Source organism: Gobius niger, assembly GCF_951799975.1.
Source record: "Gobius niger genome assembly, chromosome: 12".
Taxonomy (NCBI): domain Eukaryota; kingdom Metazoa; phylum Chordata; class Actinopteri; order Gobiiformes; family Gobiidae; genus Gobius; species Gobius niger.
In genome coordinates this window covers 13,545,519-13,606,466 of record NC_136863.1, presented here as the reverse complement: position 1 = coordinate 13,606,466, position 60,948 = coordinate 13,545,519, and the positions used below count along the sequence as shown (strand labels likewise).

General features: G+C 43.0%; 2 protein-coding genes across 6 annotated transcripts; both read right to left on the bottom strand.

Moving 5' to 3' along the window:
* Positions 1-397: 397 nt before the first annotated feature.
* On the bottom strand, positions 398-43,347 carry dusp8a (dual specificity phosphatase 8a). Of its 5 annotated transcripts, none has more exons than XM_079568138.1 (7): positions 43,077-43,347; positions 36,447-36,788; positions 29,097-29,235; positions 4,754-4,920; positions 4,486-4,645; positions 4,011-4,134; positions 398-3,775 (listed from the first exon to the last, which is right to left on the bottom strand). In XM_079568138.1, the coding sequence occupies exons 2-7, from the start codon at positions 36,681-36,683 to the stop codon at positions 2,584-2,586; spliced, it is 2,019 nt and encodes a 672-aa protein (XP_079424264.1). In that variant the 5' UTR covers positions 36,684-36,788; positions 43,077-43,347; the 3' UTR covers positions 398-2,583. The 5 variants fall into 5 exon arrangements, with proteins under 5 accessions (XP_079424264.1, XP_079424263.1, XP_079424266.1 ...); XM_079568137.1 differs by lacking the exon at positions 43,077-43,347 and adding an exon at positions 42,785-42,932; XM_079568140.1 differs by lacking the exon at positions 43,077-43,347 and adding an exon at positions 41,801-41,825.
* An 818-nt stretch (positions 43,348-44,165) lies between these two features.
* LOC306971188 (tyrosine-protein phosphatase non-receptor type 5-like) lies at positions 44,166-55,356 on the bottom strand. Its single transcript, XM_079567364.1, has 14 exons — positions 55,020-55,356; positions 52,367-52,465; positions 51,196-51,460; positions 50,899-51,021; positions 50,020-50,115; positions 49,225-49,472; positions 48,490-48,682; positions 48,000-48,084; positions 47,821-47,900; positions 47,613-47,750; positions 47,417-47,527; positions 47,022-47,182; positions 46,708-46,821; positions 44,166-46,276 (listed from the first exon to the last, which is right to left on the bottom strand). The coding sequence occupies exons 3-14, from the start codon at positions 51,451-51,453 to the stop codon at positions 46,183-46,185; spliced, it is 1,701 nt and encodes a 566-aa protein (XP_079423490.1). The 5' UTR covers positions 51,454-51,460; positions 52,367-52,465; positions 55,020-55,356; the 3' UTR covers positions 44,166-46,182.
* Between the last annotated feature and the right edge of the window lie 5,592 nt (positions 55,357-60,948).

Below are 60,948 nucleotides of genomic sequence, written 5' to 3'. Positions count from 1 at the left end.
AATCATAAACTCAACAACTGATTTTCAATGTTTTTTGTGTAAGAGTTACAAAACTAACTCACTAACAATGCTGCCTAAGTATTCCTAAGATGGCTTGACTGTTTTTATGACCTTGATGTGTTAAATTATTCACAGTATCATCCGTGAATGGAAACACTGCATTCACTGTTGGGCAGAAAAAGAAAAATCAATAAGGCCCTGTTGTGTGGCCGGAAGGGAATTTGTTTCACACTAAATCAATAATACAACTCTGGGACTCGCGATGTCGTCATGTTGTACGCATGTTCTGTGGAAATCCCCGAATCCCCATTTAGACCCCCATAGACACACACACAAACACAAGGCCACACACACACACACACACACACACAAGGAAAACGAAGAGGCAGAGAGGTGGTTGTATTTTTGTCATGTCTGTATTTTGTCTCTTCACAAAACATGTACAGGGGAAGGGAACGCTTTTCAAGAGAACCTGAGGTATTTTGCGTCAAGCAGCCAAAGGTATCTTTAAAAACTTGTCTAAACTCATCAGTGTTCTTAGATGCAGATGCGTTGCTATTTACACACAACAATAATAATAATAATAATAATAGTAATAATAATAATAATAATAATTTTAGCAAGTGGGACAGTCTCCCTCATTGTTTTATGTTTCTAAATAATTTTAACAAGTTGGACAGGTTTCTTGAGCCTCATGCCGTTTATTGGGACAGAAAAATTCAACACTGGAATCAGTTTTTCATCATAGCTGCAATAGCAGGAGGTCAAAGGTCAGAGAGAAAAGCTAAAAGCAAGAACATACACATGACATTATAAATAAATAAACCTCGCACCAGGAGAGTCTTTCATTTCGGCTTCATTTCACTTGTATCCTATCAAAGCTTTGGGAAATACAAAATAATACAAATCGAAATCGAAGGAGAGTGAAGGAGCTTTGCGGGACATGCATTGTGCTGATGTACCGGCAGCAGCAGCAGTACTGCTGTACCCTGCGCTGGGCTTGGCTCACTGAAAGATCCCCTGAGAATGAAAAAGAGCATGTGTGTGGGGGGCCTACATGTAGAAGTGCATACAGTTGTAAGGGCTTGTTGTGTGTCCGTCTGTAGCTTTGGTGGGAAGCTTTTTAACAATGGCAAAGTGGTGCTGGCTCTGAGGGGACAGTCTGAACCGCTGTTTGCATATACCGGTTGTTATGCAAGTTCTCTTAAATGGCAACGTGTGAGTTAAAAACTGAATTTGTGTAGATGATCAGAGAGCGTATACCGAGTGTATACGGCTACTCTGTCTTTCTTTGCATACAAACAGAACAGTCTTTTCATTTGAGCCCTCTGCTGGGACACTTAGTCACCAGCTCATACAGAATCCCTGTTCTTGAAGATGGTACTGTGGGAACCATTCTACCACCAAAACACTGACAATTCAAACTTCCACACTTGGCTTTTGTCAATAGCATTAGGACTTTGTTATAGAAAGCAGAAAAGTGCATTTGAAAGCCATAATTCACTCTCCCCAAATAAGGAACAGCACATATTGCTCACTGGATGTATATTTGTATCACTGTGTGTTCATAAATACCATACAGCAAATAATTATAATAATAATTCAACAAAAGAAAATGAAAATCCACAAAACATTATATTATTTCTCATTACCAGAATGAACCAATACAATAAATTAAACTATAACTGAACAAAAAGCCTATTAGGAGTCCATTAAAATTGCCATATATATTCATATTGTATATATATAGTGTTTGTCGGTTTGTAGTCAGCCTCTCTGGTGCATGCTCAATGGTGACCGTAGGTGGAATGAGGGGGGCGGGGAGGTATGGGAGGGTCCATCCCAAATCTGTCCCATCACGTGGTTAACACTGAAACGGGGAATTAAAGTCTGTGCTTTAAGGAGAGCATTTTCTGCTGCAAACAGTCTCAGGACGGTCTGTGGGTTGGATCCTTCATAGTTTTTGGTGCTGTACCATTATTAGGAGATGTCCATGCTGGATAGACTTGTGCTGTGGTGGTACATAGACACAGTGCTGGGAGTGAGTCTGTTTTTGGCGATGTTACACAGTTCGCAGCAGGGGAGAGACAGGTTGGATGTAGCCGTGCGATAATGTATTCGGGGTGAAGCTTTTGAAAGGAGAAACAAGGCTTGGTTCAAATCACAAGCTTAAACACCCACATTATAGTAGACCACAGGCAAGCAGGTACATTATAACAGGGAGTCTCCATATAGTTTAGCGATGAATCACAAGACTTGTCCGAGATCAATTCTTTTTCCCCCCAAATAATTGATAAGTACCAACTGTTACCCCCATTTCCCATGTCCCCCAGGTCTGCATTGCACCATTGATCAGGCTCTGTCTGTCATTGTGCTACTCAGCACTAGTCCAGGTGCAAATGCAAGTTCACTTTTCATATTAGCTTTTTGCTGCTATCTATTTGCCACATGAGTCTTTAACACTGCCAAAGAAAGGGGCACAAGAAACATTGTCCATTTCCCTTCTTTATTGTCTTTGTGCTGTCCTTCTCACTAGGTCCACTATTGTCCCAATGGGACAGTCGAGTTCATGTCCATTATCTGTCAGGACACCTCAATGATTTCCATGCTGCCCGAAAAACTCGACTGTTTCCCAATTTTGCCCAGTTCTTCTCGGGAACGCGTTTCAGAAATGCCATCCTCGAACTCCATTTGGCAGCTTCGTCGATTGAACTGTTTGTCAGAGCCGCTGTTTGCTGCACCATTAGACATTGAGTCTCGGTGGTCTCTCTGCGACTGTCCCGTCGGAGGCTTGTCCCGCTGTGATTTGTCGCGTAACCGAGCTCCTTCACTGCATCCGAATGCCACATAGGCCGAACTGCTTCCTAACCTCAGCGTTGACTCCTCTGCCGTACCGTTAACTCCGAGATCCATGTCTCCTCCCTCAACTGCCCCGAAGTGCCAGGGGGCGTCTGTGGTGGGGGTGACTGGAGTGACTGGGGTGGTTGCTTGAACAGTGTCTCTATGTTTGGTCCACATTGCCCCGGATCCTAAATTGGGAAGAGAGGGGAGGGACAATAGTAGGGACCCCTTCAGGTTGTCTTCTGCACATGGGGTCCGGGAGTCCAGTGACAAGCTGAGTGTCTGGGGGGGCGGCGGTGGCTGTGAGTGGACAGGGGAACTGTGCTTGGCTTTCCTTCGAGGTCTGGCTGACCGATGAACTCCTTCACTTCCCCCTTGACCGAGCCCTCCGATGCTCCCACCGCTGCCTGGAGAGGGGAATGGCGAGTCAGAGGAACTGGGACTGTCCTGGACGGGAGACTGGGAGCAGATGCCGTTTGATGTGCCTGATCCAGGACTATCCAGCTTGCACAGCTTAGGGACATCTTCACAATGAGAGGGTGCCAATGTGGGACAGTGAGAACTGTTAGGGGAGTACACAGATTTAATGTCTAGAGAAAAGGAGCGTTTGAGACGATTAGTGTCCATGATCCTCTCTGCAGAGAGGTGCAGGCCATTGAAGCCCTGCTGAAGCGTGGTGGGCGATGGCAGTTTAGGTTCTGAGGGAATCTGCGGCTCTGCCACAGATGAGTCATAGCTGCTGTGGTGTCCGTTCATTTCCAAACATGTGCTGACCCCATTAACCTCAGAGTCCAGTTTACTGCTGCTCTCAGTGCTCTTCTCTTCTGAGTTTGAAGTCAGCGCCTGAAGAAGGCGAAGTTCCTTTTCAAATTCGAGCAGCTGACCCAGGAAGTTGAAGTTTGGAGAAATGGACGGCCTTCTGTCCTTCACAAACCTGAGATGAAAAAACAAAAATAAATCAGAAACAGTGCTTTGGAAGTCAAATCTGTGTAATCTAGACACAGCTTTGTTATTAGGGCTGTTACCTAGCAGCTTACAAACTGTTTAGTTTCTTATGAATGAGGGGAGGATCGGAAAATCGTCTAGCATTTCCTTTTAAGAGTGGTTTACATTTCTACAAGCCCTGACACCTTAGCTCAGCTGGTGGTGGGTGGGAGAAGCATGTTTACCTGTAGGCATCATCTGATGACAAGCCCATTGTCTTCATGATGTATGCAATGGCGATGGTCGCTGAACGTGAGATTCCTGCCAGGCAGTGCACAATGACTCTGCAGTTTGACACCTTGGCTTTGTCTGTGGGAGAAAATGGGCAGGTAAGTACAGATTACCGCAGACACATCCTGACTGGACTCAAGTTTAAGGAAGAGTCTCTGGAGATTATCACAGTTTACTCGAAGCAGATGACATTTCCGGAGACAGCGGAGGTGTTGTATCTATTGCTTTTGTTTGAGCTGCACGTGGACATTTGTGTGCGATATCAAATATCTTTGCATTCTCAAAAAAACATGAGAACGTTTGAAAAGACAATTCCTCTCTGTGTCTAGTGTGCTGTTTTGTTAAGCACTTTATACACATTGTACACCCGAGGAGGCTTGTGAATCCTTTTCCCTCAGAATGGCAATGTTATTCTGATTCTGAACTTACCAATAAATTCATTGGTTTTGTCCAGCCATGGAAGCAGTTTCTCACAGTAGTTGTCATTCACCGGGATGCGCATAAAATGACTCTCACTGATGAAGTCTGGCTTGGGGCAGGTGTTGCTGGCGTTCAGCACATACGTGATACCGTTTTGAGCCATGAGGTCCTGTAGAGAGGAGGTTAAAAAGAAGTGCTGTCATGTTTTGTTTCTAGGAGACGGAATGAAGCAGTAGCTAGACATTGATGTATGAGAGAAAGTGTAATTGACAATCACCTTGTTGAGGACATCCTTCTGAGATCCTAGGTAGAGGTGTGGCAGGATACGAGTGGGCCCGACATTGGCCACAGGCAAACAGGGCTGGGACAGGCTCATAGGCAGAGCAGTGGCAGGCTTCCCTTCACACAGGCCAGGGAAACAAGAGGAGAATGCAGCAAATCCTCCTACAAGACACAAGACAAGGAGAGAGTCAGTTTCCACACATAATCATCCATCATAGTGAAGTTATTCATATGAAGTCAACCCAGGGCTTTAAAAACGACATGAGCAGAGCAAACAGGCGCTGCATTGACTCGCAAAGGTGAATCTGGGCTACAACGTCTGGGCCCCACTAGTGCAAGGGGAGCAGAAGAGAGGCTCTGTGTGTTTTCTGTGTGCGAGTCGGGTGAACTGCCGGGCGATCAGGAATGTGCGTGTCTGGCCCTTTAAGAGGCAGGCGGCTCCACTTTCAGCGTATATGTGTGTGAGCGCGCGCATGGCTCTGTTTCCTGCATGAGCTCATGTCCTGTAGAAGTGCATTGCGTCAGGCCCAGGGAATGAGAGAGGCCACAGGTGCTAGGCCAGGACAGAGGCCCAGTAACGTCCCATTCACAATACACAATACAACGCAGAGGCACTGCAATGTTTACCCGCTTTTTAAATCATCACTTTCACGCTTTTGAACCTTCCCACTCGTGATTACAGTGAATTACGGTTATATAACAACAGGATGGGTGCTAAGGCGGGAGGAGGGGGGGGGGGCGAGGTGCACGCTGGACCCTCTGAAGTCTGAACAACAGCGAATGGGACGCCTTGAGGAAACTCTCGAGGCGATTAGGGCCTAATCTGGGACGCACCAACGTAAAGAGAGTGAGAGTGAGTGAGACATGACATCACTGCTCTAAAGTAGCACACGGACAGAACTTTGCCTTCCGCTGTAACACACACCCAGGCCGCACCGGTCATGTAGCAACAGTTGGCAAACGTACAAAAAGTGTCAGCGGCCCATATGAACCAAAAGAGTTGTGCATGAGCTCAACATGCTCTAGTGGAGTGCATCCCTTTTCAGTTTTTGGATATGTTTCCCCTTTAAGAAATGTGGCTTTAGTGTTGTTAGCTATTAAAGGCAACTGGCATGCAATGACATCAGCGCTCCTTGTGGGGGTGACATGGGTAGATGGTGGAAAGCTTAGATGGTTAGATAAAGCTATCAGATAGTAAGAAACAGGAGAGAGTGTTGTCCTTGCAAACACCTGACCTTTTGGCTTCTATTGTACTGTGTCTAAAAATACATTTGTTGGCCACATGTCCTCCTTGTGCCACCCGAGCCTCGTTTGCCGACACTCGGGGCAGTTCTGACGCAGTAATTGATAAAACAGAGAAAACGGGAGAGTGCTTTGAAGACTTCCTGGCTTCTCAGTTCCGCGGCTCTCTGGAACACATGCAAAGATAATAAATAGTGCCACTTTTAGCTGCTGCCACCACTGGCCAATAGTATGTGAGGAAGCCGTGCGTTCCTGGGAATTGTTAAATCAACAGGAAAAGGTTTGCGTCAGACAACAACCATTTCCCTTTGGATGTGAGAACATTGTTAGAGAGTTGTTAGAAAGACAAAGAAAGCAGGACATTCCACAGTGGAGACAGTGGGAGAAAGTGTCTCTGTGTGCCCCCGGAATGAAAGCGCCGTTTACAATATGGCTGTCCTTTGATATATTGTCTTGCAAAAATGTAAAAAAAAAAACATTACCACAGACATCGCCACACAGGATTATGTCCTCACACTAATAACAACAAATACATGAATGATGTCTTTGTAACGTGACACAAAAGCCTACAGAACTTCCAGACTACGACACTGTTTGAATACAGGGTTCACAAATGGGTCACGTGACTGTAATTGGGAAAATCTAGAGCTGAAAAACATGTCATCCAAGTAAATGATTACACGACAGTCCCATTACCTCAGCACAATTACAAACTTCCTTGTGCTTAAAGCTGCACTAATGGATGTTAGTCACACAGGAGATAGCATGTCATTGTCACATCGTCACCTGACCGCACTGTACTCGGGGGTTGCCATGGCAACAGGGAAGGGACAGCGACGGTGATGACGGCTGGCGCGCACAAACCCACGGCAACAGTGTGCACTAGGGCTGCGGGATAAGAGATTTTTTTTTTTTTTTTGCAATATTCGATAGCTGTCTTGAAAATAAAACATTCAGTCTCATATTGTGCAGCCCCTGTGCGCTCGCATAATTCAAACAGACATGTCCTCACATCCTCCCTCCAAAAAGGATGACACATGCTCCCATTCCAATCTGACAGCATCAAGTGTGCTGCTATACACAGTACAGTCACCCTGAGGTCACCAAAAATACCCTGTGACACACAGCGGCACAGCTGTCCATGACCTCACAAAGTCAACTGGGAGATGAGTTCACCTGATAGAAACAAAAGGTCTTTTCAAACTAATCGCACTGATGAGGTTTGCTGGATTTAAAGCTCTCTTTCCAACATTTTATTTAAAGAATAGAGTTCGGGATCATTTGAACATTACCATAGAAATCCGCCATTTTAGAGGGTACATAGACTAACATAGAGCAAATTTCCTTAAACTCTCTCACTGCCTACCTTTACTTCTGCTCAGAACTATTTCAAAGTGAATTGAATCAAAATCAATTAAGAAATCATATGGTAAATGGTCTCAACTTATATAGCGCTTTTCCACCTACATTAGGCACTCAAAGCGCTTTATACACTTTTCATACACCAGTGTACGCAGACACTGGAGGCAAGGTGGGTGAAGTGTCTTGCCCAAGGACACAGTGACAGTGTGCACCTACAGGAAGCGGGATTTCAATCACGAGACGTCCCCGCTCTACCAACTGTACCGCTGTCGCCGCGTGCAAAAGCAAAAGCATCGCCAAACCATCCATATTTTTCAACCATGCCGTCATGTTTCTCGTACTTTTGGAAAGTACACTCGAGCAGGATGTGACTAAGCCGATTCTAAACACACTGTGAAATGAGGAAAAGGGGGGGGGGGAAGCAGGAATAGCCAAACACGGATCCGGGAAAGAGGGCACTGTGTCGCCACTGGCACTGCTGCGCTCGCCAGCAATGACTTGATTTTTCCTTCGCCTACTTCATTACTTATGCAACTGTTGATGCGAGTTTTCATCAGAACCACACGCTCTGCTCTTACTAAAAGTCAGTTTCTACACTTGACTATTGATATTACCTCTATTGTCTTAGCAGTAACACTCATTAGCTCTTTAGGCTCTCAGTCGGCCAGGAATTTTCCAATATCGTTGATTGGAGTTTGTCCTCACTGTTTTTACTGCAGTCTGGCTTGAGTCAAAGAGCAGAGAAATGAATGCAAGTTATACAGGGGATATTGACTGTCTGAACCCAACACCTGCTGCTGCTGCGGTTAATGGGAGCAGAGCTGTTACATCACTGCTGTTGAGACCATTGACTGGCTCATCAATACACTCCCCCCTCCCTCCCCCCTTGTGTTGCTTTTCAGTTGGCCTCTTTAACTCGTCTCTTAATGGAGAGGGGCACACACCGCCGGGGGGCATTGATCTAGCCTGAATGACTTTCCCCGCACCCTCCGCCGCTCCTCTCTGTGGTCCGTATCGTGGGAGACATGACGCCATCCTCCGTGCCCCTCCAGCTGTCCCAAACCACTATGAGGGGACATTAGCATCTCAATGTGACCCCCCCCCCATGTCCCCCGTACTCCTAACATGACATCATTGCACACATGTCCCACTCAGCTCCACAAAGAGAGTGCTGCTGCAGCCAGGGCAAAGGCATGGGGGGGCTCGTCTGTCAGAAATGCTCCTATTCAGGGGCTATAGATGAGTGAAGAGGATGAGGTCATCGTTTTTGAAACAAGGCGCCAGGTCAACGGTGAATGCTAATACTGTACCGCCACCCAATTGTCTCTGGCTGATGATTAAACTGTTTATTGTCTTTATCCCAGTGGACAGATAGCGGCCCCATGTCACTTTGATGAGGGCTGTTTGTTATTGCATTACTGTACTGAGCTATGAGGCACTGTATTCACAGGTCTATTTCCATACAGTGATGGTTAAGTGAGTGTGAGTCGGCCTCAAAATAATCCATGACAGGAACATTTCTATTTTGAATACTGATGATAATTGTGTGTTTCCTTCTATAGCAGCTGACATATAGTTACAAGAGCCAACCTGCACATGTGCTTTAATACACAGCAGCAGTGTGAAGCCAGGCAGGTGTGCTAACACCTGATACTGTATCTAATCTAACACACATATTGCAGTCTGCAAGGCTAAGAGGTTAACTTTGTAAATAAGCAATTCAATTCAAATATTGTGTTATTTTGTTCAGTCTACGTTAATTGCCATAAATTGTCTTTTGCATTTTTACATATTAGTCTTTCCAAATGCAATGCAATAGATGAACAGACTGAGGGCTGTTAACAGTTGTGTGAATACGGTGGACATGGTTTTAAATGTGTATTTGCCGTATGTTCGTGTGAAAGCACCTGCAGCGCACTCTGCACACATATCAAAATCACATCTCCACAAGAGTCTTTGAACAGATGACCGGCACAGCACGAGAGACAGAGAACAAGCAGAGCAGAAGAAAGAGGAAGAGAAGGAGTCTTTGTGACATTTTACATGTCAGTGACCACAGGCTGAGCTAGGAGCACCATGTCACACCGCGGGTCAGGGCTCGCATCAACATTTCCTCCTCAGTACATCTCGCCTTCATGATGTCATCCTCCTAATCCACACTTCCAATTCTGTTCTCATAAACAAGTTAACAGCAGCACAAATGTGGGCAAACAATTAACATGGACTGGACGTCAGTGATCTATTATTACAAACTGCTATAGCAGTAAATCCTCCTATTAATGCAGAGCACGACCGAAAGGCTCACTTCTCATCTCGCTTTCATTTGCAGCAGCCTGGACTAGAATACCTCAACACCTCCTGCCTGCTGTGCCTTTGTGCTCATCTGCAAGGTACAAAGCACTAGCACAAGCTTCTGCCTATCTTTTTAATGTTGCACTCTCATTCACATACACAGGCAAAAAACATCATTATTATGTGCATCTTATTCAGCTGTCAGCCAACATGCATTCAGTTTAAGCACCCACACATGCCTCGTCTCTTGCGTCCAGGTGAATACACACCTCGTAGCTCCCTCCCCTGCTTCATTCGGCGGACCCTGATCTTTAGCCTCATGTCGGTGTCCTGCAGGTCGGGCCAAAAGCAGTCCTCTGCTGGTGCAATCACTACATCCAGAGGCATCCCCCAGAACACTCTTCCTCACTCACAAACGCACGAGCCGGGGTAATGTTCTGAAGCTCCTCTCCACGGGACGGAGTGATCAATACCCTTCTGTTGGAAAATGTCAACAAACAGAAGGATCTGACGAAGGCGAGAGTAAAAATCCCATGCGGACAAAAAGAGTTCCAATCATCCACTGAGGAAAGTCCAAAATGTTTTGTAGACGTGTTCCTCAGACTCAGAAAGTCAAACTATGGCGAAAATCCCCTGTGCTTTCACTGACCACAAAAATTCGTCGTTGGAATATTTAGTGGAAAGTGGTCGTGGCAAAGAGCACTAGAAGAAAAATTCACAAAACACAAGAGCATCCAGCTGTTGTCGCGTGGCCGTGTGCTGTCGGTGCGTCTCTGCGCTCACTGTGCCTCCGTGTGTCTGAGTCCACAGTTAGAAGAGCACTATTGTTGCTGCTCTGCTCTGGCCGGCTCTCATTCGCCCGATGGCTCACACTCCTCCCCCTGCCCCCCCTCCCCTCGGCCTTTCTCTGTGGCTGTGTGCAAAGACGATGACGGAGCGCTCCTCTCTCTCCAGCTCCGGGGGTGAATGAGCTCACTGCCTCCGCCTCCCCCCTCCCTTCCTTCCTCCTCCCTCCCTCCCTCTTTCTGGAGCCCGCACTCCGTCATAGCTAATGTCTAAGGCATGTAACCACATTCCTTACTCAGCTAGCAAATATGCACCAGGGGCTTCGCAGGAGTAGACCTCTATCAGGGCGCTGTTTAGCAGAGACACATGCTCTTCCTAGCACTGAAAGGCCACTTTGTCAGAGAGGAGTCAATATCATGCCCTAAATGTAACAGTTATCTTTGCCTGTGCCTACAGAATGTTAGAGTAGACAGAAGCGTTGTTTACCAAATGAAAAAAGTATAAAAACAGGTCCAACAACAGCAACTAAAATATTGTTATACAGTACGTCAAAGTCCTTGGACTAAAATGCACATCTGCTTCTATTGTGCTTCTATAGAACCTATTTAGTTTTACTCAATTTGTTTTGCTAAAGTGATAGTGCAAGCCAAGTATAGAAAATGGTGTACATTAAAGGTTGAGTTTGTCCTTGTAGGGATTGTTTTCTTCTTCACATTTGAGCTCGTCCCGCAATGCCATTGGGGTAAACAGTCTGGACAAGTGGTGACCCATCTCTCGAACAGGGTTGGGTCATGGATACTGTGGGTAAAAGTTCAAGGTATACAGTATCTATTTGTTAAATTTCATGTCCTGGTTTGAGTGAGGCACTGTATGCAAATGTTATGGTGCCTTTGTTCTTTGTTTAGTGGTAAAAGGAAAAGATTTAGTATTGTGTTTGTGTCAAAATGGAAAAAACACAAGTTGCCACCTCATCCTATCAGGGGACTTCATTCTGTGGATTTATTCTCCTTGAGAGGCGCCTATAAAAACAGCTAAAACCTTTGTAACAATAGCAGCTACAGATTATGTCTGTATCTGGGAAATAGTAATGGTGAATGGTCTCAACTTATATAGCACTTTCCCCAAGTGCTTTACCTCAAGGAACCTCTCTCATTCATATTCACACCCTCATTAATAGACCAATGTATGCAGACACTGAAGGCAAGATGGGGCAAGTATCTTGCCCAATCACACAAGCAGGAGCAGGGATTTGAACCCTCGACCTTCCACTCATGGCGCCTCTGGCGCAGCTTGGCTGCCGGTCTGCTGCCGGTCTGCTGCTTTGTTTTAAATTTGTACTGTCTTTTTAGTATTTTAGTAATGTATATATTGTGCTGTGTGAACGTGAGCAGCCGACAGCATTGCAATTTCCTTCGGGGGGACGACCCGCTCTACCACCTATGCCACTGCCTGTATTTGTACAATTAAACTACCCAAAAGGGAGATCTGCGTGAAGTTACTGTACATGTCAGGTTCTTAGTGGCGTAACTTAAAACATTCAAAAAATGTCCGAACAGATATGATACAGAAAAGAGGTTTGAAGGCCTCACTATTGGCAGCCATCATGCATTTGACAAGGCACAAAGCAGACTGCTGGTACCTTACTATGGAATGACAATCATGTGGGCCACAAGACCAGCTCTGGAAACAAAGCTCCACAGGACTTAACACAACCTCCGGACAAGAGCTTGTGCCTCAACTGGATTACCGCAAAGACATTGGTAGACAATAATCGAGACCTGTGCTTATCTAATAACAGTGCATACGACAGCGCTCCTCAAAGTGGGTCAGATGGGTGCAAGTTTCGTCATCGCCCACACCAGGCTCGCCCCAAAAAATACGCTTATACAAGTTGTCTGGTTGTATTGGGCCATCTGCATGCTGACTGACCTCATCTCATCACTATAAAGGCCTGTATGAGCGCACATGGGTGAGAGCAGCCTTACGTCACCCTCCACTGTTCATCTGCGGGTCACAGAAAAGAGAAGTGGGATGAAATAGGTCACTACATGATGTGCTTTGCAAGAAACGCTGATTGTAGTTCAAAAAGGGTGTCATGCCGTGAGCTAACAAGCATACATCACCATCATGAGCTTATTTGGAGTTGTTGCAGGTGGTTTGAGCAGGCGCGACCGGGGTCACTGCACTTCAAAGAGGCGCAGGGCTTTGAATCCACATCTTCGTTTGGTTGTTCTGGCAGTTTGGTTTGAAACAGTAAACCTAAAGCATACGCAACTCTCCGACACCTGCAGAACCAAAGGCGGCCTGAAAGTCAATAACGCGGACAACCAAGGGAGGTCCTAAAGTAAACAACCCCAGTTGTGGCCATGTCCCGCTGCTCTGGTCCACAGCGGGGCAACTGCGTCCAGAATAGTACATGCGTTTAATTAGTGGATTACAGCCTGCATGCTATAAATGACAGCTACTTGGTTTTATTGACTGCACAAGTGTTGTCCTGCAGAGACAGAAATAGGTGGGACGGTCATTCTGGGCACCCCCTTCTGCACCTTCTGACATCTCTTTGATTTACAGCAGCTTTTATGGTATGTTACCACGGTGACGTGAGCTTACACACAAACAGGATCCACATTTGGAGATGAGCAGGGCTGTGATTGAGAGGCCAAATGACCAGACACATAATACAGTTATGGACAGCCAATCATGATTTACAGTTAAGCAGAGTAATGCGCTTCTTCCAAGTATTTTGTTTGGCTTTTGGTTTTTGTTGCAGTAAAACATGCTTTTGCTAGCATTGGCCTACTGTGCATGTAAATTGGAGGAAACCCACTCATGCAATCTCAAGAAAGACCCCACATGATCCAAGAATCAAAAACTGGAACCTCCTTGTTTTGAGGCAAGATTGCTCAGCAGCCACTTTGCCACCTAATAATGAACTGGAGCAGGTTGTGTATAATAGTAGTAATCACCCTGTATTGCCAAAAGAGTTTCCTTATCTTTCATTTTGGATATTTCCAGGTGTTTGATGTTTATATGGTCAAAGCCTCATAAAATGAGATCACCTTAAACCTACTGTATCTTAATTAAACATCCATTCCCCTTCGCATGTCTTAATGTAGAGTGACTTTATTTATAGTCATGTGTTTAATACCTCTCAACAGTGCACTTCTTGGCTGCTCATTGAGACAGGCAGTGACAGGAGCGTCACTCTACACCCCGGATCATCTGTCAGGATATCACAGGAATGGGAGACGTCATCCTCCACATGGGGTAGGCTGGGGTGATGAAGACTTGAACTTCATTCGTGCTTGAATTCATTTTAGAGGTGGAAGCGTCAAGAAGTGTGTGTGTACACGCGCATGTGTGCGCAATGACAATGAGCAGAGCAAGGTGCACTGAAGACACCGGCCCAGTGATGATACACAGCAACTGGCTTTAATATGCGTTAATATAAGCATATGTGGACCTGTGTTGATAATGCTGGTTGTCAGGGGATCAGTAACATGGCTGCTCTGGGAGTGATGTAATGCCTACAGGAGAGCACAGCTGACATGCCTGGGGGGTGAGGTAGTCGCCAGGGGAGAGAGGGGAGGCTGAAGTTGGGGATGGGGGGGGGGGTAGATTAGATCAGTGGGGAGGGGGGCTCAAATCAGCAGGGAGAAGGGGGCTCAGATGGTGTTGTCATCTCCCAAAGGGGCATTAGCAAAGCAGGATGTATGTTTTATACATGCACATGGAAGTGGCCATGGCGGCGGCGCTGTTTATTTGACTGCATAAATGTAATCAATGAAAATCCTCAAGGAGTCAAAATATTCCCTGACTATTTTCAAATGAAGGAAAATGGTCAGAGATAAGCCAGAGACAGATAGAGGCAGTTGCAGATGTGTATATGTGATAAAAGTAGGGGGTGAGCTCGAGCAGCAGTTTCATCTCTGTATCTGTACAGCCTGGAGGGGGGTGCAGTAGCAGCAGGCCCCCTGCTCTCCAAACAACTCAACCCCCCGGGTCTTAAGCACCAGTCGGAAAATGTGTGGAAGATGCGCACTTAATCGAGCACATTTAAAGCAACACAAAGGAATAGGGAGGGTAAACTATCATCAAACTGCACTAAGGGGGGTTTTCAAGACCAGACGGGCTCTTCTTAAAAATCCCCGCTGAGATGTTCAGTAGAGTGCATGTTCTTACAGTTCAATTTCCTGTTAAGAGTATGCATCATCCAAAAATCTTTTTTCAGCCTGGAGTAGTATTTTGCTTCATTCATGCATTCATTCGATACAGTATTGTTTATTTTGGTTGTTTCTTCTCCTACTTCAAAAGCACTCTTATGTTTACAGGATTTTGTAGCTTAATAGATCCTTCGCATTAGTCTTATGATTTCCCTGAGGTGAATTTGTCCACACAGGTTCACTCATGCTGAACGGATGCTTTTTTCTTTCTAAATGCTAATGGCTAGAGCCCGGATGCCATTGGCCCCTTGCAGCACTTAACACAAACAACTGCATGTAAGACTAGCCATCGACATGTACGGTACAAGTGAAGGGGGGCGAGAGCTGCCACTGAGGAGAGTTGACAGCGATTGGTTGACCTTAGTGCAGACTGACAGGCAAGTTTCAGATCAGTTCAGTGTAGAGCAGTCCACAATCACCAAATGATTGTTAGCGCAATATTAGGTAACAATCTTAAAGCAACACTAAGTAACTCATAACCCTAGAGGCCATAAGCGCCACTGCAGGTGTCGTAGCTTGTTGCGTTTTTTTTTACTCATTAATTGTCTGTGAAAGTACGCTGACAGAAAAGACAAAGGGAGAGAGGGATATTGCACATCCAATTACACAAAGGAGATCATTTTTTTCAATCAAACTTGGCTGTAAATACTGTTTAAGTGGCGCTAGCCTGCAGTTAGCTTTGCCCGTTAGCCTGTTAGCTTCTTCTTCGCGATTCCATTATGTGTGTATTGGTGACTCCTACACGGAGGCAGCAAAGTTGCAATTGTGGTTTTCTGGCCTGAGACACCAGGGGGAGATCAAAGACCCCCCCAATTATCCCATTAACATTTGTATTACCCCCAGAGGGACTACAAAAAGGATTTATAAAGTTAAAACAAGTTACTAAGTGCTGATTTAATACAGTAAATCCCATATCGCAAGAAGCCACAATATATCCCGCAATCTCGGAGGTCTTCCATCTGACTGGGATTTGACACACTTTCTGCAAAAGAAAAATAAATAAATAAAGAGCAAAAGTTATGTTTGAGCTAAGATCTTTCTAATTTAGTTACATATTCGTTTTGTTTTAGGCCTGATTCCTGATGAAATGTTTTGTGTTGAAATGAAAACAGTGACGTTACCGCATTATTTTTGTTCCTAGTTCAGTGTGAATTACCCAGACCAGAGCGTGGTCCTACAGGCACTAAAAGACGCCCAATCTGGTTCTGCGTTGGTTACACATTCAGGACACTCCTCGCTGTCTCCCTGTCTCTGTCTCCCTGTCTCTGTCTCCCTGTCCCTGTCTCCCTGTCCCTGTCTCCCTGTCCCTGTCTCCCTGTCCCTGTCTCCCTGTCCCTGTCTCCCTGTCCCTGTCTCCCTGTCTCTGTCTCCCTGTCTCTGTCTCCCTGTCTCTGTCTCCCTGTCTCTGTCTCCCTGTCTCTGTCTCCCTGTCTCTGTCTCCCTGTTTCTGTCTCCCTGTCTCTGTCTCCCTGTCTCTGTCTCCCTGTCTCTGTCTCCCTGTCTCTGTCTCCCTGTCTCTGTCTCCCTGTCTCTGTCTCCGTCTCCCTGTCTACCATACGAGTGCAGACAGCCTCTCTATGTTACTGTCATCAATTTCATATTTACACAACAACTCTATTATCTCACCAGCACAAGCAACATGACTCACAATGAGCGCAAAAAAGGACTGGCAAGAGCCATCTTCCACTGATAACAATGGGTAGATTTGATTTTCAGTCATGTTTTCCAGGATTACGTACAATCCATTTTCAGTGTTAGACTTAAACATATAACATAATTACTTCCTGAACCCACTTTACAATTAATCAAATGGACTACAGTGGTAACAAGCCACCGCACTGCCCTGGAGACTACATTAGCATACATAAATTGCTAACAGCGTATAACTCAACAGGCCCGGGCGAGGGGTCGGCGTTTCTGCCCTCTGCGCCCCTCGAGGCTCTGTGCTCAGAGTCAATGTGTCATTCACAGCGGGGCAGTGACATCATCCGCACAGACACTGAAGAACAATAGAGAAAGAATGACGCAATGCTGCCAGAGGAACTGGGCAAGCTGTTACTGAGCGCGTCTCGCCAAAACCTGCTGGTGGATAAATTAGCACCACCCAACCAGGCTTCGTTTCAGGCTCTATTGTTGTATTTTCACGATCATTTTAGGAATACTGCCTCATTATTTACAACGTTTGGAAAGAAAAAGTGACTAGATTATCTTCCTGTTGTCTTAAAATATCGTGAGTGAATATTTTCTTGTTCATAATGCATTAAAAAATAAGTAAACCATCACACGATTGGAGGGACTGACTAAAATGATGACACTATATGACATAAAAGAAATGTTTTTGTTAACGATGTCGTAGCTTAAATAGCCCTATGGATACATGTTTTAGTCATTTCAGGTTTATGTTGCTAAAATCTGAAACAGTCTCCCTGATGATGCAAGACTTGCCAGACAACGGTAAGTTCAGGCAGAAAACGGTTCTTTTTACAGCTCTATATAGTAAATGAAAGTGTTTATTTGCATTCTTCTCTTTAAATGTATAATTAATTTCATTTTAATACAATTTTAAGTAGCAGCCTACATTATTACATCCACTGGCAGACAGTCACTACACAACCCAGTGCTTGATCAACCCGGTTGGGCGAGCTTTTCGACCGTTGAGGCCAGTGCCAAACTGATCTGACTAGGTATAAGATTTGGCACCGACCTCTGGCAGTCGCCAACGCGCTGAACCGAAACGAACGTCAACAGACGCTGGTCTAGGACAGCCCTCACTACTAACATGCAGGTCATACGGATTTAATATTTCACAACATCATGCCGCTGTTCAAAAAGGGGATTTTGCCGATATTAGCATTTGGCCGCTATTAGCGCAACTTTAGCTGGTGTTAGCATAACATTTGCATGTTGCTTACCTTCATAGTTGTCATTTAGCTGCTTCTTTCCTCTAGTATTTGCCTTGGCACCACTGAATAATTCCATAACCCCCACGAGAAGGCAGTATTTGTCCACACTTGTTCTCATTGCGGCTTACAAAACCATTAATGACGATCTGTACAGCGTGGACATCTGTGAGGGCACCGCCCACAAAAACTGTGTCATGTAGTGAAAACACAAGCGTGCAATGGGTAGAGCCAATACGTAACAATGCGAGCACATAGAACAAGGCTCATGTTCAGTGGAAAGACACCGTTAATGGTTTATGAAAGGTACTGCATGCACAAATCAAGCTGTGTGGGCACAAGTTTTTCTTTTGTTTGTTTTCTACAATACGTCAAGCTCAGCAGGATCAGAATTCAGTCTCTGAGCTTTAACTGCACTGACTAATTGGTGCTAGTGCAGGATTTGTTTTTCCGGTGAGACGGAGAGAGTCCTTTTAAGCTTTTCCAGAAAACTGGTTTTAACCGCAGCATCTGGCAACACAAAGTGTGGGATACTTTCAGCTTTCTGATTAGAATATTGTTTTCCTGCAGTTGACACATTTAAAGCCACAGTCGTATGAAGGAAGGAATTGTATTGTGCCACTGTTTTTTCTTTTTAATTGACAGCTATTTTGTGCAAATTCCACTGTACTACATTTATAAACATAGATGTTCAGATCCCACAGAGTAAACCTCTTTGGCCTTGGGGAGGAAACAGGAAACGGTTACACAACAAAAATGGAAGTGACCTTATCTTTTTGTGAGTTTGCGTGGGCCACGGCGGATTTGTTTGGAATATGAAGCGGACGAGCGCGATCACAAAGTACCACATTCCTCCATATGGGGCCTAGGGGCTCCAAAATTAGCCTGTTGCCGTGGCGATGGCCAAATCTCCCTCGTTTGTCGGGAAGCGGTTGCAGCCCATGATGAGGTTGGGTTCAAAGTTAGTGTGTGGTCATGTATTTGCGAGAATAGGAACTCAGTTACAAGTCTGTGCGCATACCAGGAGAGGCGCTAAACCAGAGAGGATTTGCAGTGCGCCCAAGCCTGAGGAAAATTACAAATAAAATAATTAAATAAGATCTCTTCAATTCATAAACCAGTGAAGAGTTTAAAATGTACAATACTCAAGCTATCATTTATAATTTAATCCCACCTTAAACAAGATTGCATTGTCGCCAGTTCAGTTTTAGTCCAGATTCTCCTAATTTAGTTCTATGTCTCCCGATGGTGTCTTTGTTACTTGATTTTATGAAAGGTAAATATCGCAAAGTAACTAGTAGTGACCCGGATAGCTAAGAGAATTGTTACGCAACTCATGCCTCCAAGTTTGTATGTATTTTTAGCGAATGTCTAATGTCTGTGTGTGCAAAATCTCCCTAAAATGACCAAATCTATGGTAACATTGAATTTGTACTATCCCATCCCAAACTCTCTAGAGCTGGAGCACTATGGTATGTGGAGATAAGTGCATTAAAGCGTGTGCGGTGAAAACAGGAATCCGCTATTGTTCCCGGGAATGACGGTGCTATGACAGGAGCGGCCGTGGGCAGGCCGAGCACGAATGGAATCTCGTGGATGCAGGCCAGCCGTGGTTAGGATAAACTTGCCTAATTGTGAGCCGTGTCTTTTCCCTTTTTCTTCGACATCTTTGGAAATTTCCATGCTCGATGTGTGCCAGAGTCATTGGGCGGGAAATGGTGCAGAAACTAAACTAAGGCATTACCAAACTACACAAAGCTTGGCCCGCTTTCTACCTCCCCCTGCTCTCTCTGTGAAGTTATGAGGTCCGGACGGGGGTGGGCTTGTTCTCCTTTGGCTTCTGTTGACCTGATGTGTTGACACTGCCTAGGTAACGGTTTAAACAGACTATTTTTATTCTCTAGCTCTATGACAGGGATGGGATTGGGATGTGCAGAAGCGCTCTAGATAGATTTCAAATGGACCAGGGGCCATGAGGTATGCACCATGAATGGACTATATGCACAAAGCAGCTTAAAAGGCTTGACGTCAAGTATTTAGGGCAACCATATATAGTTTTATAGCCACCGCATTGTAGTCGTATATTTGTCAAAAGTTCAAATCCATATGAAGCTTTATTCACACCGTTTTCAATACATTGGGGCACATTTCTCATTTCAGTTCACACAAAACTCCTGGACTCATGCTCAGATTGAAAGGGGAGAATGAAGACTAAAAATTACAAATGCTATAAGCAAGGGTTGCATTGTCGTGGAGGCAAATTGAGCACCGACATGATGGGAACGAGTGGAGGGAGGACAACACCATGGTCAAAAGCAGAGAATGAGCTAATATATCTGTGAATGTAGAGTAGACTTTGTCATGAGTAAAATTCCTGGTCCAAGCCTGGTTCGAATAATGACATGCTGGATAAATATGCTAAATTAAAATTACAGACCACATTCCAATGGCGACACGTAACTACGCAAACTACACTGCATCTGCTATGACAGTGATGCACAGTCCTACATTAAGATCATATGATGTATCTAATTTGCCCCAACATCTTGTGACTATAAGATCATTAAAGAGCGCACTGTTAGATGTTGCATTTGGAGATAAACCTATGTGACATCACTATACATTAAAGCATATTTGAAAGCATGTCTTCTTCCACTACAATCCGCATCTGTGGCATTCTATCCGTCTCTCGTGTTTGCATGCTTTGCACATGTATAGGTTTGCGTGCATCCCTGCGCAAAGACGACATGAGAAGCTCTAGGTGATGGAGGAGAACGGGAAGAAGCGCGAGAGGAGATCACGTCATGGTGGAAACATTTGGCTGAGGCTTGTATAAACACTCGCAACGCACTCACACTGGCCTGTTTTTGTTCTCCGTTTTTGAGGCAAGAAGGGGAAAATGACATCAAGCTCATCATGTGAGGCCAATGAGACCGACTTGGGAAGAGGAGGGTGAGCAGAACTGTGTTACATAAAGCTAAACTGGGGACAGGCCTCCTTTTTTTTGAGTTATTGTACGCCATATGTGTGTGAGAGCCTGTATTGTCAGCTTGCATAATGAGTAGATTTTAGCCTGAATCACTCTCCAAATGTTGCTGCATCTTTAGGGGTCTCTGGTCAAGTCCTCGGCCAAGCAGAAAGGCAGTCACTAAAACAGCAAATCCTTTTCTGTTTACGTCATCCCTATGAGGATTCTAAAATGCTTGTTCTATCATTTTCTATTCCCGAAAACTATAAAAAGCTATTTACGTAGAAGAAAGTGATGCTTGAAGGCTGACAAATATCTTTTCTGTCACTTTGGTTCAGTGTTTGAGCACCAAATAAGTCCAAGTCTTGGTGCACAAAACACATGAAGGTGCAAGTCTAAGAGGCTGTTTGTGACATACCTGCAGCGTGACGGTCTGCACAAAATGGGGCATTATGTCACGACACGGCCCCAAGAACTTCTCAAGTCTCAAGCGCTTTCTGGAGCAAAGAGGTGAGGTCATAGATATTTTCTTTGACCTTTGTGCCCCTTCCCCCCCCCCTCCTCCCTGCTGCCTGGGGTGGGGCCGGTGTTTGTGTATCTACGGGCAGGGGTGAGCGCACCGAGGCCTCTGGCGCCAGATGTGACGACCGCAGGAGTCTGGCCCTAAAAATAGAGCTCTGTTCTCAGCAGCGTGAAACACAAGAGAGCAGCGGGACAAGGGGGAGGAGGACGGGGAAGACACTTAAGCGGCGAAGGTAAGCGGCGCTGAGTGACGGAGGAAGGCCAGGTCATTGAGAATAATGTGGCAGAGCTCCCAGGGGAGGGTGAGCTCACCTTCCTAATGGCACCGCTGGCTCCTTCTGAATGAAATCATTGATCTGCCGGAGCTGCTCGTGCAGGAAATGGAGACGAGGTCAGATGGAGAGGGGCGAAGGGCCACTGTGAGGTGCACCGGCTCAGAAGGTGAACAGTGGGACCGTTCAAGGGGAGTCGAGTAGAAACGGACAGGAACGCGCCCTTCCTGACCTCAGCGTGGTAAAACACAACAGAGACAGACACCTGATGCCAAATGATACCTGATCGTCACCACACACTTCAATATGTGACTCTAACTTAAGAAGGCACTGTTGCCACCTCAAGCGTCTTAACACATTGTAGCAGTTTTTTAATTGCACATTTATGCTTCTTCGTTTGAATAAGTATGAAAGCATGACTAAACCCTTTCATTAACTGTGCAATTTGAGTTTTTAAGAGTGCAACAGGTGGAATCGATGAGAATTTGGGAAATGCACACATTTTATTTAACTATTTGACTATGGGTGATTTGATGCGTATTTGGGGCCATATTCACTGTGTAGTTGTTTAGCAAGATGACACGATATATCGCAAAATCTTCCACCTAAGATTTACAATTTCTTTGCTAACACAGCCTGAAACAAACATGTATAGTGACTTAAAAATACTATGTAATATGTTTAGGTTAGATTTTTTTCTAATTTTGTTAAATTCTTTCGTATTGTTCTGGTCTTGATATTTTGTTTATGACTCAAATAAAAAAATTAAAAAAATGTACCATTACTATTTTTGGTTTTGAACCTCTTAACCCCCACCTGAATCGATCACATTTTCTCCAGTTTGGCTTTACCCAAATCTAAAAACTAGACAAAAAAGTGACAAAAACGCAAAAAAAAGTGACAAAAACGTGACAAAAAAGTGATAAATGTGATGAAAATGCAACAAAACAACTGACAAAAGAGTGACGATAAAAAAGACAGACAGACTCAGTTTGTAGTAGCACCGTTCTGACAAGGATTGCTTTAACTGAACTGACAGATAGGTGGTGAACTCGGAGCGTCAGCATTAGAGTCTGATGCACTGGATTCTTTGTTGTTTAATTCCAAGGTGGACACTGCATGAAGTGTGAACTCGTATTCCATTCATTTGGAATAATACATTATTATAGTTCATATAAAATAGTATCTAATGCACACATAAATAATCTGTATACAATTGCAAATGTAGGCAAAATGAAAAAGAAAATGCTTCTATCCCTCCCTAATACTTATTATTTCCAACAAATTTTACATAAAATGCGGGTCATCTTTAGGTGCATCTGATCTAGAAATTTGGAATTCTAGATCTTAAAGATTTCTCCTTGCAAACTGTGCAGGGACCCTGTATAGGCTGTAAGCTCCAGTCCAATTCAAAAGAGCATACAATATTGAAATGGTTTGGTAAAATTAGCAATTAAAAGTTGCAATCTTTGGATCCTCTGTGTTTCTTTGGCAGCATTTTCAAAATAGCCGTGCCTCTCTCTACTGCGCAGTCTTTTGGTGTGGTGGTCTTTAGGTGTGCAAGTAGCTCAGCCACTCTGCCAGCGTGTGAGCCTTCCCTCCTGGAGGAGAAACTTTAAAGACGGCCTCAGAGTCCGTAACAGGCCGGGGCAGTGAATGAGCTCGTCGACCACACACGCGCAGAATGACACAGGCGCACTTGAATGCACATTAATGAACGCCGCGCAACAAAAAGAATTACATCACCTCCTCAAAGCTCTCCTTGTGTTTTAACATCTTTTTTTTGGTGTGTGCACATTTTGATGCAGATGTGGAGACAAACGGACCTCCTTATGCGGCCGTTTGGAATGTCCCCGAGTGAACGGACGCTTTGTGAGCGCGGGCCTCCCCTTCCACCATTACCTCACCTCTTCATGCAAAATAACCTGACCACGCCTGCTTGTATAAGGAGAAGAATGACACATAACTGACTTGACCTTTGGACCGCTGCCTGTCGAGTCACGCCCAAAACTGATGTCATAGGAGCCGCGGTTTACACTGTACGCGGCGCTGCTGTAAGTGGGTCTTTAAGTAGCATGTGTGAGAAAACGGGAGCAGCAGCAGGAGTAAAAAGTAAATGATAGGGAGGCTCCTTTCATCTGCTAATGCCGCTCATCCGTCTGTCATCGCCGTGTCTCGTCTTGTGTGCTTTGGACCCGAGCTGGCGGGGCTGACAGCGTGGGAGGAAACTCTTAAAGACCAAACTGTCCTCAAACAACATGGCAATTTATAGGGATCATATATTGTCTGTGTTATGAAAGGAATAACAAAGCCATGTAGGGTCAGGAGACAAGGAATTTGAGATGAAAAGAAGTGTTATCCTCTCAAAAAGACTGACTGATTCGACCTGACTTTGTGCACCAGTAGAATTTATTAGGTGACTAAGACTGTCAGAATGTGGCAGGTCTGACCGAGCCCGTCTAGTTAGAAGATAAGGTGTCGGGCAAATCCAACCCGCATGCATTACATATCGCAATAAGGAATTATTAGTATGTCTGGAGTTCAAAACCAAACGCACGTTTCGCTAATTACTTCTGTCAGATGGAACAAGAGCATGTTCCGCAATGCCTTGTGAATGTTCAAGGCCATTTATACTATTCAAGTTGTGAAATAAGATTAGTTTAGTCCCTGAGTATTTTGTAAAAGCACATATTTGTGAAAAAATGAGATATGGATCAACTTATAAAGTGTTTTTTTTATCGATTGTGAACTAACAGTTGTTGCTGTTTACATTAACGTGAAAGTTGTAAAATGTCATAAAGTCATTCTTGAGAAGAAATGTTATTTTAGTAATGTTTAGGAGTTTGGATCCCAGGTAATAAATAAGTATAGGGCTGGGCAATTAATCTAATCTAATCTAATTGCAATTTTAATAAAGGTCGATCTTGATAATCGTAGTGCATTTTAATCGACAGGCCAGTTCTATCGCATTCTGGAAAAAAAAAAAAAATCCAAGCACCGTGATGCTGCAGCGCCTGTCAGGTCAATCCCAGGGAATACTCGGGCCAAACAAACAGGAAGCCACACGCTAGGCATGGATCTATTATTAGGACGCAAGAGAGGATCGGATCTGGTGAATTTAAGTGTAAAATCAGCTACAAACTCGCACTAACTAATGGGACTCGCACGCTGATGAAAAGTTTACCTTTGAAGGGGAAAACTTCAATCTATCGCTGCTGTTCTGACATTCTTCAAACATTCCACTTTTTTGCGGCTCCTTTCCAGATGTTTGTGTGCTGCGTGGTGCGGGGCAGGTGAAATGACATAGGGATGTTGTACTGTGAGGAAGTGTGGAGTTTGTTTTTGCTGCTGAGTTAGCCGCAGTTTTCAGTCCGGCCGCAGCATCAGTTTACTTGCTAGTCCAGGAAAGGCCACATTTATTGTTTTTACCGATAAAAACAAAAAATATCATTGCAGTGTAGCAGCAGAATGTTGACCTTCACTTAGAAATAGGCTGCTTTCACGGGACAGAGGCTTTTACTGTCCAGATGCAGATGTTTCAACTCAGTTAATCATGAAAATCTCTCTAAGGGCTATCCACATTATTCAGATGAAAATGTGCAATAGTTGGCAGATAAAATGACTGTTAAACCTCTTAAATTCTGCACTCGCCCACTCCTCCTGACAACTTGGCCCTTCCTACTACTGTTTTCATTTTTGTTCACATCGAGGTCAAACGTATTCCAGGCCGTGGCACGTGGCGGTTTCCTCACTTTGCCCTCATTTCCTGACGCAGCCTTATTGCCTCCGTCACTATGACCCAGTGGTGCGCTGCTTTAATAATCCTGTCAAAAACACTGGCAGATGGAGCAGGGGGAAGATTACCAGCAGTCTCACACATCCATCGCCTCCGATCACACGTTCAGAAAAAGATATTCAAATCCTCCTCGTACCCGTCTCTCAAACTGCTGTAGTCGGTGTGTGCCAGGAAGATTTTATTTTTATTCTGAACTCTCTCCTCTTGCTTCCACTCATGTCATATTGTTTCATCTTTCGAATCCTTTATAAGCCGTTTGTCAGCGTTCTACGACACTTCAAAGTACAGTAGGTTCAGGAAGCATGCATAACACTGACTATTTACGTTGAAGTAGTGTTCTTAAATGCATGATTAGAAAGTCTACGCTCTGGTTTATAAAGAGCATGAGTGCCAAATCACGTAGTTGGATTTAGTGCTGCACAATGTATCGCCAAATTATCCTTATGGCAATATTAGAGGACACAAAATCAGTCAAAAATGTCAGTAAGTTCAACTTTAATCACGATTTCCCTGATTTAAAGGCCCGGTTGCAGTTAAAGCAGTACTAAGTAACTTCTTTACCTTAATAAATCCTTTCCGTAGTCCCTCTGGGGGTAACACAAGATGATTGGGGGGTCTTTCATCTCCCCCTGGTGTCTCTGGCCAGAAAACCACACTTGCAGCTTTCCCTGCTCCGGATCGGAGGCCCCAATACACACTAATGCAATCACGAAGAAGAAGCTAACAGGCTAACGAGCAATGCTAACTGTGGGCTAGCGCCACTTAAACAGTATTTACAGCCAAGTCTGAGTGGAAAAAAAATATCTCCATTGTGTAATTGGATGTACATTATCCCTCCCTCCCTTCGTCTTTTCTGTCAGCGTAGTATTTACTCTCACTCTCTTTTTCTCTTATTTACTCTTACTCAGTTAATGAGTAAAAAAAACGCCTGCAGTGGTGCTGGTACCCTAGGGGTACGAGTTAGTTAGTTAGTACTGCTTTAAATGAAAAAACTAAATGGACTGTGTTGAAATGGTTTAGTTATTAACCTCTTAACCCCCACCTGAACCAAGCACTTTTTCTCCAGTTTGGTTTCACCCAAATCTAAAAGCTTCTTGACTGGAGCTTACAGAATATAGGCCAGAGTAGACCCATAAAACTGATCTAAACTGATCCTTTTCCTTGCGTTGTTGCTGTCACTTATTTCACGTTCTTTTTCTTCTTTCTTAATTTTATCACTTTTTTGTGAGTTTGTGTAACTTTTTGGTCACTTTTTTTTGTAGCATTTTGTCAGCATAATACTCATTCAATTGTGGATTGCATAAACGGCGAACACAGTAAGATCAAACTAGCCTGTCCTCCTAAATAACACAATTTATGAACATTTCAACCACAGATTAAAAGCTCAAAAAGTCTATTTTGCATATAACATTCCTTGGCTGAAATATAAGATTTGTGAAGAGTTATTAGAGATTTCAACCGACTAAAATAGCTATGTCTGAAAGGTTTTGCGTTCTAGCAAGAGTGTTCACAGCGCTGTCCACAGTTTACTTCTGAGTTGCAGAATGGTGGGAAACGGGCAAAGTTTAGACCCAGTGGGAAGGCAGTTGGCTCCGCACGACTGATGTTTTTCTCTGTTCGCTCAAGTCATAACTCTCAAAAAGGCAAGACATATCGGCCCGGATGAGATCATTGCTGCGGTAAAGAGAGGGAGAGAGAGAGGCCTCGCTTCTCACAACATTCTCACAAGGACTATGAAGTAATGGGGTCTGAATGTACACTTTTAGTACCGCGCAAAACCCGTAACTCAGACATCATTGGTTCAATCAGCGCCACACAGAGAAAGAGCGGTTTGTGACCCGGATTAGCTGTCTCATCCCCCCCCCCCCCCCCTCCCTCCAAAACAATGGTTCTTTTGGGACAAGACCAACTCCATTACATCATCCAAACAAAGGAAGCGGTGTGATTTGTGAGCCAGAAAGAATATTGATTTTAGTCCCGAAAGAAAGCTGCACACGCAAACGACACCGACCGCCATTGTCTTGAATAATATCTTTTGTTGTTGTTGTGACCGCACTATTCTTAGAGCAAGAGAGTGCGGCTGCATAAACGCAAATCGAATCAATTAGTCAGTCGCAAAAACTGCTATTTTATTTGGCAATGAACTGAATCTTGAAATGAAAATACTTTGTTCTTTCTGATTAAAGAATGAACAATATCTGACAAAGTAAGAGTCCTCCGTGTCGAGCTACTTGGTTCACATAAGGCCGAGAGTCCTTGAAATGAATCTTCATACCCTTCACTAAGATCTTATCCCTTTTATGGATGGATGGAAGGAATTATGGATTATTTTCATTTCATCTCTATATCTAACTCTGAATCCTTTCCCTCTTACTTCAGGTCTCGCTTGATTTGCTGAAGTATGTAATGTGTGCATGTGGATTTGGCAAATGCGTGGCTTAGGATAAGTCCTCAGTCACATTCATATGACGTTATCGCTGGAAAAAAACCCTGCAGTGCCATAGATCTCACTACAGAGAAGAGAGCACACAAAAGAGCGGTAAGTAAATGGAGCAATGTAAATATGAAGGTTTAAAATCAACTAAATCTAAACAGAGCATTTCCATGGATAGTTTCATAGTATCAAAATTGATAGTTTTCTTTCAGTTACTACCAAACTGTAATAGAGTCTTTAAGGTCACTCACTGCCACAATGTTAAGTATGTGGAGAAGAAATGCTTTACATGTGTGAAAATGCGACGACTGTACATCCTCCATCACGCACTATATATACATGACAGCCTCCTGGCAGCTCCACTGACCCCAATGATACAAGGACCCAAACAACAGCCAATCCCTGCGGTCGCGCCGAGCTGCCGACTGTTCTCTGCCACTGTCGCCGTAGAAACAGCAGAAAAACAGGAAAATGAGGAGCCCGTGGAGTATTTCCTCCGATGAAAATGTACATCTGTGTTTGTGTGCCCCGTCCCGGACTAATTAGAGCTCTGCTTTCAGGCAATCCCACATCGATGAGTGAGTCATGAAAAAGTTAATCTCTGCACAGGAGATAAAGCATGATGTGCAGAGGAGAGCAGAGGAGCCAAGATAACGTTACGATAAAAAGTAGTGACCACAAAAAATATTCAAGTTAATGTGAAAAAGCACAAAAACAGATATTGTTGATGTAATAGGTCACAAACATAGATAATATTGAAAAAAAAAGGGTGAATTTGACCCGCTTCGTATGTCAACATGAGGCTTACACATTACTCATTACTTACAGTGGACAAAGTTGTTTTTTGATTAACTGAAGCAGAAGTAAAACTGTACAGTCAGATCAAACTGGTCCAAGTTGTACAGTTACTTCATAAAGTGCAGTACATGTACTCTGTGGCTGTGGTGACGCAGTGGGGAGCGAGCCACAGGCAGCACGTCTGTACAATCCTGTGTGCAATCCTGAGTGATGCGGATTACGCCTCTGTCAGCGCTGACACATTTGGGCTGGATTGGTGAGCCTCCTCCAGTAGTACCCGCATGTATGTAATGTGGGTCCTCCTTAGAAACATCAAGTGCCGAGCATTTAGCGCCGTGATGGAGATGTTATGAACTGGAGAAGGCTATTAACAGACCAGCCAGAACTCCATTATAAGCCGCAGTACTCTTAGGGACACTGTGACAGCATCATAAGTGCGGTAAATAAGGCAGGATTGGAAGTTAAGCTTTGGTGCTTTGATCAAGAAAAGGCTTAAAGATCTTAAAGTCAGTCAGCAGACATTAATTATATATTCGATACATCTCTGGATTAAAGTGGCAGTTTAATTAGGGATCGCTAACAGGGCAGGAGTATAAATGACAGAAAGAAGAAATCTTTAGTGGCCTCTGCTGACCAATCGCTGCCATGACACCCACATTGCATAAAAGAAGTTATGAGAGAAAAACCCTGAAAAACAAAATGCAGGCAATGTTTTCACACAGCAAGCAGTACACCTGACGTACCTGTGAGCAGAGAGACTTTATGGAAAGTGCCCTCCAACTTTCCCATGAGGATGTGCACAAAGCCGTCTTTGGACAGATGCCCTGCTTCTTTGGAGCTCTGATCATAAACCACCACTTCCTGTTTTCTGCCCAGTTCCACCTGCACAAAAGAAACAGCAAGGAAGAAAAGGCTGGTTACAGACAGGAATGACTGTCGCAGAGTTACTGGCTGGACTTGAAGAACATCCCCTCGTCAAACTGGAAATGCAAAGTTTACACTTCTGATGACATCACTGTTTGTTTATGGTGCAACTGAATGACTTGCAGTTACTTGTTTAACTAAACATTACAGTTATATATTTATTCAAGGAAGTAGCTGCTCAAACATTTTATATATAGACGGGTCTGTTTGTCGCATAAAGCAAGAAGACTACAGGTGTTTGAGAAGCGGCATACCCAGCACTTGGCTGTGAATAAAACATGCGATGGGTCAGCTCTGCAATGCTCTGACTGCAGTGTTGACTGGCGGCTGGTGTGGAGGGGTTTGTTCCAGTGGATGTGAATGAATGAGTGAAACAGAGAGGTGTGAGGCTGCATCACAGCTGCAGAGGCTGATGTGCACCTGGCAGAGTCTGGTGAGTATGAGCATGCGCCGCACTGTGTTTGTGTGTGAGTGAGTGCACAGCAGCACGGCTGTGTTGTTCTCCATGTTGTCAGGCAGGCTTTGGTCACATGACCATCAGGCAGTGCCTACTGCAGCTATGAATCACTGCAACACTCAGCGGCTACTGGACAGAAGAGAGGAGAGGGGCGGAAGGATGGAGAGGACAGAGAGGATGGGGAGTGAAGGAGCTGGGCAGGCAAAGATGGAGAAAGAGGCAAACGGAAGAGAAGTGAGAAAGCACATAAAGGACTGGTGCTGCAGAGACTGGTGATGCAACACTCTGCATAGAGCTGAGTGCACATCTGCAGGCGCCATGATGAAAGAAAACTGTGAATACTTCAAGGCAACAGGACACTATACTCTTTATTGTGCCGTTCTACAAAGTGTGCTTCTGTGCTACTGCCTGCATGTGTTGCAGTTGCAAGAATGAAAACAGCACTTTCTTTCAGGTACTTAGTAAAATGCAGAGTGATCAGTGACTCCAGGACAGACGGTGTCTGCATTATGTAGTATGTATGTAAGTAAAGTAAAATGTATACTTTGTTTGAGATTCTCCATATCCTATGTTTATCAACCTCAGATCATTTTGGCTAATAATACTAATCCTCAGGGGATCAGATCTCATTTAGGACTCTGGGGATTACAGCCTGCGCTGAAACACAGTCTGTGGCAGTGAGTGGCAGCTGCCAAGCATCAGCCTCTACTTAAAGAGTAGATTTATTGAATATTTAGTCTAAATATTTTAGACAATGCTTCAGGCCAATACATGTCTTTTCTATATGTGGTAATATAGTGCTACACTTATGAACAATGACTGGGCCCAACATTAAACATGCGTGAGCTGTGTGAGTGAGTTATGGGTTTGCTGCAGTGCTGGAGGTCAATGACCTGGGGAGCAGAGGCTGAGACTGCAGCAGTGCTCTGCAGTGCTCCTCCATGCTACCACTGCTCAACTAGCAATGACACGGCTAAAAAGGGACAATACACAGACAATGAAGCAAACGCATACAGAGGTTGCAAATAAAATATCACAGAAATGTGATAGTGAGGTAAACAGCACAAACGTTATGTGCATGAAAATAAACAGCAGATACTAGTTCCTGACAATGTTCAGTTATGAAATACTAAAAGAAGTGGGAAGCCAGCAGTTGCAGATTTCAGCTCAGTTTAAGTTTCTATATTTGAGAGCAGGGACATTTTGTGCACACACTGAAAGAAACACAGATGACAGTTATTTGGCTCCTCTAAGAGTGGAAACTCAGCCTGGACTTACAGTAATAGCTTGTGTAAGAAAGTGAAGCATGGTTTCCCTGACCTCAGCAAAGGCACTAACCAGCAAGGTCAGAGCTGATCAGCAGTGTGTGTGTGTGTGTGTGTGTGTGTGTGTGTGTGTGTGTGTGTGTGTGCGCGCGTGTGTGTCGTGTTTATGTGTCACACAAGAACAAATGCTCTAAAAACAGCTCCACATTCCTACAGCACAGTCTGGTCCCGTCACAGTCACCTGTGGGATATCATACAGAAAACAACATGGCCGCCCTGAACATGATCCCCATCAACTGTCAGTGTGTGTTCAGTGGGCTCACAATAATAAACATTTTACATGTCTGAATACACAACACCTGATGCTGCATAGAGTACATGGCATTACCAATGAACAACTACCTGCCGGCTGATCCATCTGAGATTCCGACTCACAGGGTGTGACATATATTGCTCTGTAAAGATACCACTCAGGGGCCCATGATGTCATTGACTGGCACCAGCAGCTGCCACTTCCATGTGTGTAGGTGTGATGTGCTGCTCACAGTGTTCTGCTCAGAGAAAAGTCAGCGAGAGGAAACTAGGCTAGTGTTGAATATGGACTTCTTATTGGAGTAGGGCTGCACAACATATCACCAAACTATTATTACCCATATCACAAGGAGCCGCAATACATCAAAAAATCACTTTGGTCTTGATCTGACTGAGATATATACATGTTTTGCTACATGTGCCACAGCCTCAACCACATCGGCTGCACAGTGACATTCTAGCCACATTTTGGTCCTGAATTTAATTTAATAAACCATATTCTTTACATTTGAGATAAATTGACATAGACGATCTGTGTTGAAATGGGCGTATAGTAACTAGTGCGAGAGCCATGGATGTGCTGAAAGTCTCAGCGGCCTGTGAGCATGTGCAGAGTGAGGTCATCACTGGTCAGTCCAGTCACCTGATCTGGTCACACCTTTACACCAGTGCATGTTCTGTGACCCCTCACCCCGTGCTAACAGAGGAGTCCCACTCTGAGCCCCATGCTGACGTAGGGCTACAACTGAACAAACAAGTGGAGTCCTGCACCTTCTTCTTCTGACGCAAGGAAAATAAATTGATTTAGTTGTCTTCATAGGATCTTGGCAAACTGTAAGAATCTAAATCCACAAGGCTAAAATAAAACTACATGAGAGAAATTATAGAAATGAAACGCTTTTAGTTTTAGGCTGTGTTATAAAAAAAAAAAAAAAATATTATGTCGTCGATGCTTTTTGCAGCCCCCTTTATTATTATCATCTGAACAGAAACACACAGTTTGCATCATACTTCCTTAACTTCCTGTAAAGCCTTTTTGTATATCACCTTGTTGAGCTTGTTTTGGACACTCTACGTGATGTCAATGTGTCTATGTTAAACACCAGGATCTGTAAAACAAACACAGATTCAGGCTATGAGCTCATCCACGCAAACACATGACATATCCTGCTCTGTAGAAAACCCAGTGTCTTTGTTTGACTTGGCAAAAGGTAACGCAACATTAAAAATCCCTGAGCTTGCCCTTTAATAAACCAGGAGTTAATCCACACAGTGAGTCAGTTGCTAAATGTTGCTGCTACTGTCAAATAGAAATAACAAACAAAAGGTTGATAAATGTTCTTTTACTGGAAACCTCTGGTCACAACCGACAACTAAAGATAAGACTTAGGTTTGAGCCAAGTAGAGGATCATTGAGTCTGACAAATCATGTTTACTTGTCTAAATGACTAACTAGTAATTGGTCATTTCCCTGAAACAGGAGTTCAACCAAAACAAAATATTGAATTCAGAGTCAGACAGAAATATCAATGCAATTGTGTGTCTGAAATCGAAATGTCTAATGAATAAATTTCTATGGCATTTAAAGCTGCATTTGATTTGTAAATGGCCAAATAGATTCAGAAAGACTAGGCCGGAGCTCTAACCAGATCATATTATTGATCATTGATATTTGCCATCCCGCTTTGCTCTGTCCAATCCCGTCAGACCTCGGAAGCTAAGCAGTGGAAGGGCTTGGTTGGTGTTTGGATGGGAGACCATATTGAACCCCAGCCTGTTGAATGTAGTGAGTGAGTGAGTGGTTGGTGGTGGTCAGAGGGTCTACCCCAGGGCATCTGTGGCTACAATAGTAGCTTGCCACCACCAAGTATGCAGTGAATGAATAATGCAATGTAAAGCGTCTTTGAGTGTCCAGAAAAGTGCTATATAAAACCAATGCATTGTTATTATTATTAATTTTGTGGATGCATAATATGTGTGTCAATGGCAGATGCTGGGCATGTGTTTCCTGTTACAGGTGGAAGAGTGGATTCCCGTGCTGGCTGCTGATAAAGAAACCTCTGTCCATCTGTCCCGAATGCCTGCCGGGTGGCTGTCCCATCATGGAGCAGGGATTAACCAAGCTTAAGTCAAGACACCATCCGCCTGGCCTCAACCTGCTACCACAGGCACGAGAAAGCGCCAGTTCCAACTAAGGTCCACTATCTAACCCCTTGCATGTGACGAGCTCTGACCTACATGAACAAGAGATAAAGTCGTGAGCACATCATTTTGATGACTGCACTGGAGGATGCTCATTCAGCTTAGAGGCATTGGAGCTTGCATGAGGGCGAGTGCTGTGCCTTGGGGGATGCAGACTATTAGTGCTCAATGGGTTGTGAGGCGGGAGGCAGCGGTCCTTCTATGAATACGCTCAGTGCCCCTGTCCCGCTTCCTGCATTCAGCAGCCAACAAAAGGCCACAATGGTGTCCTTTGCTGTCTTGGCAGGCTGAGGCAGCTCCTGGCCATGGTCAGAGCCATGGGGGGTGGAGGGGGGCTCAGCTTAACACCACACATCCAGTCTGCACGTGCCCAGCCCGCGGCCTGCCAGTGGCCACACAAAAGAGATGATGTCATGCTTAGCCAATAACAAAAGCGTCTGGGTTCGACTGGCCCTCCTCTCTCACCCAGCTAGTTCCAGCTTGAACCAGGCTAGCATTAATCGCACGCCTTATCCTCTTTACTGGGGGTGGGGAATGGATAATAACAAAGCAGGCGTGCAGCCGATAGGAAGGGCTGACGAAGATTGCAGTGTGAGACAGGCAAACAGACAGAGCTGTTGTTCCAGTGAGAGTCAGAGCGCAGTAGGGAACCACTGTGCAGTCGGGAGCCTCAGCATGAGTCCATCAGAGCATAGGCCTCACACATGATAGACCCATCAGGCCAACACACACACTCTACACTTAAGCCATCCACTCACAGGCTAGAAATATCCAAGTCTAGCAACATTGAGAGCTAGACTGTGAAATATTCCTCTAATAAATGCTCTTTGAAACTTTAAAGCTGGTTTGTGAAGTTTATAATAGAAATGTTCGTTTTACGATCAAGCTCCTCTAGTGAAAGCGTAAAGGTGTTTTACAAGATACTTATCCATTTCATGAGCACCATATCTGGGTGAGAAATTGTGTTTTTCTGCCAGACGCATTCAATAAAGGCACATTAAGGCAAGTTACAGGTAAATGATATATGTGAAACTTTGTGAGAAACACTAGACTCAACGGGACTCCTAATGTAGCAATTAGTCAACGCAATAGCTGAACTTCAGGTCAAAGAATTTAAGTAGGTAACAATAATACACTTTTTAGCATTTTACTGAGTGGAAAGTGTCAGTCACCTCCAAGTGTTAAGTATAATACAACTGCAGCCGCATGGTGCTCGTTTTGAGCTGTAAAATGAAAGTGCTTGCAGTTTGTGTTATAAGAGTCAAGGGATTAAAATTAAGCATTCAGATGTAGAAAAAAAAAAAAGAGTTTAATAGCAATATACCTACAGTGTGTAATGTGCTGCATGTTTGAAACAGAATTAAACCTTTATTCATGAAAAGATTTTGGAAATGTCACTCAGGTAGACGATATAAATGATTTTAGGATTTATTGTTGCTTCAAATATGGACATTGTATCACCCAATATCTACACTTAAACTAAAGAGTACAGAAGATGACTCAAGAGCCTTCATTAAAGATCTAATACTACAATAATGATAGATTGGTGGTAGATCATGCAGCCTGCAGTGCTGGAGTGGAGCTTATATTTACTGCAGAAATGTGTCATAAATCTCTCAACAAACTGGCTCAACTGTGCAATGAATGACAGAGCGGACACATCGACCTGCTCCTGGTAACAAGGAAGTTTGACAACAAAAACAAAAGTAATAGCATTTATGGACTGCCATTAAACCTCGGCGCGCCACACCTCCCAGATAACAAATGATACATCATTCAACATGCATGTGTCACCATTCTTTGTTTGACCAGGCTTTCTTGCGTGAGGTGTAGCGTGTTTGAACAGATTCCTAAAATAACATAAAGACAATGATTGAAGCTTTTCAAAAGGTAAACTGTTAAATCATGTACATTTACACCCCGCTACGGTTTCCTTCAGATTCACACGGTGCCTAAAAATACAGGAGTCAGCGTGCCACGGCTGAACTGGCCCATGGGAAAAAAAAGGTTGTCATATTCAGAGAAGAAGTCATGGAAAACGAGGGGATCCGATTTCAGGGCCACTGATAAGCAACAAACTTACAGTACGCCTGCATACCCGACAAATATAGACCCCACTAGAGTGTGCTGGCACAGAGAAGCCCCAACCAGTGCCCAATGTCAGCGAAATGCTTCAGGCTAATTGATGACACCTCCAAATATATATATATAAACACATGTTATATATATATATATAATAAAAATGAATTGCTGATCCTGTAAAATCATTATTGCTGAAAGCTCATTGTGCCCAGTCCTGAACATGTGGCTTCAGGAGGGTTTCTGTAGCTAGACAATGCAGACAGTAAGAGATCACTCTCATAGTTGTAAAAGTATAATTTCCCCTGTCTTTAGGGCGGCACATTATACCTCCAAATTATTGTTATTGCAATATTAGGTGACGCAATAAGCCACAATATATCGCTAAGTCTTTGAGGTCCACTATCTACTACTTCTATCTGACTGAGATTTGCATATTTTTGACAGCCTCAAACACAATGGTTACTTAAAAATGTGCAAAAGTTTAATACATTTTTCAAATATATTTTCATTTTAATAATGTTTTGGTCCTAATTTTGTATTTTTTTTAAAAGCTTGATTCAATTTGATGAAAAAACACCCAAAATGCATAGACGGTTAACATGTGTGTGCTGTGCTGAAATGGTCTTGCATAATATTGTAATATCTGATAGTAAATATCAAAATGTATTCTCACTTGCCTCAAACAAACACTACAGGATGTAAAGGCAGCATTAAAAGGCTGCAAGGAGCCTTCATGTTACTGTGCAGTCACGTTAGGAGATGTGTGCCCACGTCCACAAACATGTGAGTGAGAGTGCCGGTTATGAAGCAGCTGTGGTGTAGCCGTAGTCTCTGAGATAAGCTCCGCTCACCTTCACTTTGCCGTTGGGCTGCAGCAACTCGGTCACAGACACTTTGTCCTGCTGCAGACGCCTCTTCACCAGCTTGGAGCAGCACACGTTAATGGCACCCTGCACGTGGGAGGCATTGTACTCAGAAAACGTCCTGCTGTCGATGACGAGCAGCCGGCCCGTGCCCCTCTGGATGAGGCTGGCCAGGCGCTTGATGTCCATGGCGCTGCGTTTGGTCGGCCCCTTCTCCCCGGCCATGGCGGTGGTAGGACTGGAGCAGAAAGGTGAGAGTCGGTGAGGCGGGGAAGAGGAGCAGTTGTCAGAGGACTAGCGCAGGAGTCGGCAACAGAAGATCCATGGTGCCTGAGGAAAGACATAAAACACAGATAAACAATAATCCGAGTGCGATCACAACACTGGAGTACATGGCTTAGCTTAGCATTCAGTGAGCACTTCATTCCAGGGCTATTATTGGTCAGCAGTGACATTCAAAACGGCCCCTGCCACTTTGGAGATGCTGATAATCAAACAGCTGTTCATTAAACGCAAGGTCGTCATTACTTCTGCACTTGGGCTGGACTGTTTCGGGGAAAAAATAGAACTGCGATTTGCAACTTTACTCAAATCTGTTTGCAATACTCATAAGTCCAGACGCATTCATGTTTTAGAGAAGGATGAAACTCTAGCCGCTAAACTAACACAACAATTACATGCTTTATCCAAACATGTCCATAGAGGCCTAAATTATACTGCGTCAGCATTTTTCTTTTTCAGCCTAGAGCTTATTTGTTTGCAGAGAAGACAAAACCATGCAGCATAACATTCAAAATACAAGCATTTATTTAAAGAGCCTACATGCAAGTTGGTCGTTTTATGCTCACTACTGCCACCTCAGGTCTTACATGTAACTGCGGTCTCTACATTAAGCTCGTGCAACAACTTTTTGAGTGACAGTGCAGGATTCTAGAGGCATTTGTGGTGAATAGGTCTGGGCTCATTCTACACATTAGGACATGGCTGGAACATGTAGGGGGAGGAAATTACTTAATTTTAACATTTATAAACTCCGTATAGTCCCTTTAATGACGGGTGTCTTTAATGACAAAAAATCCCTCAAAAAACAAGTCTCTAATTCAGGTCAGCTCGCCTCTCCTCACACCGGACTCGTGACACTGCCATCTCGTCTCCATGGAGATGTTAAAAGAGCTTTCTTTTCATCCTCCATTGCAAAAATAGCATTGTCAGTGACGATTCAGAGCAGCGCAGCAGTTTTGTCGTCTCGGGACATAGAAACATACAACCTAATGGGAGTGCTAATTGCAACCATTTAAATTACAGCTTTGACTCACTTACTTCTGCATCCCAAGTGAACAAGACACTCCATTTTCTCCTATTTTTTTATTGCTCGACAACACGCTGCATTTTTAAATAGCCACAACTTTTAATACAAGCTATTTAAGGGCTTCAAACGCCTGTCAGATCATCCACTGGGATTCATCCCTCCAGCGGCCTGAGGGATCCAAATACAAACACCAGACATGCCTGACAATAAAAGTGAGCACTGTGCGGTGTGGCTAGTCGATCTCGGAGGGAGGTGGGAGGGTCTCTTGCGCAGTAGCTCATGAAACAGGAAACTGAGATAAATAAAGCGGGGCGGGTAGGGATTCAGTGGGCAGGTCTGGTCAGGTCTAGAAATGGCCCGTGTGACATCCCGCCTATGTGTGTGTAAAATTTGCCAGAGGAAAATTCATAAACTTAGAGGACGTGCCTGTGGTCGAGCAGGTGCCGCGCGACAAACGAGAAGGTCAGAATGTTTGTTTTATTCATCTGGCCACACGTGGGGTCATGAAAAATGGATAGGCCTCTCCTAGTTAACCCCAAAGACTAAATGGAGGGTAAAGCGAAAAAAGGGAGAGTATGAGAGACACAAAGGTGATATTGAGAAAGTTACTCTTTATTAGCAATGCATGTTACTTATCTGTAGCAGTGCACAAGAGTGAAAGCTACAAAAACATGCAAGCCGGGCAGCACAGAGGCTGATTGATGAGCACTGCCACATCATTGCAAAAAGGTCATGCAATTGATTCTGCACCAGTCAGTCAGTTAAAAGCCTCCTCTCTCGGCCGCCACTGCTTCTCTAATCAGCCTCTTCTCATCCAAAACACAGCCATGCATATGACATGTAGTTAGTTTGCAGACAATAGAAATTTCAACTAATTGCCTCCAGCCAAACACATGAAGTAGTACACACACTATCCATAGTAAGGCAGCAATATGAGAAACATTAGTCTGTCTTGAATACTGCAATTATGATTATATTGCAGACAGTATTTTAGCACGTTTTCCGCCATCTTCAATGTTTTGGTTACGGCCCGGAGGAGCACTGGCGTTTGATGGGAAATCCTAGCACGGATGATGACACCGTTAACTCCCGCCTTCTGTACTATGATTGGCTCGTCTTGGTTTTGCCGGAGTCAGCGAGATTCAAATCGCAGACTGCATCTCCATGTATCTCTAAACATGAAGGACCAGTTTGGCTACATAGGTGCCGCTGCAGGTGTTGTAGCATGTTACGTTTTTTTTTTACTCATTAATTGTGAGAGTAAATACTACGCTGACAGAAAAGACAAAGGGAGAGAGGGATATTGTACATCCAATTACACAATGGAGATTTTTTTTTTCACTCAAACCTAGCTGTAAACACTGCTAAAGTGGTGCTAGCCCACAGTTAGCTTTGCCCGTTAGACCGTTAGCTTCTTCTTCTTGATTCCATTAGTGTGTATTGGTGGTTCTAACCCGGAGGCAGGAAAGTTGCAAGTGTGGTTTTCTGGCCAGAGATACCAGGGGGAGATGAAAGACCCTCCAATCAACCCATTAACACTTGTTTTACTTCCAGAGGGACTATGAAAAGGATCTATTAAGGAAAACAAGTTACTTAGTTCTTTTTTTTAAAGGTACCACTGATGTTGCTTTTAGACTGGTTTGGCAAAAATGTGTAAATCTCAGTCAGATGGATAAACTTGGTAACTTTGCAATATATTGTATATATTGTGCCTCCATATGGATATTGCATCACCTAATAATAATACCTGATAACTTATGTAACTTACATTGTGCTGCTTTAATCCATAGCCTATAAGCCTTCCTATTTCACAAGATTCATCAACATGTTTTTTGAACATGAGCACTGATGATCGATTAGGCTTTGCTGTTGTCCTGGGAAATGTTTAAAAAGGACAACAGCAACGGTGCCAGTGTGAAGAAAAATTAAGAGAATAAAAGAAGGATTTTCTATAATAAATGGCAAAAATACAACTGGTTTACTGGCAAGAAATTTCTGCTTATAAATAAAAGATAAGATAAGATAAGATAATCCTTTATTGATCTCACAAAGGAGAAATTCACTTGTTACAGTCGGCGTTCAAGAAGATCACTCAGAGTTAATAAAGTGCAGCTGATGCAGAGATTATTGCACATGTTACTTTACAGTCTTATTAAAACAGTCTTAAAACATTGTCGATTACCATATCCATTCATACAAAACAAACAATACAGTACAAAGGCTCAGTATTATTCAGACTTATACCAATTTACAACCTGCCAATAGAAAGAAAACAACATAGTGGTAAGTGTATTCTTCATGGGGATATCTACAACCTGACAAACAAACTAATCAGGATAAGTGGGAAGCAAGAACAAAGAATAAACTGAGGGCAAAAGATACAAATGTGAAGTCCTTTATAAACAATCATTGGAATCTATCATGTCATTGAAACATGCAGTATAGATTAAGAATTTATAGATAAAAGTGTGACAAAACTCTTCAGGTTCTGACTCTGGCCAAGCCTAAACATGGATGCTGATGCTGCTTGGCAACCTCCCTGATGCAACAGAGAACGCACTGGACATTTACTCAACTCTGTTTAGGCAGCCCAACAGCTGGTGTAGCAGAAAGTAATCAAATCTTTTAGCCTATAAAACGAGTGAGTACAAAACTGCAACATTTGGAGCCAAAAAGCCGATCCTTCTTTCAGTGAATGCATGTTGTGAAGAAAGCCAAATCTAAACAAGCTGACACCGAGGCATTTCCCGCATTAGATCAGCAACAATTGCACAGACTCTTACATACTGACCTCTGCTGCACTGTTTGGGTTCCCCTCCGAGAACAGCCACATCACCTGTTATCCAGCACGTTTTATGGCGCAGCGCCCGCAGTAGTCATGCAGCAAACAAACGTCTCCAGGGGCGTGAGTCTGCCGGTCGTGTTGCCATGCACAGCATCCAACGGTGTCCGACTGCGACCGCTCTTCTACACACCCAGCCTCTCCCACCGCTCTCTCAGAATCCCTCCTTCTTTACACCCATTTTCCTTTCGTCTTGTGCAGTCGACTTGGATGGGGGGGGAGGCATGTGCAGAGTAACATTCGAAGGGGCTGACTGCAACACAAACCAGCCTAGAGCAGCTCTCAGACTCAGCTTTTTGTTTAGGAAGTGAAAGAGAGAGGAATGGGATTTACCGGATGTAGTGGCTTGGCATGTATGCTATCTCTCTAACAGACAGCTAACATGCAGGCTCCTCAAACTAAATCTGGCGGCAGACAAGGCCAGGGCAAATTCTTTTGTTGCTATAGAAACAGCCCAAGCTGGGGGCGATCAGGGGCACTGGGAGGATGTCACTGGTGCTGATGCTGCAATGATGAAACTATTGAAATTAGGAAAGTATGAATCATGTAATAGTGTAGTCAGTCAATAAAAGGATCCAAGAATATATTACAGGGAGAGCAAATGCGCCAGCTTGAGTTTGGACTTCGAGGAATAAAATGGAGATTATCGTTGTGTTACATGGAACTGCATTCATTTGCGTCACTAGCAAAATGTGACTTTGTGTTTAATATTATCGTCCACTTCTCTGTTGAAGTCTTACACAACTTTCTATAATGTGTCATTGTACAATCACTTCAGGGTTATATCTCAAATCCAAGAGCATTCAACATTCTGACTTCTAGCCAGCTTCAATTACTGCTACTCTGAGCCATGAGAATCATTCACAGACAATGTTATGAAACGTCAAGACTCTTTGTCATAAGCCAAGTTGGGAAAGACACTTTATCTCCGCAAAAAAGAAAAGCCTGAGCTACGCATGATAGGCCGTCCCATTGAAAAAAAAACATCCACAGCCAAGGCAAACACAAAAGAGCAACTACGGGCCAACCACAGCTGATGTAATGCCATCCAGGTTATTCATTAACTGCTGTATAACGTCACCTGCGGCCGCCGTCTGAGGAGGTCGGTATAAAAGTGCCTTTTAGCTTCAGTACAATGACAGGCCTGGGCTTTTTTTTTGTGCTTTGTTTTGAGACAAACAGTGACATCACCGGAGCTTTCCCTGCGTCTTTCGAAATGGTGAACCTCAATTTGCATCCCCGCACACTGTGTTTGTTTATCCGGGCTGCATGTGTCAGATTTGTGAGAGCAGAAAAAGGCTAAAGTTGGCACTGTCTGGACAAAAAACAACAACAAAAACAACAACAACCAAACAATAATAAATAGATCACTGTGATATATTATGTGGCTTCATTCTTCTGCATTAGACTGTCATAGGCTACGGTGTTTTCATTTTATATAATAGACTACTAGCAATTTATTTTATATAGCAATGGACTTTGGGGTCTATGCTTCCATTTGCTTTCATCACTGTCTTATTTTGGTGTCCAGACTGCTTGGTTGAGGTTGCATACAACATTGTTTCTTGTTTAATCTTGTACGCACGCCTATAAAATAGCTTCAGACAGGCTTTTATCTAAGGGATGCATCTTAGCCATGTAATCAACACTAGCAGGTACTGTATTAAGTCTTCTGAAGTTTTAATCAATAGCTGGAAACTCCGGGGTCATATATCAAAATGGGAATACCCAGCCAGTGCTCAGACTTACAACTGCACCTGTCTGGGCTGAACCGACGGCTCATACGCAATAGGTGAAAATCCTCGGCGGTGCTTTGTGTCTATGAAGCGGTGATAAACGCGGAGGCCTGTTTTGACAAGGTCCAATAACAATAATGGAGCGTGCGCCGTCGTAAGCTGCTGCCGGGATAACGCAAACCGACGCAGATTAAAAGACAAAAACGCGTAATTATTGCGTAAAGTGCTGCATGTGAGAGTCAAAAAAACAAAACAAAACAATGATACAAAAGGGGGGGAAAGAGTGGGAACCTTGCCCGTGTGTTGTTGTGACGCGTGTTTGTGTCCGCATGTGAAAAACGAAGCCCTCCATTGATCGGACAGCGAGTGATAATAAATAGCCGCAACGGGAGGAACCGAAATAGAAACCCCCGGCGCAGTACGTACATAATCCACTCACCTTGACCCAAATCCGCACGCGCCAAACTCCACGAATGCGTCTCCTTTTTGATATTAAATAATTGTCGCTTTTAGCTCGGGTGGGTTAAATTCCCATTCTGAGAGACGGGCGCACACGCACGGAGGAGGGGGGGGGGGAGTGCGCGCCGCGCTGACGGACTGCAGCAGCGCGAGGAGGGGCGAGAGCACACTGCTACACACACACATGCTAGGCTAGCTCTGAGATAGCCACGCACTTCGCACTACAAGCAATAACACGACGGAAAGTGATGCGTTTATGGTTTAGTGCTCACCGTAGGCTCCGGGCGGGGGGTCTTGTCGCTCAACTTGCTCACATTTGCGCAGCGTCAGAGGCGCGATGGAGGCGTCCCCCGCGTGTTTACCTGCCTGACCAACAAGGGGGGGACAGTACAGCTGACAGCGTGTGACAGCGCCAGGAAAAAAACACAGACAGGAGAGCGCGGTTTATAACGCTGCCTCAGTAACAGTCAAACGCGTAGATGCGACTGGAAATATTGAATTATCGTAAGCATTTTTGCGCTAACCCGTATCTTGAATTGATATTACACACGGGATAAAGACGGGGCCAGCCTATAGAAGGTGCACTTTAGCACTTTCATGAACTAAAGCGGTGAGGTCATGGTTCAGAGCAGGGGGGGGGGAGAAAGAAAATACCAGGTTGACGTCACCGGCAGCCAATCAGCGGAGACGGCTCAGGGCTCGAGGCACGTCACCGCTGTGATCTGTGGATTTAAGAAGCGGGCTGCAGTTAAAGGGGACACGCTACGCTTTGTTTATGAATTGCGCATACGAGAACAAAAACGTAGCTGATAATAAATGTATGGAATTTATATTAAAACGCAGTATCAACCAGATCTCAGTTGGAAAAGACAATTATCTGAAGAACTACAAGACACCCCCCATGTTACACTCTATATGGGGATACAAAACCTTGTATGAACCATGAAATGTTTATAGCTTCCCCATAATGGCTTTTTATGGATGTTTTTTTTTTTCAATCGATATAAATTCTTCTTTAAAAAAAAAAAGATCATTTGATATATATATATATTTTTTTAAAGATAATGAATTGACTGTAATGCTTCAGTCCGACTTCAGTTTCCTCAATGGGACTCTACTCTTGGAAAGGAAGGTGACATTTTGTTATGTATACTGACATCTAGTGGTAAACCGTTGAACTGCACGCGTAATAGTCCCACATGAAGGTCCATCTCTATTGAATTAGCTAACTTTGTGAATAGGCTACACTAAAAGTGATTGTTCAAACTATTGTCTTCCTTGGTCAATATAGGTTTAAATCAGTAGTATTTTCAAAGGCCTGTCCATAACATGTATAATAACACAATCAACCCAAATTCATGAAAATCTATTTTTATTTGGATGCAAAACTCACAACTCAAAGCAATACTGGAGCAGAGAAGAGAAATACTGATTTGCTGGTCGAGTATGTCCAAGATTTTGCTCATCTCATTATCCCCATTTTTGGTTATCACATGAAAACCAAAGAGCATTAATAACAAGCAATGAAAATACAACATTACCAGAGGTTTAAAAAATATCCTTCCTACCATTGGCTGTTGGATTTGACAGTTATTTAGAACAAGCATTAATGTGCCATTCACATTGTTTCCTCCTCTGACGATGTCCGAGATGTCTGATATAATGCATGTCATCACATAAAAGTTGATTTTGTTACATAGAAAAACGTTACTTTTATAGCTGCCTAACACTTAGCATTTATTTCTCATGTTGAGACTAGCCACAGATGGAATTGAGGACTGTGTAAAAACTCAGTCTGAGGTAAAATTTCCAATAAAACAATAAGATGTACACACATAGCAAAGCATATTAAAGCAAAGCCTAAAGGCAGAACAAAGTATTACTGAGGACTTAACCAATTCTTCTGCACTCTAAAGTCACTTTCGCTGTTGTCACATTTTGCTCTGACAAATCTGGCAATTGAAACCAATGAATTGATCCACAGTATGAGCTACATTCCATCATGGTGTAAACAGAAATATACACAAGGCATCTACTCAAAAGGATTGTATCAAAATGTTCTAAAAATATCTCTGGTCGGTTTCACAAAAGCAAACTGTATCAAAAGCATTGGCCGAGAGCAAGCAATATAATAGGCTTAAATCTTTTTACACAACAAAAAGCAGGACAACCAATCACGTCGCTTGATTGTGGACCTGTAAAGTCCCATACAGCACATGCAGTTCATTTAACTTTACACAATTAAAACACAATACAGAAAAGAGAAGTTTTACAGCTTAACTTCAGATAGAGAACCTTGATTGGTCTGTAATTGTGCTTAATACAGATTAGGCTTGGTCTGTCTATACAACAATCATGGGTTACGTCACAAATGTGCAGTTCTCAAGCTACTGAAGGCAGAGGCATCCCAAAATCCGTGTTACTGACAGTGCCGCTGTTTAAGAATAGTGTAAACAAATGTGAACCATTCTGTAACGTTTGCCAGTAGTGTGCATTTGCCACCTTCAGAATTGTACTCACAACATTGTTATTTCTGATGGAGATATTGAACAGTATTTATGGCGTATCTTCTCAGCCCCACGAGCTTTGAAATGCCTCTGCACGTGTATGTCTCGATGGCCCTTATTGTGGATACTACACTGTGTGAGATGTGGGTTGGTATAAACAAGCAACATAGTACAGCTGTAGTACTGTAGTTTGGACAGTAATTGGTACGAAATCATTATTGACCTAATTGTTGTACATTCCTATGTTCATAACATTGCACATGCCTTTAATGAACACGTAGCACCATGCAACTTGAGAATGAGATGTCTCCTGAATGTTGATGAATAAAGTTTCAAAACAACAAATGATGTAGATCTAATATTAGGCTGGTATTTGAAACGTTTGATTGGATTTGATTTTGCTGGCATGTGACCACCCCATACATCAAACTCTTAACCTCAGTTGAGAACGAAAACACTGAAATTATTATGCATCTTTTGGCCTTAATGGTCCTAATTAAATAGTTGAATAACATTCTAAGAATAAAACAGAGATCAATACTTCATAATTCTGACACAATTGACTTTACAATATACTATGTCCATGTCAATTACAGGATCTCAGTCGAGTACAGCTCAAAAACACTTAGTGGCAGCTTGGGGCAATCTTAATCTCACTTTCAGTGAATCATATGCACAAAACATAATAATAACAATAAGCACAAATGTTGAGAACTGCTCAGTCAGGATGACTGAGTATGACTGAATGAATAAATGGGTTTTCCGTGTTAAAGGGTGGCTGTGATGACATAGTTACAGTGGTGCATACCACCAGAGGTGGCACAGTGTACAGTGGCGTGTCTCAGTCTGGGGCATTCACATGGGGAGAGGGTCACTCTTCAGCGGTGTGGGACAGCTGCTTCTCATACAGGCTCAGGACATGATGCACAAACTGGTACTGCTCGCCTGTCTGTATCATCCCTCCCCTAACACAGAGAGAACACAAATATCAAACTGATTCTCAGTAACAGATTCTCAGATTCTCAGACCAATAATGACAGAGTAAGTAGTTTGGTGTTGTCCTGTCAATTTGTACACGTATAACAATAATAGTAGTTTCATAGTTTCATAGTTTTCATAATTAGTGACATTTCATTTAGTGCAGAGCTATGGTTCTCTGAAAAGAAATCAAGTTTGCTCTGAGTCACTCCTTTCCAACCAACCATAGCTAATCAACATTATATGGTCGGTTAGCGGTCAAAGGACAGAGAAGTCAGCTGCCCGGACAAACTTCCTGATCTTATTTACACACTTAAACACCAAACTGGTTGACTTTGGTATTTTGGCCTCTCCGTCTGCAACATTTTATCACTGGAAAAATAAACCTGGGTACAGCCTTTGCGTAAGAACATGTTACCTGTCCAGACGGAGCTGGCAGGTGGTTTTCAGGATGTCGACCACACCCTCAGTCCTCAGCTGCTTGCACAGGATGGAGGTGGCGATGAAGCAGCCTGTTCGACCGATTCCAGCACTGCGGACAAAGCACCGGGGCAAAGCAATAGATGAACACTCATTACTGAATAATCAACATAAATTTGATTAAAAGCATGAACTCCATGGGGAAATCAGTTTGTCTAGGTTTATTTATTAAGATTTAATCACACAGCATTGTGTAGACAATGATTGGTTGCAACTATATATAAATCATTTATTTAATGGTGCAAACTTAACCTGCAGTGCACAATTGTAGGGCCGCTGGAAGGTGGGGCTTCTTCTCTAGCTCGTTCCACTTCCTGCACCAGTTCTAGAAGAGGCGGGGCTTTGTCTGGTGTCTTTTGATCTGGCCATGAGGTGTACCAGTACTGACGCAGACTACGCTCCTCCCCTTCGTACTGCAACATGCATCAACACACAAGCTGAAACCAGCCTTTGTATGAGACAGTGCACAACACTTTTTACACCATCGCCATTTCATTTTTGGAATGAACATTGTGTGTTTTGCTGACTTTGGATGCATTGTAATAGACCAAAATGTAGTTGACTTAACAGCAGCATGCTTATCTGAGTGCTTGTTGAACTGCCCTGAGCTAGTGTCACATTAACATGTGCCCTCAGCATCAGTTCACCTTCAGAGTAAACACCCTCAGACTGTAATCGTCCTCCTGTGTCACTGAGACAACCGTAATCTCTATGTCCTCATGGGTCACGCTGTCCTCGGGCCAGTACTCTGCACATTTCTGAAAGACACATCGTGCAAACTCATCATGTGCCGTTTTAAAGGCAGTAATTTCACAGCTTTTTGCTTTTCATGCTTTCACAAACCTCATTCTTCTCTTCCAGGTTAGTTATCATTACGATGATTGGACATCTCTCCTGCCACACCATCCTCCAGAAGTCGCCCACTGTGTTCACAGTAGGTCCCTGTGTGGCTATGTATGCCTGTTCCTCCCCGTCATAACCCTGCAAAACAAAACACTGACAGGTCTGCCAGAAAATACATAAAAGAATCTTAAGAGGGGTTGAATTGTACCTTTAAATAATTGGCATTGATGTAGGTACTGAGGAAGTCTTCTTCATCGTCTGACTTAAGGATCACCCTGCTGTGTGTGTCTGCAAGTCAAGTATAAATAAGCACCCCAAAAAATAACATGGCATTATTGGAATATTGTTAGATTAAAAGAAAGAAAAGCTCTTTGCTGTGCAGCTCACTTGGTAAGATTGTTTTGTAGCGGTTCTTTCTCACCAGCCCAGGGTAACTGTACTCTTTAGGGTCCACAAAGTTCATGGGTGTTTCCTGTAGATGGGCATAAAGAACAGTACAATGTGACAGCGTTACAAGTGGATCAACACAACACACCATATATATCTATATTGAAAAAAAAAAAGTTTTATATTCTTTAATATCCAAAGTGACGACAATTTGAATAGTTGTTTGATTGCACATGTATCTGCCAGGACGGCGTTGCAATCCTTCATGGGTTTTCATTATGCAAATATGCTTATATGTATTCTCCTTCACCCACTTACCGGCAATGGAAAAGCTCACGGGTGTGCGAAGAGCTCCACTGGGTGTTGTGTGTGGGAGTGTGCATTCTGTTTGTGTCTAGGTGTGTACGTCCATATCTTTCCCGGTGAGTCTCACTTGTGCTATCTGTTAATCTAAGGAGCGTAGGCGTGTAGCCGCGGATGCTGCTCTCACATAAAACTCAGCCTGTAGGGCCTGGTCGTCCATGGCGCGGATGTGTAGCATGGCAGGGGTCAGGACGTGTGTTCCCTGTCGGAGGTACTCCTGGGCTGACTGGTCTCTGGGGGAGAGCTGTGCCCCGTAGCCATAGGGCTCTGTGCAGCCTGGTGTGCACATGTCCAGGGTCAGCGAGACATTCGAGCCCCTCCTGTTGCACACAGAAGGTCAAGAATGAAAGTAAAACACATTCATGTTCATCTATGATGGAATTACATGGTTATTTCATAGCTCTTGAATACAATATGCATACTGTAGAGCTGCTTATCAAATAGGAATGGAATCATGATTAAATCTATGGCCAGTCTTAAAAATAGGAGCAATTATGCTTTTTAATTGGTAAAGGTATTGGAGTGGGGTTTATTTTGAAATGTCTAAAAAACAATATCAGTAAGACAATGTTTTACTATTGAAATAAAAAGAAGAAAAGAAGAAAGTAAAAACATTGGGTGAGACTTAACTTTAAAGCACAATAATAACACATAACATAAGAGTGTAATAATAATACTTATGGGAACAGGAAAACATGCCCACATAATATCATGGTAATATTAATCAGCTTTACCCATGACCTAACCTTAGCCCAGAAATGTGGTCTCCATTGTCTCTAATACCACGCTCTTTTCATCAGATAGCGTTGTTATTACTGTGCAAAAAAACACAAAAAAACACAAAAAAATGCTTGCTACGCACCGCTCCTGTAGCCCAACAGGAGTGACAGTGAGCGTGGCAGAGTCCGCCTCTGTCCTGGAGTCGTTGCCGATTTCAAACACCGGAGTCTGTGGCACCGGGTCCAGGTCCAGCAGGTCCTCCTGAGCATCGGTCCACTCCGACAGAGTGAAGGACGGCTGCCGGCTCACGGACTGACGCCGATCTCCCAGTTCCTTTGGTACTGTCCCCGAACCAGCGCCACTCTGCCATTTAGACACCGTGTGGATGACCTTTCCGCAAAACAGTCAATATAGAAAATACAATTCAATGTTTGTTCATGCTTCTAAAAATAAAAATGAACATGGGCGATAAGCACTTGATTTCTACTTTTGTATATACGGTATATTATTTCACAAAATATTAAAGCCCTGCACCTGATAGTTCCTAATTTTACATTCCACTTTTTAACAGGAATAAGTTATAAGCAAGTTTCAGGAAACAAAGAGTTGATTTACAAACATGGCGTGGCCAACAAAAACTATGCTCTTTCCAGACTCATAAAAATGCTTTATGGTCTTTTTCCCACGAATAAATCAATGTAATTTCACTACTGGAACAAACAAAATCCAGTACAAGGCCTTTAGCTCACATTCTCTTACTTCCTCTTACTGAATAATTTATATGACGATGATGATCTGCCTCGTGAACAGTTGTAAGAACAGGAAGTATTTCCATTTTAAATAAAATATTGATGCATTCTTCCACATCCAGAAGTGAGCTACACTCGTTTCAGTTGGTTTGTGTTGTAAAACAGATACAGTAAAGTTACTGTCTTACCATGATAACACAAATAGCAACACCGATGCCTGCAGTGCCATTAACAATCCATTTGTGCTCTTTTGTATTGGCAATCTCCTTCATCAACACTGCGGACTTGAGGGGACACAAACAAAGCAGCTGTTAAAGGTTCTAATGTCTATCAGCTATGGGGCAGGCAAAGTCCCATTACAAGTTTCAAGCTTTGGGGCAGTTTACTCTCTTAACATATAAACATTTACTTGGAAATGATTATTATGGTATTTTTTTCTTTTCAGTAAAGGGTTTAATTATTACAATGATTAACATCAACAAGTGCACCTACAAACACAACATTTTCTGGTCTTGTAATTGACAAAACTTAAAGGTTTTTGTCTTCAGAAGGATTCATAAATATATATTATACATTTATATTTCCAAGAGACAATTTCCTTAAATTTTTTTCAATGTGTCAACAAAATAAGTTATTCTATTCATATCAATAATATAGGCAATTTTGGCACAACATGGCAGATTTATGCATAAAATGACATTTATGTTCGTAATGTACAGCACAAATAAAAAATTAAAAAAGTATTCCTTTATAGTTGTGGCTATTTTAGACAATACATTTGCTTGGCCATTATTTGTTTCCCTGTTTTAATGTTGCGGCCCTGTTGTGATATTGGGCTGCGCAAAACAACTTAATTCGCTTTGTGTTATAGTTCGGGATCAGATCTATAGAACATTAACTGCCAAATGTGCCAGGTTTGTTTTGAGCAGCCAGAAACCATTCACAGAGTTGTAGGAGCTACTGTCCAATGTTTTATTATAATGGAATATGCTACTCATTTTCTTAGGAGCTAAACCCAATATAGTTTGACAACACAATCCAAAGATCTATTATCTAGTAATACTTACATCCACTCCAAAGATTGGATGGTAAGGGAGGATGAAGCTAAGGTAGAAGTCTATTACTTGCAGTGCTTTATAGATTGAGTAAAATGGCCCATTTCCTTCCATGACAAAGAACGCCCAGTAGCCCTGAAAAGACAAAGTGAAGACAGTGTTTGCATGCTCTTTTAAGCCTGAGTAATCAGACACCAGCTCTGCTCATTCTTACATGGAAAATGGTTCTCACACACAAGAAATTCCAACAGATGAGTGCTACTGTGAAATGTACTCTTATTAACTAAGCACAGTGTTTAGGAGACATACCGTGACCTGGGACACAGCGAAGAGTGCCACCCAGCAGTGGAGCTGAAGGACCAGAGCACAGACTTTGTGTAGAAACAGCTCTTCTCCCTGCGAGCTTGGAGCATCTTTGCATTTGGTTGACTCATCTTTACTTGAGATTCCATCCAGTGTTTTCTCGATCTTTGTGGGTTCATCCAGCCACACAGGATCCTCATCCGGCCTCAGGAAGATGGAGTCTTCAGTGGGCGAACGTGTGGAACTGCTCAGCTTACGCGTCATGCTCCCCCTGATAAATAAAGCATTTTATACTGTCTACAACAACCCTATACGTATACGCTTACTGTATCTACTAATAACCACTGATGAGATGATATGAGTAACCCTGACAATCATCATATGAAGAGAAAAGTATATTATAGCTCCCTCATAAAATGCTCAATGTGCCTTGTGTGGCAATTTTATCTGTTTCTTTGATTCAAAACTTCAAAAGACATCGAACGAAAGGCTTTCCTCTGTGAGTGAAATACCTCTACAATTAGATCAGGCAGTTTTCCCAGTCACTCTGTTACATTGTATGTGCGGATCAAGCTTTGAATGACGAACTAATGAATTTGCACCCGGTTGATGGGAAGGCGAGCCTGGTTGGTTACTTAAACATATGTATGTTTAAGTAAGCGTGCCTATATGACATGTTGTCCGCTGGCCTTTTCAGACGTATAGCTAAGAGGCTTGGAGTGGCTGTCATATCCGGACCCTCTTGTCTTTGTCAGATTGGGTCCAATGTGTGAATGTGTGAGTGAGGGAGGGAGACTGGGCGCGAGAGCCTCTATTGTGGAGAGATGAGTCAGGGGTAGCGTGTTTACAGCCCTGTCCGTCGCCTAGGTAACAGAGTGGCTCTCATCCGTCCTGAGTATTATCGTCCAATGGCAGCGCACGTACATACACACTCTCAGGGAGTTAGTAGTGTATTCAAAGCTCCTTTTCCATCCTGCGCTTTTGTCCTTCAGCCATTAATAAAGATGTTTTGTGCATGGGCTGATTACTGCCACATGGTGCACGAGGATGTGTGAATGCGGAGGAAGGTGTTGTTCCATCACTAGGGTTTCAACGTGTTTTCATCAATGGAAAGGCTTTAAAAATGTACAAAATGCACAGTTAAGTGTGAGTTGATCAGAGAAATCACTTGACTCACCTATGTAGACTACAGGGTGAGCAGGGGTTGATCACATGATCAGGTGAAGTTCAGAGATCTGATGCTAATGCCTGCTGTCTATCATTGTGCTGCAAAGACCTGAAAGGAAAAAACAGATAAGACAATGTTTGGAGAAGTAACTTTCCAGAAGATGAACACGCATGTAATATTTTTAATCAAAGTCAAAGTAATTTTTGTGAAATACTACACCATGTTAATGCATTACAGTACTGTAAAATAAGTGACAAAGGTTTGTAGTTTACCATTAATGAACACACCGCATTGTAGCCATGGGCTAATTTGTATCCGTTGCCAAACACCCACACTCTCAAATATCCTGGTCTATTGTACATGTTTTTAGTGGCAGGGGAAACCGGAGTACCCGGAGGAAAAATATACGCAGACACGGGGTGAGTCCTAACAGGTCCTAACAGGAAGGCCCCGTCCAGGTCGGAATCGAACCTGGGACCTTCTTCCTGTGAGGCACGAGCACTAACCGATGCACCACTGTGCCACCTCGAGTGAGAACCACGTGTTAAAGTTAAAGAGGTGCCATGAACTGTACCTTTCATATTTTCCCCCATACAATGGAAATAGATATCACACTGAGTCCACTATGTGATTCACATTCACAGGTAGTCAAAGCCCATTCCCACATTATGACCATAGTCGATGTGACCTGTGACTCAAACTCGACTGGTCACACAGCGACAGGGCTAGTAATCCATTTCATCTAAAGATGGAGCAGAGTAGCGCCCTTGTCAGTTCCCAGCTGTGCTTTCATGAGCGGAGGATGGTGACACAGTAAACTGTCATGACTTCTTCGGCTTGTCTTTCTTCCTCAGTTTATGTCTAGCCCTATTTCCCAGCCACACAGGCACGATGGGAGGCACACGCCGCCTGTAAACGCTCTCACAACAGAGGGCTCCGATCAGTATGCATGAAGCCTCTGTCCCAGCCTCTCCCGTCAGCCTGCATAAGCCTGTAAAAGGAACAGGAGCATCTCAGAAGGGCAGGTGTTGAACAGAAGAGGTCCATGGTCCTTTACCTTCTCTGGCTGAAGGTGGCTTTCTTGACGCTAGTTACCCAGCATGCATCCATGGTAACATATACACATACAATGTGTCCACATACACTCTTCCCCATAAGATCAAAATGCAGCATGTCTCCTCTTTAAAAACCCTAAAAGACAGATGAATGAGTGGATGGATGGAAAAAGCGGTGTTTCTGTGTAAAGGTTGTCTGAAGCAATGACGCAGTGAGGTTGGCGTTTTGGTAACTGTGGCAACCAGAATACTGTACACAGACCGACACCATGGCTCACAGCATGAAAAATAATAAAGCAGGCAAACGCACAAGCACTCAGGGTGAGCGCGGAGGTAATGGATCATGCTGCTCTGAGATGTTTGCCTACATGTGCTTATTCTGTAAATACCTCTCTTTCACACATGACATGGCTGGTTCTCTCTGGTCAAAATGTCTGCTGCACCTACTAAAAACAAAGATAAAACATATACATACATTCCTCTTCTCAACTGCCTTGTGGTTGCAATAATACTGGGGAATATGGAGCGTAGATAAACATAACAGGCCACTGTCTTTGGACCCTTACAAACACCACCCCCTCAGTCCTCAAATAGAGCATGTGCCTAGTATTTTCATTGATTGCCTGCCATCCAGAAGCAGGTCCCAGCTCTCCATACAATAAAGACATGGGTCCGGCACACTGCCCCTCTCCACTTGCAGATGTTTATTGCCCTCTCCAGTATTACGGGACAAATAGAATTACATTTCTCCAAAGTGCAGTCCATAGCTCAAAGCGCCTGAATCGCAAAGAGACAAGGTAAGCGGAAGCTCTTGTTAGAAGTGATGATGGGGCGGTAACATGAGATAGTGTCACAAGGGGCTGAGGCTTGCCTGTTAACCTCATCCATACGCACACTTAATCTTGGGATGACCTTATGATTCAAAACGCGGTGTACTTGCACACATCTTCCTGAATATCTCCAAGACAGATAATCAATCACTGCTATTGTTTACATACTTTCCAACAACACCTCATGCAGCAACCTCCGGGTCAATTCAAAGCTAATTTCGGAGCGCAATGTAAACCTAATGGCGAAGCTGTATGTCATATGATGAATAATTTAAACGCGCTGCATAGGGAAACAATGTATAAACAAATATAAAGGTAGATACGTGGTCAGTAAAAGATGCATACAGTATATATAGAGTTATGGCTAGAAAGCACTGTATGGGAAACAGAGGAAGACCAGTGCTAGAATGACAGTCATTTCACAAGCTGGCAGTCATTCATACAAAAAGACAAAACACCATTCATATCACGTACAGGGCTACGGTGAGCTAGAGCGACCACACATTGCAGAGCGGCTTGGATTAGCAATGAATCATCCAGGGAGGTGGACTGTTGCATCTCTCTCCGGTAACTCCCACACTGTCACATACGAACGGTACAAGAAGGCACAGCGGAGATTTTTCAAAGGAGCAACATGTTGTCTGGCAGAAAATAACGAATAGGCGAGCTTTCGGACTAGACAGTTGCAGTATCTTAGGCTGGCGGAATTGGTATTCAACTCTTGTCGCACGAGAGAGGGAAAGAAGGGGGAAGCAGTGACCGTCAGAGTCCTCTTACCTGGTCCGTTCTCCCTCTGAATAAAAACGGCAAACAGCTACCAGCACCAATCCCGTTTAGAGCTCCTCTGTCTGGAAGCGTATTCATGTGAGACAGACTGGAGATGGAGCAGAATGAGGAGGAGGGGGGTGGATGGGGAAGGGTAAGTGAAAGGAGGGGTACGGAGGTTGGTAAATAAGAGAGAAAACAGGAATGTGGTGTGTGTGCGCGAGAAGAGGAGGAGGAAGAAAAAGTCCAAAGGGTCTTTTTTCTTTTGTTTGTGTCCTGGAGGAGAGAGAGTGGAGATCCACAGGCGGCAGCTTCGTCAGAAGGTATATGCAGCAAGCAAGAGGCTGTGCGGTAGCCTTGGCAACAGAGCCTGGACGAGGGAGAGAGGGGGAGAGAGAGGACGCACTGGTTACACAGGGAGGACATACAACTACATGATGAAGATGTATGACCATGTGTATGAGGGCTACAACATATGAATCACACACTGAAGGAGTTTCTATGGTTTCCAACTGAGAACGCTAAAAACAATAGCAATGTGAAGGACATGTAAACATACCTGTTGGTACATATAAACTAAAAAGAGGCAATAAATGATTGCTGCCCTGACGTGCAGTGGTATTTGCAAAACGTGCACCTATGAATATGTGAGTAAAAATAGCACCAAATAAACATAACCTATTTTTGCTGGAACTCCACCATATATATATATATATATATATATATATATATATATATATATATATATATATATATATATATATATATATATATATATATATGCATCTTTGTATGTATTACTCCTGGTTGAGATCTGGTTTATGTCCATATAACATTTTTGTTGTCCTCATGTAGCCTGCAGAAATTTTAAGCAAATTTTAAATGCAAAAATGAGCCCTAACAGTTCCCAGGTTACCTTCTTGGCTGTTACCTACTCATTCTAAAATGCTGCAGCTCTTCCTGGTTTACCGTGTGGCGCCGTCTCTCCCTCCATCCTTCCTGTGTCACCATATGGTATCTTTTCTCAGTCAGCTCTTTGAAGCAGCCAGCAGGGAACAGCATCTCCTGTAATGACACATACACAATATGAGAGGATTGTTCATTATTACTAGTATCAGCATTATTTCATAGTATTAGTAACTTCATTCATTTATTTGGCTGAGGCACTTTACTTGTTAGGTCCCATTTTCCTGTATGAAACTCCATTCTCTTCAGTCTTCTGTTCCACCTTTTATTTATTGCCCACTCCTGCGAGCACTCTTCAACATCCATCTCTCCCACACAAACTTGCCAGGCTTTAGGTCCAATCAGCTAAACGAACCCTTCCCCATCGCCTCCTCCACCCCAGCCCCTCGTTTGAAATTGACCTCACGTTCCCTCAAAGATCCTCCATTTAATTCAAAGCCCAAAGTCACATAGCAGTGTCATTGCACTTTCAGAATTAATTATAGGGAGGTGCATTTTATGCTTCATTACTAACTTTTAGTAATGACTACAGACTTGGAGGTAAATGAAATATTCTGCGTATGGAATGATAAAAAAAACATTTTCACACATGCTGACCTCTAGAGGCCTGAAACATTATTGCAGGCCTTTTTTTTTCTTTTTTTTTTCTTTCTTTTTTAAATCATTTGCGCATTTGCAATGCAGGAAATCAAAGAGCTGTAAAGCTTGAGGATGCAGTAGTCAGGTGTTTCACTGTATATTAAAATAAATGGTAAAGTAGGTAACATCCAATATGCTCGAAGTAATCTGTCATTGATTACTGTATCAGAACTAAACCAGCAGCAACATTATGCACACTGGATTATTTTAGTGTTTTCCAGAAAGACATGTTTGTGCAGCATAATTTGGCAATTTTAATGACGTTGCCCTTAAACTGGTGACATATGTGGAATCCAAAAAAGAAAAGAGAGAAAAAAAAGAAAAGCTTTGCAAGTATGCCTGACTATAGCCACATTTGTCAACATTAATGGTCTCTTCATTTAGTATTAAAACATAGTCTGTGGATCAGTGGATTTCATTGCACAAGCCCCCTCTGGAGCCTGATGGGTCACCCGTCCTGCGCGACTGAAGGGACCAGTAACAAGTTCTGTGCCGTTTTACTGAAATTTCACAACAAATATGATGAAATGAAGATAAACAACATGACATTAAAGTGTTCAAATCCCATTGAAAAAAATTATAAAAACATTACTTAAAGACTCACAAACTTGATCTAGCCCGGGTGCCGCCCTGAACAAAATGGAGTGAATCTGTCTGAACATGCCCCTGCTGTGGATCAATGTTCGTGTGTAGAAAGAACACAGTGTAATGGAAGATTGTCAAAATAAGTTGCACAGCAGAAGTACTATATTACTTGTATATCACGTGAATACCACTCTATTCCATTGGGTACCTGAGATCTGTATCTGGTTAATCCAACTGTGACACTGTGCTTTGTTATCACCACTATCAGTTAATTACTTATTTTTGAAAACTTCCTCATTCACTTGTAGAACATTTCCTGGTAAACTGGGCCTTGGCGGACATTTTGAGGTGTTACATGTAGAAGGATGTTAGTAAGCATTCATGATTCCGGTAAGTCCAAAATGAGGTTTTACACATCTTATGTAGCAAAATAAGTGTGAGAGACAAAGGCGTCACTGGTATCACACTTAAAATGAAAATAAAGCGATCTTCCTCAAACCAGTTTAGTTCATTTTAGTACAAGGAATTGTAATGTATGTTATTTAGTATTTTAAAATGTTATTACTGAAAAAGCAAATCTGTAATTTTGCCTTGTTTTCTAAACTTTCTTTTAAAAGGGGTGGGGCTCAAAGCTCAATAAATTAGGCAGGAAATTAGACTAAAATTGTGGAAACTTAGATAGATTGGACTATTTCATTGTTTCTGAACATTGAAAAGACATGCGTTTTGCCTGCAATCTCTCAACGAAGCTTTAAAAGGACTTTCCAAGTAGCCTCCACCCTCACTGGCTTCTGTCACAGTAACCCTTCTGCCCTGGAACGTACTTGTCATTTCTCTGGTGCATTTCAGAAATCCCAGAGGGTCGGGGCAGTTACAAACGCTTGCTCCGGACTCCCTGTTTTGTCCAATTTTGAAGTCTAAACGCAGAGTCCGGACAGTGGAGATGTAAACACACTTGTTCATGGTTCACAGTGGCAATTATGATCATTTGCTCAGTGTAAACAAACAGATAGAAGGTCCTCCAATGGTGGGCTGTGTTGGACCGATGAAGACGAAGATACATTTTAAAGGGAAAAGTCCCGTATAAAAATGAGCAGGTTAATTAAAAAGACTTTGTCTTGTGTGTTCAGAAACCATAATAGTAAAAGCTTAATAAATTAGTGTCTGAATTCAAGTAAGGCAAGGGAACATAAGTATACAGTGTTCCGTGCTCCCTTCTGAACATAGTCATTCGGACTGCAATTTCCTTCCTTTGTATTTCTATATTTGCACTGCACATTTGCATATTTCATATCTAGAAAAAACAAAAACTATGTATCCAGGAACCATTCTAAGTCTCCATGGAAGCACCAAAACCATCCTAATAAAAGTCCCAGCATGGAACTCGTCCAGCTGACCTCTCTTAAACTCTATCAAGCGCTGTTGTGCGAAGCTCGTCTACATTTTACATGGAATATTTTTGCATGCACTTCCTCACTGGTAACTCTATTCAGCCACACCATAAAAGCGATCCTTTTAGCTGTGGGCAAAGTTACAGTACCTGAGTCACATCACACTGCACATCACACCTAAACCCGGTATGAGTGCAGTCTTTTGAAATGAATAGGTGCTATAGCAAAATATGCCAGTGTCAAACTCCCAGTCAAGTGAATACTCAGCAGTGGCTGTTATGATGAAAATATATTACATACTATTTCAAAGCACAATCTGATTGAGAATAACACATTAGAATAGACATTAAATGATTGGGAGAGTTACTATATGTGTCGTGTTTGAACTTGAACTTTCGGTGCACTTGAAACACAGAAGATTAAAGATTCGCCAAATCCATAGTTCTTTCCCTGGTTTTCTGCTTTCCTACTAAAGGAAAGAAAGGATATTCTTTGTATAGGAGATATTTTTCATTCATTCCAGACTCATAGTATCTGTGTTTCAGAATGCTTTCACAAAACCTGGCTTAGTAGTTTTGAAATGACAACCCAGGCTTTAATCTCATCTGGTATTAACTACTCTGTTTTCGTTTGTTTTAATAAGCACAGTCTCTCAACCGACTTCTAACTGTATAAAAGTAATCGAGCAGACTTCATTGGCTTCCAGGAAAATCTCACATGAATTTTACACATTTTCTGGCTGTTGATTTGTGAAGCCCCCCCAGTCTACTGAAGGTCCCACAGACTGGGAGGAGCATCAGCAAAAAGCGCTACATGAATAAAGTTTACTTAGCTACACTTCTCTTCCATGTTGAACTCTTTTGGGAAGCGTTCCCCAAAATAAAAATAAAAACTACACAGTCTGATAAACTTTGCTTAATATCTGATTACTACACGCAGTGACGCAAACCAAAAACCACGCCGCTCTAACGACCTCAAACCCTAAAAGTTTTCCAAATCTCTGATAAACACTTCACAGAGAGTTCAGTGGCCGACAGCCAGCAAATAAAGACACATGAAATCAGGACATTCCTCTACTGTCTTAAGTATTTGCTTTGGCTCTAGAATGCTATTTTTTTTTTCTTTTTTGCAATGTTTTTTTTTTAAATGCAGGACAAAAATAAATAAAAATAACTAAAATGGCCACGTTATTGAAGCAACAACTCATAAAAAGTGCATTGTGAATATTACGGCCTAGTTTATTCGCGTGCAAACTGGATTTCTATGTAAAAACATGACGGCAATCTCATTTGAATAACATTGCAGTACAGATGGTAAAACCACAAAGTGATAGCACATGGAAGATTCTATGCAAAGACGGCAAACAAACACATATTTATTTCCATTAATTTGTGTTTGAAGATGTCAGTGATGTGTGTTCTTGTTGAATGTTTCTAATTGCTTCATGTTATCATTTTGAAGGCTTTTAATATAATCTGACGATCAAATTTCAAGTTAGGTAAACTTAGATGTCTCTATTTCATGTCATCATTTTCAACTCCAATCCTCCCCCATAAACCTTCTTAAAGTTCCTTTCCTTCTTTTGTGTTTTATTCTTGTTTTACAATCTGCAGCTTACACTTTACATAACGATTTTATGACCCTAATATTAGACACTAGACACTTACAAATTAAAATAAAGAACCAGTCCAGGTCAAAGTGTATGCAGCCTATACACTGTATATGGTGAGGAATGGAGACAGTGACCCCGTGGGAGAAGGAGGAGACGGTGAGAGGGCAATTATCCCTGGAGGTTTACATAACATTTCCTTAGGAATGGCAAAATGACCACGGAAACAAAACTAGGAGTGACTTTTCTAACATGACAGTATGTTTTGGTATAATATTAACACATTAAATGGAGCTGCATGCTTACATTTTTCAAAGAAATTGTTTCGTTTTAGTATTGCAGATGCTATCTTTACTGTGTCGCACCATAAAAAAAAAAATCTGTGTAAAAGTAGTGCGCTGGATCAAAAAAGGCAACAAATGTAACTGGAAAAAAAGTCTGCACAACTGCATGATAAGCTCCTAAGTTTAGATATCAGCTATCTCGACTATGGACAACTGATTTCAGATCCTAATTTTCCATTTAATCGCTATTATATTCTTTATTACTGAGGAATAAGAAATATAAGAGGATACATACTGGGTCTAGTGTCTCTTTTGTTGTCATTTTGTCAAGATGTCTTGTGTCCGGCATGAACGCCTCACATCAGAAGCTTTTGGTGGCTGCTCCTCTCACTTAAACATATGAAAAATGCATAAGAATGTTGTGTATTTATGTACTTTCTGTTACATGGAGTATCACGGATTTAGTG

Bases quoted from the DNA above. Each gene is read 5' to 3' on its own strand.
- LOC306971188 (XM_079567364.1), bottom strand. From the start codon at position 51,453: ATGACGCGTAAGCTGAGCAGTTCCACACGTTCGCCCACTGAAGACTCC. The intron at 51,022-51,195 runs GTATGTCTCCTA...TTGTCTTTTCAG, and splicing joins TCGCTGTGTCCCAGGTCACG to GGCTACTGGGCGTTCTTTGT. The intron at 46,822-47,021 runs GTTAAGTTTGCA...CTTTGTCCGCAG, and splicing joins CCTACAATTGTGCACTGCAG to TGCTGGAATCGGTCGAACAG.
- dusp8a (XM_079568138.1), bottom strand. From the start codon at position 36,683: ATGGCCGGGGAGAAGGGGCCGACCAAACGCAGCGCCATGGACATCAAG. The intron at 29,236-36,446 runs GTGAGCGGAGCT...TCTTTTGTGCAG, and splicing joins AGCCCAACGGCAAAGTGAAG to GTGGAACTGGGCAGAAAACA. The intron at 4,135-4,485 runs GTAAGTTCAGAA...TTTCTCCCACAG, and splicing joins CAAAACCAATGAATTTATTG to ACAAAGCCAAGGTGTCAAAC.